General features: G+C 30.6%; 5 protein-coding genes and 1 long non-coding RNA gene across 11 annotated transcripts; 3 read left to right on the plus strand and 3 right to left on the minus strand.

Annotated features, from left to right (window-relative positions):
- Window positions 1-12,817: 12,817 nt before the first annotated feature.
- LOC133700911 (probable aquaporin NIP5-1) lies at window positions 12,818-18,538 on the minus strand. The gene is made up of 4 exons (XM_062124644.1): window positions 17,745-18,538; window positions 14,825-15,244; window positions 14,661-14,722; window positions 12,818-13,415 (listed from the first exon to the last, which is right to left on the minus strand). Exons 1-4 carry the CDS (start codon window positions 17,964-17,966, stop codon window positions 13,220-13,222), a joined length of 900 nt encoding a protein of 299 aa, XP_061980628.1. The 5' UTR covers window positions 17,967-18,538; the 3' UTR covers window positions 12,818-13,219.
- Window positions 18,539-28,921: 10,383 nt separating this feature from the next.
- LOC133670591 (protein FATTY ACID EXPORT 4, chloroplastic-like) lies at window positions 28,922-32,597 on the minus strand. Of its 2 annotated transcripts, none has more exons than XM_062091127.1 (4): window positions 32,267-32,597; window positions 32,091-32,155; window positions 29,274-29,361; window positions 28,922-29,142 (listed from the first exon to the last, which is right to left on the minus strand). In XM_062091127.1, exons 1-4 carry the CDS (start codon window positions 32,499-32,501, stop codon window positions 29,018-29,020), a joined length of 513 nt encoding a protein of 170 aa, XP_061947111.1. In that variant the 5' UTR covers window positions 32,502-32,597; the 3' UTR covers window positions 28,922-29,017. The 2 variants fall into 2 exon arrangements, with proteins under 2 accessions (XP_061947111.1, XP_061947103.1); XM_062091119.1 differs by having other exon boundaries at window positions 32,252-32,596.
- On the plus strand, window positions 29,129-32,405 carry LOC133670603 (uncharacterized). Of its 2 annotated transcripts, none has more exons than XR_009834113.1 (3): window positions 29,129-29,374; window positions 30,083-30,156; window positions 32,254-32,405. It is a non-coding gene; the product is annotated as an uncharacterized LOC133670603 (long non-coding RNA). The 2 variants fall into 2 exon arrangements; XR_009834112.1 differs by lacking the exon at window positions 32,254-32,405 and adding an exon at window positions 30,377-31,651.
- Window positions 32,598-37,209: 4,612 nt separating the features above from the next.
- LOC133670582 (probable receptor-like protein kinase At4g10390) lies at window positions 37,210-38,839 on the minus strand. Its single transcript, XM_062091106.1, has 2 exons — window positions 38,151-38,839; window positions 37,210-38,058 (listed from the first exon to the last, which is right to left on the minus strand). The coding sequence occupies exons 1-2, from the start codon at window positions 38,773-38,775 to the stop codon at window positions 37,328-37,330; spliced, it is 1,356 nt and encodes a 451-aa protein (XP_061947090.1). The 5' UTR covers window positions 38,776-38,839; the 3' UTR covers window positions 37,210-37,327.
- Window positions 38,840-49,836: 10,997 nt separating this feature from the next.
- LOC133686816 (L-ascorbate oxidase-like) lies at window positions 49,837-52,083 on the plus strand. The gene is made up of 5 exons (XM_062106997.1): window positions 49,837-50,181; window positions 50,303-50,395; window positions 50,485-50,694; window positions 50,823-51,005; window positions 51,099-52,083. The coding sequence occupies exons 1-5, from the start codon at window positions 49,891-49,893 to the stop codon at window positions 52,041-52,043; spliced, it is 1,722 nt and encodes a 573-aa protein (XP_061962981.1). The 5' UTR covers window positions 49,837-49,890; the 3' UTR covers window positions 52,044-52,083.
- Window positions 52,084-59,897: 7,814 nt separating this feature from the next.
- LOC133688457 (uncharacterized) lies at window positions 59,898-65,308 on the plus strand. 4 transcript variants are annotated; one of them, XR_009841148.1, is made up of 4 exons: window positions 59,898-61,024; window positions 61,219-61,770; window positions 61,878-62,232; window positions 64,254-65,308. XR_009841148.1 is itself a non-coding variant. In XM_062107957.1 (3 exons), exons 1-3 carry the CDS (start codon window positions 60,062-60,064, stop codon window positions 61,986-61,988), a joined length of 1,626 nt encoding a protein of 541 aa, XP_061963941.1. In that variant the 5' UTR covers window positions 59,898-60,061; the 3' UTR covers window positions 61,989-62,446. The 4 variants fall into 4 exon arrangements, 1 of the variants encoding a protein (XP_061963941.1); XR_009841155.1 differs by having other exon boundaries at window positions 64,817-65,308; XR_009841149.1 differs by lacking the exon at window positions 64,254-65,308 and adding an exon at window positions 63,123-63,432.
- Window positions 65,309-72,089: the final 6,781 nt, after the last annotated feature.

A 72,089-nucleotide genomic window follows, 5' to 3' on the forward strand; every position in this document is an offset into this window, starting at 1 on the left:
TTGGATTGTGTTGAGGCTTTTGACCATATTCGTTCATTCTTTCTTCAGGCTGAGCTGTTGTCGGAGTCTGAACCAAAAATAACAGGCTGGCTAGAAGGACATTCACCAGAGGCATTTCTAAGTGTTTGCTCGAGTAAGCTAGTGTGGCGAGCCACGCTTGCCTTTAGAGACTCTAACTCTTCTTGAAAATGGGCGTCACGGTAAGCACACTCTTTATCTTCCATGTTTTTTGCTCGGAGTCGGGTGTTGTAGGCTCTTTGGGAACCTATATTTCAACCTGATGTAAGTATGTATGTTATTTACAATAGATGGATGTATTTGTATGGATGCAAAAATGAATATACGCATTGGGTATGAATGATGAAAACCCATGCAAAATGAATGTTTAGGTAGTTCATACTCTAAGGGAAGGTTCTAAGCCTTTACATAATGGGTAGGCTTTCTACTTGGTCTCAAAAGGTCTATGAACTACCCAGTGACTATCTTACGTGAAGGTAATATACAGGTTTACAAGGAATAGTTGGGGCATAATATAACAGCCATTATCGATTAAACACTCAGTTCATAGTTGGATGTTTCACGAATCTGAACCCCGACGAAAAGTAATGAGGTAGACCGCTACTCGCCATATAACCTAGAATTGGGTTTTATTTGCAAAATTAAAATGATGCTAAAGCAGTAAAATTCAAAACCAACAAAAGGCAAACAATCAAACAAGTAAAGCTTAGTTCGACCAGACAAGGTTTTCCCCGGTAGAGTCGTCATACTGTCGCGGGGTACGCCACGACGACGGAGGCTTTTATCGTGCCTCTGATGAGGTGTTGTGTTGTAAAGGTTTTTGGATTTAATCATAAAATTATGATTAATGTTCAGGAGTAGCCACCTAGTATTATGGTCACTAGAAACCTATGGTCTGCGAGAGTCCGAGTAAGGGACCGGTTGTGTAAAGGAAAGATGCTTCACCCTAGTTTATGTACTTAAAGTAAGTTGTATTATAGTTTCATTATTTTTTTCTAAGTCAGATTTCTATTCGTTGGTCTTTTTAAAGGGTCAAGGTAAATCTCTCTTCATGAAAAAGTCTCTATCTTTTCGAGTTAAATCCTAACCATTCTGAATTCTGAATTTTAGCATCATATTTTTACTCCTTGTATCTTTAATACATGAGGGTGTACTATATCGTAAAATTTTACACCTCATAGATATTAAAGTCTACTTCTGGACCCTAAAAAAATGATTAGAAAAAGGTTTTTGATAATGTTTTTAAAATGATTTTTAAATTTTTTTGGGTTTTTTTATAAATATTATAATACATATTATTATAAATAAAAATATATAGGTTGGGCCGACCCAACTAATTGGGTTGAGCTTAAACCAAAAAAGGGTTGGGTTGGGTCGATCTCGACCCAACAAATCTTTTTTCTTTTCTTTTCTTTTTGTGGGCTGGGACCAGCCCATACATTTGGTCTAGGCCAAAACAGGCTCAACCTAGGTCCACTATTCACACATGAACAGTTGGACGTGAATTATAATTCACGTCCATTGTTCATGCAGAGGACAAAGGGTGAAGAAGAAGAAAAAGAAGGCTACCTGGTGTGATGGTGGTTTGGACGTGGAGTAGGTTCGGCCGATGGCTCAGGAGGCGTCATCTGAGGGAATGGTGGTCGAGTCGTCTGTAGAAGGAAGAAGAAAAAGGTTTATAGAGGAAAGAGAAAGGAGTTCGCGGTGGTTGTTTTGCCAATGATGAGGATTTGGGTTCGTAGGGAGGCTAAGCCGCCATCTGTTGGTGGAGGAGAAAGGTTTCTGTGGGATCTTCAAGTGCTAAAGAAGCAGCAGGGAAAGAGGAAGAAGTGAGAGAAACGTTGGCTTGAAAAAAAATAAGGGAGTAAGTTGATTTTTGGCAATTTTTGGACTCGATTTGCTTTTTGCTCGGACCATGAAATGCACCCTTATTTATAGGAGGGGGAAAATGATATTTTTTCTTTAATGGTGCCAAATCATGACCTTTGATTCGGTTAAGAAGGATCCTAACCGTTGGTTCAAAGTGTGCATCATGAGTTGTCAAATCTATAGGAAAAGGTTGCCTGAGTTGACATCTTTAGGTCGGTGTCAGGGCTAATGTGATTGCATAATTTATATTGGAAGGGATTAACATGGTCTCTCTAGTGCAATTGCACACTCTCCAATGATTGGATTGACAAGACCTCGGCAACGAGGATTAATGCAATTTCCACAGGGCAATAGCCTTAAACTCACCAAGAATGAGATTGACTTAGTCTTCCTAGTGCGACTGCACAACTTGCCTTGAAAAGGATTGACATGGTTTGCCTAGGGCAACAACCTATGATTTTTAAGGATAAGATAAACTTAATCTCCCCAACGCGATTGCATAATTTACCTTAGAAAAATAATTTAGTCTTCCTAGTGCAATTGCATAATTTACATTGGAATGGACAGACATAGACTCCATAGTATGATTGCACACTCTATAAAGATGAGATTGACAAACCTCAACAACTCTAAATGATTTTACTTCATCTCCACAATGTAATAGCACCAATCTCTATATGATCTTGGAGGCATCTTAATGATTTATTAGGAATATAAATATATACTTGTAACCTAAATCTCTTCTTGGTTCCAAATAGGAGGCAAATCCTACTAAGGTTAGGCAAAACTCAAAGCTTAATTCCTGCCAAAATTTGATAGATATTTTTTTAGGTATGGATGTTAGAACAATACAACATTTTCAATAATTTACTAAGGGCTTTTAGACTCTGTACAATTTTTTTTACTATGGGTGTAGCACCCATGCATATTGTCTAAGGAATTCCCTCAATATTTTTATAAGTATTGAACCTATATAAGATTTCAAAACTTTTCATAGGGGCCTTAGATTCCTTTTTTACTATGGGTGTTAAGTACATATAAATTACACAAATCAATATCGAAATGAAAAGTAAAAATCAAATTTATAATGAAAAATATTACATAGATATACCCTAAAAGACCGGGGTTGTTTATATAAAGGGATATGAGGAGTGGAGGCTTAGATATCTAGCCTAGGCTCCTTAGTTAAATATTCTCCATGTTGAGCAGCAGTAGCCCTAACAGGGAATACATTTGTAAAATAGCACTGAAACTAGATGAAATGCAGTATTAAAGTCCACCTGCATTTTTTTTAATTGATTGAAGAAATACAAGTTGTACATGGTAAGAAAAATCATGTCCCCAACCAACTTGAACAAAGTTGGAGACCCTCTAAAGAAATCCCTAGAACTCCCTAGGAGAGTTGCTCAAAGCCTTCAGCTACACTCAAGAACTCTGAGTTTCTTCCCTAGCAACAAGAAACTCAACCCTCAGACTGTCTTGGATGGTCTTTGTCTTAAGTATCTCCTGTTTCAGGATATCCACTAGGTTATAAATGCCTTAAAACAGTTTAGCAGTAGAGCCAAACTAAAGAATAATGCCTTGTATTTGTTCCTTTATTGATGAATATGCCACTTTAAGGCTCATCAGTTCGGTCAACACACTAGTTTTCTCCTTTTTTTATTCATTGGAAAACAACCTGGTGTGCTCTATATGCATTATTTCTAGTAACCAAGAAATAATTTTCAAGGCTTGCCCATTCACCAGGGCATTATTTCCAGTAACCAGCACTAAAATTTACAATCTATACAAATTCCTTCTACAATAATAAAAAATATATATATAAACTAATTAATTACTCCAAGGTGTCGAACACCTACCTGGTGTCTGTGCGTGTGAAGAGGTCCCTTGTTGCTGATTAGGTCCTGCAGCCTCCTCTGTACCAACAAAAATTACTTTGTCATTGTTCATTCATTCGAACCGGTAAAAATTCTAATACTCATTACATATTCTTTGATTAAATCCAACACCTTTAATTAAGTTTAATTGACTTTTAATTCAAGGAGGACAAAACCCTCTTTTTTGAAACATTTACTTATTTTTTTCACAAAAGTCCCTATACAATTTAACCTATCAACATCAATTGTCTTCAATTTGGTAAGATTCCTCAATAATATTATTTAAACTCCATTTTCTAATTTTTCTTCTCCATTTAGCCAAAAACTCCTCAATAATATCATTTAAACTCCATTCTCTAATTTTTCTTCTCTATTTAGCCAAAAACAACTTAGGGAAGGAAGTGAAGATTTTTCTTTTCTCTTTGAAAAATTCTTACTCCATTCATATAATAACTCTTATAAACCTTCATCTTCCCATATTTTCCAAACAATTGTATTAAACCTCAAATCCCCTAAATTATTCCTCTTTTGGCCAAATATTCAATTAAAATGATGAAAAATAATTTTTGTTTCTTTTACTTAAAATTAAACACTTACCCAATCATAATTCATGCTTTCTAACATGGTTCAAACATAATTTGCATCATTCCTGTTGTTACTCAATTTTGGACCCCACGTGCTGGAGATGGTGTATACCCGTTTTGAACTGAGTGTAGGAGTGTAGCTCATGTTTGCTAGAAAATTGACAAAAATGAAGGAGAAAGAAATATTTTTTTCAAACCCTGTTTGAGCTGTTTTCTGCTCTCTTTATCCTTCCCCTTTGCTGCCAAAATCGTCAGGTTTTTCTTAGATTAATCAGGAGTCTTCATAATGCTAAATTCGTTTCTTTTTTTTTTATCTGGCCTTTAAGGTTGAATAAATCCCTCAGAATTTGCACTAAAAAATGGTTCTGCTGCTATCATAATTTTTTGTTCCAAATTAGGCTCTGATTCCAACTTGGTTTCGTATGATATCTGACCATCCTAACTATATTATGTCACTCATGACATGTTGAAAAATTGACCTAAACCTTTATTGGGTCCTAGGGATCACTGATCTTAGGACAGACTCTCAATCAGATTTGGATGCTCGGCATTGTCAAATCAAGAACCTTTTTGACCAACTAGATTACTGCCAGATTCTGTTCTTTAAAACGATTTTATCTCAATTCGAATGCTTCATCAAAGTTGTAGTCCTGGACGTATAGATAAATTTGGGCTTTTGAATCGCTTGATTTCGATAGCAGAAGCTCAAGATATTCCCGTTTGAATATCTAGTGTGAATGCAGGGATTCCTGTCGCGAGAAGGATCCTTACCCGAGTTTCGCACTAAAAACTCTACTTCCATCACAAATTTTGATGATTTGTTCCTAGGTCATACTCTCAGTCATATCGGGATTCTTGATATTGTCAGTTTCTAAATTAAATTATGAGACCCTTTTTGATCAACCAGATTACTGCCAGATTCTGTTCTTTAAAACGATTTTATCCCCCTTCGACTCCTTCATCAAAGTTGTAGTCCTGGACGCATAGATGAATTTGGGCTTTTGAATCGCTTGATTTTGATATCGAAAGCTCAAGATATTCCCGTTTGAATATCTAGTGTGAAAGCAAGGATTCCTGCCGCGAGAAGGATTTTTGCTCAAGTTTGCAGGGAAACAATTGCAAGATGTTTAAAGATTGAAGACCAATTGCAGGCTAATTTGAAGCCCTTTTATGGACCAAGGACCAAATGGAAAAGGTTTAAAGTAAGGGAGTTGATTGAAGATAAAATTAGAACAAATTTTGCCGGGTGATGAAATTGAAGAACAGGGAATTAGATCAGAAAAGGAAAATAATGCCTCCCCGTCTGCAATTTTTTCTTTCTTTTTTTCTCTGCACAGCTACCCCGATTATCTTCTTTCCTTTTATCTGCAAACCACGTTTTTATTGCCTCATTTTAAAAGGAGCAGCTGGCTCTATGGAAGGAAAGAAAAGAGTCGCACCATCCTCTAACTAAGAAAGAAATCACTGCTGATGACATAATCAGAATCAAATATTCTGGTTTCCTATTTCTGCTCACCCGATATTACACCCTAGAGTTAATGTAATATTTGTTTCCTAAGTAAAGCCATGTATATGCTATATAGAAGCCTCGGCTGCTGACCTAAGAGGGAGAGAAGAGAGAATGGGAGAGGGACAACAAAAGAAAGATAAGAAAAACGCGTCTTTGTTCCATTTTTATGCAAATAAAATCTGCAGAAATGGGAAAAGAAAGTGCAGGAATCAGTAGAGAGAGTGACGGAGACGCAGAGTAAAGAAAGAGGCAATAAACAGACGCAAACACAGAACAGAAGAAGAAGGACGAACAAAGACCGAGCAACCATCACTCTTTCAACGCCACTGCAGTTTCTTCGTCTCCAGGTTTGTTTTCTCTTCACCTGTTGCATGCTTTGCTTTTCTTTGTGTATGCACTGTTAGCGTGGTCTCTTTACTTTGTGTTGTTTTTCTGTCTGTATTGTTCAAGTGAATTAATTCACTGTTAGCTGGACCAAATTCTTTTTTAAAAAAAATTAAAAAAAAAAAAGAGAAAGAGATTTATTTTCTGGAATATTTATTTTAAAGTCTGAATTTTTTTATGTTGTAAAAAATATATACCAATCTCGTATTTAGAATACTCGGTTTTCGACGCAACTGCGACAAATATACATATATATCAAAATTTGTTTTCTTGTGTGTTGCATACGGCCAATACCCTAACATGTTTTGAATGCTTTTTTTTATATACAAAAAATATTGGAAGTTTTGAAAATGTGTTTTCACATAGATTTCTTAAACACAAAAAAATTTGTTTTCTTGCATTTCTAGATTTTACAACATGTTTGTAAAACTCCAAAGGGTATTGGCCAATATTCCAAAAAATATAAAAATCTTATTTTGGGGGGAATTCATCTATTATTCACTACTAATGTTTGGATAAAGAAATCCTTAAAGGACGAATTTCCAAAATATTATTGGGAATAATTTGTTATTATTCACTATTAATATTTGGATAAAGAAACTCGGAGTGGTAAATATCCAAAATAATTTTCCATGAATAATAAATCCGCACACATCCTTGAAAGAAGCCTTGATTATAATCGAGAACATTTCAATTTTTTACTACACGGTTTACGAGCCGTGAGAGTATAAAACACTAAGACCAAAAAAAAGGCTTTTAAAGCACCCTAGATTTCTAAATTTTTGTCCCTTCTCCTTGCGATTTACGAGTCACAAACTCTTGAAATATTAAGGGGAAAATGAGCTTTTAAAGCACATGGAACCTCCTTGGATTTCTATCTTAATAAATTTAGTTTGAATCAAACCTAGAAAAACTGATAGGGTTAGAAAACACCAACACTATAGCAATTATAAAGCAAACCAAACACCAAGTAACTTACCTTAGGTAGGACGTACTAGGGGTGCTAATACATTCCCTTTACGCAACCAGTCCCTTGCTTTAGAATCTCTGAAAGACCAGTTAGGTTTTCTAATTTTCATAATACTAGGTGACGACTCCATTATTCACAATAAACAAAAGACCCCGAAATCAATCGAGGATCGCCGCGACGCCGCGCTCCCCGCGAGGGTGCGACAATTCCTATAAATTATAACATAAATCCACAATTTCACATAATCATAATTTTGCATAATCCTTCATCAAACATAAAATTAAAGGAATTAATCATTTGGAGCATATTATTTACCTCACTTTGATAAGGATTTAAGGAAAGAATGCAAGAAAAATCAAGTTTTCTTCTTCTCCCTCTTCAAACCCTAGCTTGAAATCCTTCCTTCAATGCACTCACCACCTTAAAATCAACCCCATCTTGATGTTTAATTAAGTTAATCACTCTAATTACTCACTTTAATTAGTGAAATCAATGAGAATTTAAGTAGAAAAATTACACAATTCTTCCCCTTCTCTTTGTTTAAAGCTCACGGCTAAAAGAGAAAAAATAGAATATTTATAGTCTAACTTTTACCTATTTACACATTGGCCCTCATTTCTTCTCATTTCTATTTTTGTCACTCAACTCTTCTTTTTACTTAATTCTCACATTAACATCTTATATTTTATTCTATTGTATCCAATTACAATACTTGAAATCTTTTTATTTAATCTATTCGATACTTTATTTATTTTACTCAGATTATAATTTAGCGGGTTTTCACAAGTATTCTTTGGTCATCCTATTGACTTTGTACTCAGTTGAGGTTGGTGCCAATATAGTACATGTTTTTTTCTTATCTGAGCTCAGACGAGGTCTACTGTTAACATAAAAGGGATGTACCCTTCAGTAGTGAGGACAACCCCACATCTATTACATCCTATATGCGAGGATAACTGGCCTATTATACCTCATTACCAGTCACCTCCCCCTCTATTTTCTGACATGAACAAGTTTTCCCTGCAAGGTTTCTTTCATAGCTCTTATGAGTTTGCTGGCAAAGGTAATGAACCAACATATATCGTTGCCACCATCAATACCAACGACTAGATGGTATCAGGTCCTAAAAATATTAACTATAGGTTTGATTTTGGTGAGCCTAAAAACTTATCGAAGGTGAATTAGATTATCCATCTGTTAGGGTACAGATAACCTGGACCCAACTAGTAGTATCTAAAAACTCTCCTTACAAGTCATTTGAAATGGAAGGTGTACATCAATGCATACATGCAAAATAAGGCAATAACTTTAAAATGACCCTAAGCAGACCCCAAATGAGTTGATTGATATGCTCAGTCTCAACATGTATTTGAGTTTTATTCTCTTTTGTCTGCCAATCATTAACAAACTTTATGTCCTCTACCCCTAGAGTGTTAAGGGCATAATCTTCAGGGGCGGGGGCCTGAGGCAACCTTTCTCCCCCCAAAATTCACTAATAGTAGTGGGGGAGGTAATTCTCCTGCGGGGAGAACTACTCTCCCCCCACTAGAGGTGGATGTTGAGGTTCCACCCCTTCAGTTCTGGGCCCAGTCTGATAGACCATTGTCCCCTATTTTTTACCTTGGTCTCAGGTTGAAACCTTCCTCCCTGTTTCTAAGGACAAATCTAACTTTTTTCGGTTCAATTTTTATTTAAAGTAAAGAAGAAGAAAAAAGCTTTTAGTGGAAAATACCTAGAATGACAATTTCTTCCCAAATTAAAACAAAATTGGCTTGGGTTTTTTCAACAAAACTGCTTTTCAAAAATTACAGAAAGTGGAAGTAAAAGAAAAAATGATTAGGGTTATAAAGGAAACAACTTTTCACCATCGTCGTTGGATGAATGACCTTTCATATCATCTCAGATATCTAGAAGTCTATTCAATTGTTGCGTTGAATGCACGCTGCTGTTTTGATTCCTAATAGACATTAATGAAAATAGGTCACCTAGTCATCTTTTTCAAATAAAGACTAGACACATGACCATAAAGAATCCCAATAGTTTTACAAGGATAGATCTTATAGGAAAGGTAAAAGGTCTCTTATTAATGGAACAAACAACTTAAGTAAAAAAGCTTTCACTAAAGTTAATAACCTTTCAAAATCTTTGCATATTAAATACGTAGAGATTTAGGGAGCACTGATGGATTAATATGTTTTATACATGTTAATTTTGCCTAAAATTTATGTTTTAAAAGCACCAAAAGCAGGGTGATAACCCAACATTCTTAGGCCCAGCTATGAGCTAAGCCCCGGTACTTGTTGGTCGTGAGTTGTCAGACCCAACATTCTTGGGTTCAGCTACGCGCTAAACCCAAGTACATGTGAGTATAAAAAAATATCATTCTTAACATTCTCGGGCTCAATTATAGTTGAGCTCAAGTACTTGTTGATTTGGCAGGCTACCAGACCCGATATTCTTAGGCTTAACATCTCATCGAGTCTAGATGGATGTGAAACTGATGACCTTTCTAGGCATCCTATTAGGCCACGAGACTCCGCTTGTTTTTTATTGTGACTCTTAACATAAAATGTTAAGGTTAGTATACTCATCTCTCTATATTTTCAAATGTGTAAAAGTTTTCAAAAGAACTTGCTACTTATCCTTCATTAATAATGTGTAAAAGATATTTATTCATCGTTAATGTTATCAGGTCAAGATGACACTCTAATCCCTCCTATCTATAAAAGGACAGGATTTATGAACAATAAAAACCCTATGAATCCTTCAAAGAAAAAAAATTATCAATCTCTTTTCTTGACTGCATATTTATTTTCAAAGTCTCTCTCTAAAATATCATATTGTCTTTTCTGTCAAAAAAATACTTAATTAAGTTCCAAAGAGTCCTTAAATCTAATAAAAATAGCTTTTTTTTTCTAGGTATCAGCCACCTTGACCTACTAGGTACCATATATCAATTACCAACCATCTTGGCTAGGAAAAGTAAAACAAATTGCTTAAATAAAAAAATTAACCAATTATATAATACATATACCTTGCTCCTAAACTATTTGAATTTCTAGGACATCTTCATAAGTCAATCTCAATTCCACCATTTTCATCTTTGTTTTTTGTCGTACCTCAGTGAATATTGTAGTGGACCCTGAAATATATTCTGAAAAATTAAAATCACTATTTAGTAATTAGTAATTAGGGGAAACTAGAGATCATAAAATTATTATTATTAAATATTTTTTTTTCAGAGATATCACTAAAAAAAAATATTAAGATTTTCACAATGTAAAAAAATCAATATACAATAAATTTAAACACACAAATAATAAAAATATTTATTCAGGTTCGAAATTAACATCAGGTGGAAAACACTAGAAATCACCGGAAAATACCACTAGTCCATGTAGTGCTGGAGAGAACCTGCAATTAGATGGTGGTTTCCTGCCGCGAGTCTGGAGAGAAGGCTGGTGCTTGGAGGCGGTAGTGCTGGTCTCGGGTTAAGTGAAAATGATGTCTGCGGGTTTTTGAGAGGTTCTGTGTTGATGAATGCTCCGTCTGAGTGGAGGCTGACTTGGGAGAGGTGATTTTGGTTCGGTCTGGGGTAAAATCCGGGACTGCTGCAGCTATTGGAAATTAGTAAGTGTTTTGGTTCACGGCTAGGGAGGCTCGAAGGGAGGGTGATTTTGGGTTCGTTGATCTTGGGGGATTGATTTGAAGAAATCAATTTGGGCTTGATTGGCGGAATTTGAAGCCGGAATCTTGGGATTGGGGGGCTGAAATTTGGCTTGCTGAAGATGTGTAATAGAATAAATGGGCTTAAAGAGCTATAATTTAGAAGTTTGTAATCTCTGGTTTAATTGCTTGTAATTGCTGGATTTTGGGGTTTAATTAGACTATCAATTAAAAATAATTGGATTGAAATGGGATTGATTTGGGTCTTAATTGTATTAAATCAGTTTAATTGGAATAAATTGAACTGAATTGATTGGATTAAAAAAATAGAACCGAAATGAAATTATTTGATCTTTCCAATTTCAATTTAGTCCTTAGTTTCCTAAAATCCTTTAATCTCATTTCTCTTTTAGATTGTGTACTTAATTGAATCAATTTATTACAAAATTATCCTTGGTGTTTCCACTCTTAGTCAAATTAAATCCAATTAAGCCATTCTCTTCAATTTTCTTTTCAATTCAAACCTCAATTATGACTAAAAAATTATCAAACCTCACTTTTGCCTATGATGCTCCATTATCAATCCAATTTCAAACCCATCTATTTTTTGTATTTCTTTATTTTTTTTGTATTTTTACATTTTGCATTTTTTTATGATTTTCAAGATGTTTCACACATAAAAATTAAATAAAAATAAAGAAAAATAACAAAATGATCAAGATAGCTAAAATTATTGAAAAGACATAATTTTTTAAAAAATATATGAAAAAAAGGGGTAAAAAAACACTCTTGAACATAGAAATAGTTGCAAAATTCCACATTATTAATTTGGCCTCCCCCACCCGAAATCTATTCCATAACCATCAAACCCATAAAAAAGTCTTAATTGACGTAGAGCTTCTGTCGATTCTTTGTTTTATTTTTTTTTTTCATAAATTAGAGACTATATTATAAAACATGAGTGCATTACAAACAAAAATAAAATTAGCAAAACTAGAGTGCATTCAGCCCCCAAAAAGGCCAAATAACACTAAATTAGTATAGAGCAGCAGTAGATTTTTTAAACAAGGCCTCTTAATTATTTTTAAATTAATAAGGATAGAATTTTATTTTTTATTTTTCAAGCACCATGAAATCACTAAATCATATATATTTTCTTTTATATATATATATATAGTAATTAAGACCAGCTATACTGAACCTCACCAATGTAGATTAGAACACTCAATTGGCATGTAGTGGGGTGGGACTTTCCTTGCATGCATGCAAATTGCACACGAGTAAAGTACTTCGTTCTTTTGCTTCCAGCTTGGCGAGCAGAGGGCTGGTATACATAATAAATTACACTACGCCATATTTGCTCATGTGTCTATACATAAGAGAGCACTCTAAATCATTTTATGCCACATTTAAATGATACAAGTTTATAAATTAATTGTAAAACATTTTATATTAATTAACCAGTTATTCTATAAAATGTTTTAAAAAAAATTTGGAAAACCATTTACCCAAAATAAATATCCCCCTAGCTAATTTCTTTTAATGGTGAATGTCAAAAAATCATCTCAACGCAATAGTCTAAATCGTTAGATGAGATCTCATAATATGATTTATATTATTTTTTAATACATGTGAAAATCCTTTGAACTTGAAATTTGCATAGACTCATATTATACCTTGTGTTTAATTTTTATCACGCAAATAGAAATGGTGAGATTAAAACTCTAATTGTGCTATGATACCATGTTAAAAACCATCTCAATTTAATAGTTTAAACGGTTAAGTAAAACTTTAGAATATAATTTATATTATTCTAATACCTAATAATCTATATATATCACACCTTTTAACATTTTGCTCCACACCATTTGTCCATTTTCTTAAGATGATCCATTCGCACGTCCTTATTAACCAGACATGGGCAGAAATGAAGGCACAGTGAGCAATAAGCAAAGATGAATACTTACAATCTTCGCAAGTTCATTTTATATATGTTTTGGGTATTACACATAACAATTCTAACGAGAAATGACAAAGACAGATTATTGTGAGATATCTTTCTCGCCCAGGAAATCAGATCTCACAAAATAAGTTCTACATCAAGCACAATACTGCATCTATATACTGCATCTATATATATATAAAAATGATGACCGGAGAGATGATACTCACCGCTCCAAGTGCACCACATAATTCAACCACACTGTAGGGCGTGGACTTTGAGTCACGTCACCTTCTTATTTTCACAAACTGTCGAAGATATTAACAGTGCAATGTATCATGCTGTCCCACACCATCAATAGTAGCAGAACCCCACATACAATATCTTGCATGATCTCTCCTAGCGTCGGAAGCTCCTGACTTGACGGGGTGGATCAGCCTCTTCCTCCCGGAGCTTCACAGCCGTGTAGGTGCCAGCACCAGCTAGGGCTCCTAGTGTAGGTGCCACCAGATAAATCCACATTTCTTTGTAGGTTCCTGCTGCTACTGCTGGTCCCAAAGTCCTCACTGGATTCATTGAACCACCACTTGATGGCCTGCCCACGTCAAAAAGAATATAATTACTGATGATCTCTATCTTCCTTCACCAAAGCATTATTATAGTAAAATCACTAATTTTTTATTAAAAAATTGTTTAGTTCTGATGTATCACTCAATAAAAAAATGCGAAAGTAGCACGTAAACTTAAAACTTAGCATAATTCGATGAGTTGATATAAAAATTTAGTTTAGCTAATTTGAAGATTGATCTTATCAAAACCTGGCCGAGTCAACTTCATATATATATTTTTTTAAATAACATTGATTTATTTAAAAACTAACAGTAAGCTTAATCAAAAAAACTCGCAATTCAATCCAGATATTAGATCGGTCTAGACCAGGCTGTATCTAATAACTATACTATGTGAAAACTTCTCTTTGATCTATTATTGTGAGAGATGGACTCGTGGGTAAATGATGGAAAACGATACAACAGGACAGGAAAAGTATGTCTGCTAGCCAAACATGTTTTAATATCTACCAGATGATATATATCATCTGGTTAGCTTATTATGTTTTGTTTTGTTCTTCGGGTATTTTTGTTTTCATGTTTTAAAAATATTTTTATTTTTATTAATATTTTTAAATTATTTTAATGTGTTGATATCAAAATTAATTTTTAAAAATAAAAAAATATTATTTATATATATTTTCAAGTAAATTTTTTAAAAAAAAACACAAACACGTAGCTACTACAGCAATCCCATACACCCCGTAATCTTCATCTAGCAAGCTATACCTGCACCTCACAATTTCTTCTCTAGATTTATTGAACTCCCTAGCGAATGTGGTGTCATGTTGGCCAATCTGCTTTATTGAAGGGTGGTGCTACCAGATAGGACAGTTTAGGCTCTTTCCTACTATATTATTGAAGGGTGGCCCCTGTATTATTAGCAAGATGACAATCTGCCACTGCAAATAATTTTGAAAATGCTAGATAGGTCTTTGGGTAGAATTTTGGGTGCATTTTTCAACTTGCATTTATTCTCTTAAACTCCAATCTATTTCAATTAATTAGATATTTTCAAAAATAGGTATAAAAGGTTTTTAAAAAACACATGATCAAGGGATATAATTTAAAAAGAAACTAGAGAAAAAATCAAAGCATAAATAGCCTAAAAGAAATTTCAAGCTATGCTAAGGACATTTTTGTTTTACACTCTTCCAGAAATCATCTAAAAACTACAAAAACAAATCAATGAATGACTAAAGAAAGAAGAGATCGACTAGAGTTTTACCCACCCTGCAACAAGAATGTTCAGCATAACCGTAGCTCCAACTGCTATTCCTGCCAACTCTCCCACCTGTCCATTAAAGAGATAACATGTAAGCTGACATAGATATCTGTGGGCGAGTATGCTCATGCAGAATGCCGATAAGCTGCAACTTATGGGTAAAAAGCTTACAGCACGAGTGTCCGTGGCGACGGCAGTGACAACAAACAGGAGATTGAAAGTGATGAGGAACTCGAGTGCAAAAGCTTGGCCAGTGCTCACAGATGGAACAGTAACGCCACCAGACATGAAGGGATGGAAGACTCCTTTAAGAGCAAAAGAAGCACAGATGGAGGCTGACACTTGTGCTGCAATGTAGGCAGGAACTTGCACCCAAGGGAAGTGGCGTAGAGCTGCAAAGGCAATGGTGAGTGATGGGTTCAAATGAGCTCCAGAAATGTGCCCAGTTGATAGGATTATGATCATCACTGCTAGTCCTGCACAAGCTGCATTTCCAATCAATGTTTCTGCATTATTATACTTTTGGTTCACTATTGGTCCTGCTGTTGCTGCAAATATCAGGATGAAGGTTCCCACAAATTCTGCTCCGAGCTGCATTGAACCAAAATCAATGATGAACTTAAAAATCTCTAATTTTCTAAAACTCAACAACACATATTTAAACAATGCCTGCAATCAATTTTTAATCTTCAAATAATCTACAAGTACTGTTGGAATCAATGATGTTTTGTTAATCATACTTTATGATGAAAGGCAACCAGTTCAATACACTGTGAACTATTTTATTCTTTCATTTCAATCCTAATTAATTTCTTGAATAATGTCTCAACTATTTGCTGGTATATTAATTAAACGCTTGATACCCACTTGGAATCAATCATCAATTGTTGATATTATTTGTAAAATTCATTTGGAATGAATATAACAGGATTGATTATCATGAATCATTTAAAATAATTTGAGAAAACAAAAGGGTGCTTAATAATTTAGCTACAATGAATTGGCTCTATATAAAACCAAATGATTTAAGTGTGTGTTAAGAATTTTGCATGATGTTTTTTAAAAGTATTTTTTATTTAAGAATATATTAAAATAATTTATTTATTATTTTAATTTTTAATATTGACATATTAAAATCATCAAAAATCATTAAAAAATATTAATTTAATATTTTTTCAAGTAAAATATATTTTTAAAACATTATAAAAAAACAAAAAATATCATCCTCTCGAATACTATAGAAAGGTCATTAATTTCAATCCTACTTTTCTAATGTTTGATTAGCTAATTTTTAATATTAGCATATCAAAATCATCAAAAATCATTGAAAAATATTAATTTAATATTTTTTCAAAGTAAAATATATTTTTAAAACATTATAAAAAAACAAAAACTATCATACTCTCGAATACTATAGAAAGGTCATTAATTCCAATCCTACTTTTCTAATGTTTGATTAGCTAATTTTTAATATTAGCATATCAAAATCATCAAAAATCATTGAAAAATATTAATTTAATATTTTTTCAAGTAAAATATATTTTTAAAACATTATAAAAAAACAAAAACTATCATACTTTAGAATACTATAGAAAGGTCATTAATTCCAATCCTACTTTTCTAATGTTTGATTAGTTAATTTTTAATATTAGCATATCAAAATCATAAAAAATCATTAAAACCAAATGATTAAGTGTGTTAAGAATTACAATGCATGATGTTCTTTAAAAGTATTTTTTATTTAAGAATATATTAAAATAATTTATTTATTATTTTAATTTTTAATATTAGCAAATCAAAATCATCAAAAATTACTAAAAATTATTAATTTAATATTTTTTTTAAATATATAAAAATAAAATAAAATAAAAACTATCATACTCACGAATACCATAGAAAGGTCATTAATCCCAATCTTACTTTTCTAATGTTTGATTAGCTTGTTCTCAAGAGACAGATAGACATCTTATCTTGTAGCACATGATGATGTTACTCCAAACCATACTCTATTCAGCAGGTAAGATGATTTCAAAATTATAATTTATTTTGTTATATTCTATGGTCCTCAACTATATTTTCAACTTCCAGGACTATATATTAATTCCATTCATTTTTTTTAATTTTTTTTTGCCTTTTGGAAAGTTGTCAAAACAAAAATTACTCATATTTATCCTTTTTCACCCATGTCACCTGTTTTATTTCCAGCCACAAACTTAAGGTACTACAGAAAAATTATCAGAATAAATCTAGAACACAAATCCCCCGACCTCATCTTAGTTTAATTTTCTGATATTATTTAGTTTGAAAACCATATTTAACTTACCAAAACGATCATGCAACCTGATCACCCAGTGGTCATGAAGACAAATCAAGAAATTTTATGGGCCTGATTTCACCATAATTTTTCAAAGGGTGGTGTAAGATGGTACCACACCGGAAAAATGCATGTCATAACAATTTCCCATGCAATTAAATTAAATTAAATTTGAAGTTTTGAGCTTCGCTATGATTAATAATTCTTTAAGGGTGTGCTTGAGTTGAAAAAAAAATCAATTTTTTTAGAATATTTTTAGATAATTTTAATAAGAATCTGGAAAACGTAAATATATTCTTATAAAAATACTTGCATCGTGATATTAATTCATATACACCTAAAATTTATTCAACAAGGTTTGACTTGTGAATGGTAATAATAATTAAAAAAACAAAAACCCTACTTGACAGGCCATCACATGCATCCAGACTTACGGCCACCAACTCGGCTTTTCACCGACGGCCCACAAACTTAGACTTTAGAATTTGGGTGGTTACTAGCCTGTCGGAGGCTGATAATTGGGTGCGTGCTTACGCTTTTTCATCACTCTCTTGTGGCATCAAATCAATGAGGCCCTTTGGTAAAAACAAAATGCAAAATCTATGGATAAAAATACAATCTCTCACCGCCCGGAATATTAAACATTATGATAATTTAGTGTGTTTTTGACATCAAGATAGTAAAACCATAAAAAGAACATCGATACAAAAAAATAATTTAAAAAGCTTGAACTGCCGGAATATCACTCAATTTTAAGTGACAGGGAGAAGAGATTACCTTACGAGTAAGAGAAACATCAGGAGCAGGAAAATCAAGGAAGCAAGTGTGGGGTTGACCCCAAGTTGGAGCAGTGACAGGCAAGCACTTGCATTTCGGCATTATTTTTCTATCTGAATAGGAGAGCGAGTCCACTCTTAGCCCTGTAAAAAGTGGCCCTCCTGGTGTCCCCGGCGTATTCGGTGCCGACACCGCCGGCGTTCCAGCTTCTGACTCTGGCATTCTCCTCTTTCAAACTTTTTTTCCTCTTGGTTTTTGATTATAAGTTGCTAGGACGATCAACAACTCTATAGATCTCCTAGTATGGAAACATAATAAATCTCTACAACTATTTTTTTTTTTTTTTGGGTTTTTTTGGGTAATGATGGAAATAAAGAAGGAAACACAGTTACATGCTTTACTGGTTTTTATAAAATTTCTTCTAAGGAATAGGAGAAGGGAGGCAAGCTCTATGCATAGACAAAACTTGAAAATCTTCTCTCTCTCTCTCTCTTTTTTTTTCTTTTTTGGTGGGTTTTTCTGGGAATGCAAAAGCCTACATGCTTTGAATGTTTTTATAAGGGTCTGGCTAAGTAAGAACGATGATTAATACAGACCTATCCAGCTTCAAAACTACAGCAAAGCAAGCTCTATAGCACAGACCATACAGAGAAGGTGAAGAAGAAGAGGTAGAGAAGAAGAAACAAGAGGGAAGAAGAGATTGGGATTCAACGAGGAATCAAGGCAAGGAGGTTGATAAGAGAGTGAGTGAATGTCTGTGCCAAATATTAATGCTATGTCGACTTTTTATACACAATTCGAGGCTCCCACGAAGTGTAAGAACAAAACAGTACATATTTTATCAAGAAGAAGTCAAATGCACGGCTCATAATCCTTTAACTGTTCTTCTCACTGCAACACTTGATGGCGAACACCACATACGTTAAAAGTTACTGTTTGTTTTTCTGGTTTAAAATTATTTTATATACTGATATAAAAATAATTTTTAAAAAATATAAAATATATTATTGTAATATATTTTTAAATAAAAAACATTTTCAGAAAAAAAAAACTATATTCCAACTGAAACATATGCTCGAAGTACCTCTCAGATGATGCTCTGTCATGGCATCTTTTTGCTCAGAATAATTCAAAAGAAAACGAACCATCCTTGCTTCTCCTCAATAATAAACCACAAAATTACAAAAACCCCATTATTTTAATGAACTTTCGTACGTGAAGGCATCTGGTCATAAATATAATCATTAATTTCTCGATCGACAGATACAAATATGAAAGCATGTAAAGCAAGAGAGAGGGGCTCGTTCTGAGTTCAAGAGAAGAAATCAATCTTCAAGGTTAAGGTGTATTTTAACCAATTTTGTATACCGGGAATAAATTGTTTGCTATTAATCAGGTTATTCTAGTAGGTTTTTTTCTTTTTTCTTTTTTAAATAATTCAAATTAAAAATGAATAAAATTTAACTAGCAGAAAGGAAGATAAAAGGAAATCATTTTAATTTAAATTATTCAAAAAAACTTTATAATATAATTTGTAGTATATTTTTTTTACGAGTGAAAGATTTTGAGATTAAAATTTGTAAAGATTTATTAATATTTTGTGATTAATTTTGTTTAATTTAATCACAAAAAATATAAATAAAATTCATGATTTTGATAATGTTAATAAAAACATTTTAATTTAAAAAATTAAATTTACTCCATTGAATACAGTTTTAGAGTATGATTTATATTATATGCAATTATAGTTTATTTTTAGTTGCGCATTACACTTTAGTCTATTTTATATATAATTATGCATAATGGATCATTTGACCCACAAAGAACCACTCCGGAATGTACCTCAACTTTATTAAGGTTTAATTAGTTGTTCTTTTGTTCTACTAATCTATTATAACCCTGCACTTTACACTTTATTTTCTTATTTTAATGTTTCTTTTTAAAAAAAAACTCTTTGGAATCTGTTTGCTGTTTTTTTTTTCCTTAGCACCCTTATTTTTATATTTCAATCTATTTTTAAAAATATTTTTTATTAATTGATGTTTTAATATAATAATAATACAAATAAATTTACAAAATTATTTTTATATATTTTTAATTAAAAAATAATTTTTAAAAAACACTTTCCCAATTTTTTTCTGCCTTTTTTAAAAAAAAATTCATGTCATAATGGCTCTATACTACTAATCTTTTAGAGATTCAAGTCCAGGAACCTGCAGCCTCAGGAAAAAGAAAAAAGAAGTAATTTACTTATTTGAATTGGTGGTTGGAGTCTTTTAATTATTTACTAGTTAGTGCACTCATGTTTATGAATATGATTTCACGGTAATCTTTAATGGCAATAAAAAAAAGAAAATGACAAGTAATATAAATGTATTTATCATCTTCTCTTTTGTATCTACAAAATTTATTTATTGAAATTAATAACAAATAATAGAAATTGAAATAGATATAAAACTGAGTGAATAAAATAAAAAAAATATTATGTAAGGTCAGACATATTAGAAGTATTATTTCAAAATAATTATTTTTTTATAAAATAAATCTTATTTGTATAAAATAAAAACAAATCTTTAAAAAATAAATAAAAAACAAAACATTTAAAAGAAAAAAAAACTACTATAAAAAAAGCTTGTAAAACTCATGGCCTAAGTCACGAGACCGGGATAAATTGATAGAAAAGAGATTGAAGATCATAACTACAAAACCAATTTTTTTATAAACAAAATAATGTAGAATGATAAAACTGTAAAGGAAAATGATGAAAATAAGGATCCCTAGTTGTATTAACTCTTGAAACTCGTGACCCGTAACATCAGATCGGAAGCATAACAAATGAAAAAACCATGAATCTCAATCCTGAAAAAATCAAACGTTGAATGATGAAATCAAGAAAAAAATCAATCACACATTAAATTGTAATTAAAATAATGAGGCTAAAAATAAAAATAAAAATAAAAAATAAATTATAGGGCATAAAAAATAAATTGAAGGGTTAAATTGAAAAAAAAACTTTCACAAAAAAAAAGAAAAATCAAAAGAATGAGAGCTAAATTGAAAAAAATTAAAACAACTTTCCTGTGTTTGTTTATCATTACAAAAGTTGGTCAACGAAAAACACTTTCCAGTCAACGGAAAACATTTTCCAATCAAAGAAAAATTTGGCTTGGTTTCCAGGAAAGTGTTTTCCTGGAAAATTTGAGTGGAAAACACTTTCCGGAAGTTGTGAAAAATTTAAAAATGTCATATTATTTGCTGATTATATCAAATTTGGTCTTCAAACTTTTGATTGTTATATATATTTTGTTTTGAATATTTATTTGTCAATTTCATCTCTTAAAATTTAATTTTTATATTAATTTTGGTCCTCATTTTTATAATTGTTATTTGCTTTTTCATTATCAATTTTTTTATTGAAATTTTTTATGTATCAAATTTGGTCTTCATTCTTTTGATTGTTACTTATTTTATTTGAAATAATTTATGAAATGTTAATTATTATTATTTTAATTTCTTCATCTTTTATTTTTTTATTTTTTAGATTTGATCTCTATTATTTTGATTATTATTTATTTTATTTGAGATAATTTATGAAATTATTTTTTTTTCAATTTCATTCTCATTCAACTTTTTAATTTGTAAAATTTGTTCCTCGTTATTTTAATACACTTTAGAAAAATAAAACATTAATAAGTTATTTTCCAACTCATTTTCCATGACATAACCAAACACTGGAAAATATTTTCCAACTTATTTTTCATTACACTACCAAACATCATAAAATAATTCACTTTTCTGGAATTCACTTTTCAAAAGAAAATAACTTTCCAGCAAACAAACGAGACCTAAAAGAAAAGAAGGCAGGCATGCATTTTCTTTAGAAGAGAGAGAAAAGAAGGAAGAAAAAAAAGAAACGACCATCGGCGACAAACCACCCATCATCCACCATCACGCGCCACACTGGAAGAAATAAGACGTGGTGGTGCTTTTAAGGACAGAACAAAAAGCCAGATTTTGACCACATATCGATATCAGATGCATAACCCCAAAGGGCGCAAACGCCATCTACGCGCCATCAATTTTTCAGAATTAAAAATTAAAAAAATCAACATAAGAATACCGAAATGCCCCTCATAATCTTGGAAATGACAAATAAATCCTTGTGAAATGACAAAAACACCCTTATATGCATACCTTATCTTTTATAAGGACAAAGACGTATTTTTATTGTAGCCTAAAAAGGCAAAAACAAAAAATATGATTGGTCAACAATTTTAGGTTTTTTAACCTAGAGGACAAAGAAATTTGTTAATTTCAAGTGTAAAAGCTTAATGTCATTATATAAAAAATCTAGAAAAGACTTGGATATCCTAAAATAATCTTATAATGAGTAATGAATCAATAAAAAAAATGAAATTACTCCCGACAGCTAAACTAAGACTCTAATTTTCTCCACTCAGGAGCAAAATAGTAACAATCCATAATGATTTGTCAGCACAACTACAGTGAAATTGCCAGAGTTTATGGTAATAGCTTGAAACGTTCTTGTCTAGATTGCACATGACCATTGAACTTTTGCAACTAGCCAAAATGGTTCTACTTGGGATCAGTATTTCAGAGAAAAGGAAGCTGCAGGACAATGTTAACCACATATATCTTAGCCATGTTTTGTGAATTATTGTATAAATAAAGCCAATGCTGTGAAGTCTCCATGAAAAAGCACAAGCTGCTGCTTTGGCATATCCTCCCTGTGTTTTTCTTCTTCTTTTTTATGTGATATATACAGCTTGCGTTATAATGATTTTGTGACATTTTCAGGTTTAAAAAAGATTTAATTCTTATTTTTAATATATGAAAGTTGATTAAAAATATTATAACCTGAAAACTGTAAGCCAGGTGGTGATTGATTATTATGTGGTGGTGATTCTTTGGGTTAATTATATAGAAAAAGAAACCAATAATTAATTCTAATATATTTTATTTCCACCACCAGCTTCAATTATTTAAAATTATCTTTTAGGTTTCTTCAAAGTCCAAGGGTCTAAGTTCAAATAATTCACTCCTTCATCAAGTTGACCATACTAACAAATTTCAATTATATTATAATTTTATTTTATTTTCTCTTGGAATTTAAGTTGGCGGATGCTGGCTTGAAGATATAACTCTTTTATTAATGGTTGATTATTTGTGCAGAAACACTAAAATACTAAAAATTAATAATTAAAACATTGTTTGTTTTCGTGTTTCAAAAACATTTTTGAAAAAAATTAAAATTTTTTATTTTTTTCTTTACTTTAAATTAATATTTTTTTTAATGTTTTCATATCATTTTGATGCGCTAATATAAAAAATAATTTTAAAAAAAAATATCATTTTGATATATTTCCAAATAAAAAACACTTTGAAAAGTAACCGCAACCACTTCTAAACAGGTAATCTGTTGAAATTGTCAAGTGCACGCAAAGGCACCCTTACTAGTTGGAGTCTTAGTTTAACCTAGGCGTGGTGATGAGTAACTCCATATCTTACGTGGATTATCTATCATCTCATGGCATGAATGAAAAATTTGACAATATTATATAAATTATATTTTAATAAAAAAATGTCAACAATTTAAGTTACCGAATAATCACGAGTTTAATTTTTTTAATAATCGAACAATAACGAGTTTAAGTTTTAAATAACATCACTTTTATTTTAATCATTTTAAGTATTGATATTAAACCTAGATGTTTAATAATCGAACAATAACGAGTTTAAATTTTAAATCACATCACTTTTATTCTAATCATTTTAAGTATTAATATTAAACCTAGATTTAGTGACAAGTGATTCCATGTTAAATGTTGATCATCCAACATCCCATGTCATGAATAAAGTTAAGGATTGCATTGGTTTATGTTAGAGAATATTATATAAATTATATTTTAAAGTTTTATAAATTAAAATTTTCAATTTAAATATTTATATTAACATATGTACGATTACGTAATAATTTGCTCTTAACTAAAGGAGTTCAATAATTGAAAAGGAAAATTCTAAAATATACTCTTATAACAATTTTTAAGCAGAAAATGTTGTAAAATAAGATACAATGGACATAAACAAACTATAACTTGAGACGTGTACAAATACTGTCCTTAAGAATATTTTCTCAACACAAGATTATCATTCAGGATCTAACAAGTTCTTCCTCTAAAGATGAGGGTTAGAGAAACAATGACCAAAATAGAAAAAAAATATCAGCAAGCTTTGCAAACAAAAACAAAATACCATCGTTTTTTCAAACCTACTTTGCTTGTAAGAGTGCATGGTATATATAGACTACTAATATGTAACAGTTAGGTAGAAAATAAATTAAAAATTAAAGAGTTGTTACAATAGTTAAAAAAATTAAAGAGTTATTGTTTAAAAAAGAGTTGTTAAGACTTTGTGCTATTAGAAAATTAATTTCAACAAAAGTATTTTTGGCCTTTCACCGTTTCCAGACCCATGTTTGCATTGGGTTAGGTTGATTGTCAAACCTAAGTATTTTGAGCTGGCAAGTTTTCCAAACCCATATTACCTTGGGTTTGACATAATAACCAAACCCAAGTATTTTGAATCTAGCATGTTTGTCAAACCTATATTTTTTTTGGTCTGGCATGATTGTGAAATCGAAGTTATATAAACACTAAATAAAAAAAGAACCTTTTGAAATAGTCTTTATTATTTACAACAATCCCCCACATATTTCAAAAGAGTTTTGGAATATATATATATATATATATATATATATATATATAGAGAGAGAGAGAGAGAGAGAGAGAGAGAGAGAGACACACACACACACACACTTGCTGGATTTATATCTAAAGAGTGTAATGCATCTAAACTGGTGTCTTTTGGACTATGAACCAAATCATATAAAAAATGAAATTTAACTTACAAAATTATTAGTGAAATTTTTAATTTCTATGAACCAAAAATTCTTCTTGTAAGTTAGGTATCTCACCAATCATGCCCTACTCCACACTAATATATATAATTCCATCAAGTGTTCATTGAAATTTGAACGATATTCATAAGGTTGTAGTTCATCCTCTCTTTAATTGCAGACTAGCATTATTTTCATATCATATAAAAGGACTTATTTTATAATGCTACATAATCACAAATGACTTTGTTATTACCTATATGAACCTAATTAATGGGATCTCCAATCATATAAGTTGGGTTACCATCATTTTGATTTCTCACTTAAGCATTAGTCACATTCCCCTTAATGTTTCTAATATTATCTTTCTACCAAATGGTTTAGTTAAAGAATTAGCCATATTCATTTTTGACTTCACATAATCAATTGAAATAATTTCATTTTATAACAGCTGCTTTACTACATCATATCTTAATCAAATATGTCAATTTTTACCATTGAAAGATTTATTCTTAGCAATGACTATTGTCGCTTGGCAATCATAATGCATGGATATAGAAGGTGTTGGTTTTATTCCCAATGGAATGTCAGTTAAAAATTCCTCAACCAATTAGCTTCATTTCCTACTGATTCCAAAGCTACAAATTCTGACTCCATGGTTGATCAAGCGATCAAACTTTACTTGGATGATTTTCAAGACACTACACCACCACCAAAAATAAAGATATTGCCACTAGTGGATTTAATCTCATCTGAATCTAAAATTCAGTTAGTATCGTTGTATCCTTCTAATACATCTATGATACCTCTAAAATATTTCATTAGTCGAACTATTGTCACTTAATGCTCATAATTAGAATTTTGTGTATATCTACTTAATATCTACAAATAACGTATGTTATATCAAGTCGAGTGAAGTTCATCAAATGCATCAGACTTCCAATAATTCGAGCATACTCAAGTTAAGTAGCAGCTTCATCTTTATATTTTTTTAATTGAGTGTTAGCATCATAAGGAGTACTTATAGGTGTCACATCAAAATGACCAAATTTTTTGAGAAGTTTCTCTACATAATGTTCTTATGTTAACATAATACTTTTGTCCCTTCTTATAATTTTAATACCCAATATCACACTAGCTTCACTCATATCTTTCATATCAAATTTAGAGGCTAAGAAACGTTTAGTGCTATGCACAACATTCATGCTAGTACCAAAAACAAGCATATTATCTACATATAAACTAATGATCATATATTCATTGTCAATAGACTTAGTATACACACATTTATCCACATTAACTGAAGAAAAACCATCACTTAAAACAACTTGATCAAATTTCTCATATCATTGTTAAGGAGCTTGCTTAAAGTCATATAAAGACTTTGGTATGTTCGTCAGACTCATATTATCTTGGGTCTAGCATGATAGTCAAACTCAAGTATTTTGAATATGACATGTTCACCAAACCTATATTTTCTTTGGTTTAACATGATTGTCAAACCGAAGTATTTTGTGTCTATCGAGGTCATCAGACCCATATCAAGATTCACTATATAAACACTAAATAAAATTTTTTTTGAAATAATCTTTATTACTTACAACACAAAAAGCATTGAAATCTTAAGAATTCTATGTGTAACTACAGATGATATGAAAAGCTATACATTTAAGTAAAGATGTTAAACAAATCCATCGAGAAACCAGAATTCAAGTTCATCATCAAACAAAAGTAATCCTATACAAGTTTTTACTTCATTTATAATAGGCTGGTTGATGCACATTTAAAGCAAAGGTAAAGACAATCCAGGCATTTTGCATTTTATCTTTATTTTAAAACTTGTGCATTGCATCGTCAATCTTTGGCAATGTTGCAAGAAAAAATAATTGCTTTAGCCATTGATAGCCATAGACAGAAAGAGAACACATCAAGTCGAGCACCACAAGTTAATAAAAAGCACTAATTTCTTTCAAGAATGATTAGATGGGCTAGGCCCTTTTTCTTTGTTAGTGTTCGAGTGAATTATTGCCACTTAATATGTAATTAGCAAACTCTCAATTGTGTTAAGATTCCTCCACCACTCACAAAAGGGTTCTTTTAAGTAATCTTATTACTTTCATTAACATGATTTAGAATACTTGGTTACGGAATCTACAACCACCTTCTTTAGAGTTTATTTATTTTTGCGGCCAACCGCGCGGTCGACACGCGGTTAGCAACATTCACAAACACACACTTAGTTCTCTTGATTAATGCGCTTAGCTAACTTAGCCACAACAAACAAGTATATCTTTGTACAAATCACTTGTATTGATTAGGAAATTCTGCCCCGTGCTCCTTTTATCCTCTGTGTTTTCTTGGTTGGGTATGGAAAACAAGATACCTCCATCAACAAGTAACTAGATTCTTCCATTAGCAGAAATCTTTCCTTGAAAAAAAAAAGTTGCACAGAAGAAATGGATGTTTCAATACATAGCACTTGTGGACAAAATGTAGTGGAGGGCCTTTCTGGGGGAGGCCTTGAATGATGAAAGTTGAAACTAGATAAAGCCATCAGGATCTCTCTCATCATCTATAGTTCCTTTCCCTTCTGTTCTCCATTGTGATTTGCTCTTTCAATCGTAGTCGACACTCGAAAGAACACGAACCTCTTTTTCTTCATACCAATGCTAATGTTTTGTTTGAACGGTTCCCCATTGTACAAGGAAGAAAACAAACCCCAACTTCCTCTCCTAGACAAAAGGGAAGAATCCTTGCATTTTCTTCTTTATGAAAAGCACTTTTTGCATAACCCCACATTCTCTACATTTATCAAGTGCTTCAAGTTAATAAGAAGAAAAGTATACACCTTTAATCTTATTTTTTGGCATAATTCTGTCCTAGCCCCCACCGACTATCAAATTTGAGATCAGAAACTCTTGGGTGCAAAAGTTGTTGAGGATTGCGCACCATAATGATTGCATGTGGGAAACACCGAAGTGGTTTGACCATCAAGTATACTTAAATTCCTTCCAAGCTTTAATGGGGTTTTGTGTGGAGGAAACTAAGATGTGTTTGTTGAGTAGAAGATACACCACATCATTCTTTCTGTTCCTTTTCTTTTCAAGTGTCCATGGACACTGCCACCCTACCAACTTTATACCAGTGCCAACCCTAATCATGAACCAAGCAACACCAACAGTATCTCACTAGAAGCTTCGGTCCAGTACTTCAAATGAATGGATGAGTTTCACAAAGACAAGATACCAGTGTCTCACAGACATGGATTTCCTTCCACTTTCTGTGTCCTTGTTTTGCTAGCGTGGGATGCATCTTATTTGACTTGGGAATAGTAACGAGACAAAAATGCAGGCACTGATCACTAACACAAATCCCTTTTGGCCAGATCCTGTCAAATCCGCACTTACATTGTCAAGCACACATATCCTGGCATTCACCGCAAATAAAGCTATGATAGCTCATTACTATTACAACCGACAAGAAAAAATACAAGATAGCTCATGGCTATCACCTAAAAGCAAAAGACTGAGCTCTCTTTCATATGGATTTTGGTATTTAACTGGGAACAGCATGTTTTATTCCAATCCATAACCATTAGAGAGAGGATCGGCATTAAACTTAAACAGGAGTGCAAATGCAGTGAAACTACACAAACCCTGATTTAGAGATTTAAATTATTTTGAGGCTCACATTAAGTTGGCTTTACATATTGCTTGAATATTCATTTTATTTTGATAAAAAAAAGTTTGAATTTTTTCCATGGGGAATCACAATATTGCTTGCTGTTTATATGCAGTAGGATCTGGTCAAGTCCATCACAAAAAAAGTATTAAACGTAAGAATTACTCATCACCATATACATGCAGATGATCTGCTAAAAAGTTAAGTTGCTAAATTATATTCAAGTAACTTGCTTAATTAAGGAATAACCTGATAAGAACATCAGATTCTAGATCAACTCAGAACACAAATTTAGATTAAAGACACCTCTTATAAACTTTTACTGTGCCGATCCATTTTTGTTCTTCAACAACTTGCACTCTATTTTTGTGCCTTTAGTCGGCTTAGTATTTCTGGCAATTGTAATGACTTCTTTATCTCTTCATTTAAAAATAAACAAGATTATTTTGATCCGATGGGGGCAAATTGCATCCTTTCTTTTTTTAAAAGACTTTGACTTAGATCATAACACAAATATATATTCAGTACAACACGGTATGACTTATGGCTTTTTTCAAATATAAAAGAAAGTAAGTCGAAATTAGGTTGGATCTTACATAGATCATCAAAACTTTATTGAGGCATATTTAGGGAAGGTACACAAGCTCATACACTAGAATGACAAAGGAGAAATTGACTAAACAAGGTCAGTAATCAGACTATCCTGTAAATAGGCTGCAATAAACACAGCCAGTGCACAGATAGATAGACCTAGCAGAAGACCAGAAGGAATCAGTTTTTGGGTAGCTGCCAATCGTATTCCTGAATAGTAGAAGAAAAAAGGAAGGAAAAGGAGGCAATAGAAACCGTCAAATTCTCAAATTATGACGTGCATACTAAATAGGAGCCAACAACAAGATATCTAGGACATAGTGAACAAATAAAAGACATACCAAACACAGAAGAGAATAGGAAGGCTGATACAAACCCGAGGGAATCACCAATAGCTTTTGTCTCTGGAGCTTGCATCAGAAAGTAAGCCTACATGGAAAAGGTAAGCCTGGTTATCAATTTAATTGCACAAACTTCTTCTTTTTTATCAGGAACCAGATATCTCAGGGGGGGAAATAAACTTCAGATTATTAGTTTCACTGTTTATGCCTATTTAGCATTCAAAATATGACCACCTCCAACTTGTGTTTACACAAGTTCATGTGTGACTGCATACACATGCACACATGCCCCACGTTTCTGAAGAACAATCTAGTATTGCTGATTCACTATAAATGGTTTGAACCACCTTCAGCCTAGTCATAATGTATTATGAATAGTCCAGTACTAATAATTCTTAATAGAGTTTCGAGGTACTGGAAATATTGATTTCGGAAAGTTCGTTTCAGGTCTAAATTTGTAGATTTTTGTTTTGTTTTTCCTTTTCCTTGGAATGGCAAATAAATCCATTAGCCAAAAAAGAGCAGATGGCTAACACTTACACAGGATAAAGCATTAAGCATAAAAGGTAACAGCAATAATAAGCTAAATACAACTGACACTAAAACCTTAAAATAGTAAACTAGAGATTTAAGAAGATAAAGGAAACTAGCATGCCAAGTTCACAATCCCTTTACGCAACAGCAACGTCATCTTTGAGCAAAGCTGTGACAGCAACATCATAAGCACTCAAAGAGAGCCCATGTAAGTTTGCTCTGCCATATTATTTGATAACGGTAGCCATTCTAATTCTGCACCTAATCTTCTGCAGAACCAAAAGCAGAAATAAAATCCATCTCTGCAAAGCTATAACAGCAACAACATATGCACTCAAATAGACACAAGGTATGTTTGCACTACAACCTCATTTGATAACAGTGACCATAGAATGCATCGAATATTCTGCGGAATCAAATCTGAATATGGCACTTATAGAGAATAGCTACTGTGCTTGAAGTGCTCCCAACTCTAGCAGTCAAATGATTCATTCTAATACTGAAGATTATAAATCATTGAATGAGCGACAGTTGCCCTAACGAACCTCCCAGTTTCTCTCCATGTTTAGCATACATAATCCCATCAAGAGTGTCGCAACAACACCAAAAAGGTACTCAATGCTGCAAGATTTCTTGCCCAGTTAAATTCAACGGACCAATCACTGACCCCGTCAACTCCAGACACACTACTGATTTGGAGAAAGTTTCCAACTTCTTTTGATTAGCATGCAATCCCATACAAGTTTAGACCAATCTAAAACTTTTCCATTCATCTTCATTAACATCCCTCAAGAACAATTGCAGAAAACTTCCCATCTCAAGTTGATTAATATTTGATGATTCCATATACAGTCCATTATGTTTCAACCAAGTTCTCAGATTTGGCAGGAAGAGAGTTTGAATTCATAGTTACCTAGAACTTGGTACATTGTGGGTTGTAGTATGATTACAGGGGACAGCACACACCACTTAGCATCGTAGGTTTAACATGAAGGGAAGGCTTAGTTGGTTCAGTATCTGAAATGGTGGTATCTTTAGAGTGCTCATTGGGGTCGCTTATTGTTTTTTATCCGTGAAATCAATAAGATGCCCCTGGAAAGGCAAGTAAAACTATAAAAGAAGCATCCATTCTTCTTTCCTTCATCCAACACCTTTGGGCATGTATAACACCTATATTATAAATTGGGTGGTCAATTTTGGCAGTGCAGTCCATAATTCAGAACAGAGACTAAGATTTGCAGTTCCGAGTCATCAAGGGTATAACGAACATACCTTGTCTCCACATAGGATCGAGAATGGGGTCAGAAGGATTAAAAACTGTTAATTCATATAGAGCTATCGAGCTGGCCCAACCCAGCAACCAAAGCTGTATGCATTCTATGGACAGCCAGCAAACGACCGGTATCATTCAATACGGCGGTATGAACACGATACCAAGGCAAACCCATGGAATACCCTCTTATCAACGAAAGATAGACACTATGTAACTTTATTGCACTGGAAAAAACTATGTTATGGACCTTCCTTTTTCAGTGGATTATCTCGGAAATGTGGTCAGAAATCCATAATAGAGTCCGACTACAACGACCGAATTGATTATCTTCATGCATAAAGATACTAGATTACCTTGTATAAAAGATTTCAAAATCATCACAAACCTCCTTTTTTCTTTTCGATTGCGATTTCTGGATTATTATATGATGATTTTGAATCTTTCCATATATATAGCAATAGAATATAGAAATAGAAACAATAGACTAGAAACGACATCTCTTATGTCAATGACACCAAAGAAAGGGGATATTAAATGAATGGAATTGGGATATGGATGGAATATAATGAAATAGAGCCACTTTGAGGTTTCCTATGAAATGAGGCATGGAACGAAGGGGGCTAGCGACCTCACCAACTATTCCAATCATTAATATAAATGAGTGCTAATAAACCCTTTTGCTATAAACATGAAGAAGAAGCCTATGCGGGTGCCATTGAGTCCAGAGTTAACAATGTGCTTTGCCCATCATCACTAACATGAGAAATACCCCAGCTTTATCTCTGAGCTTTCAAATGAACAAACTATCATAAGGAATCTTAAAACCAACAAACACTCTTTTGAAGTTCAGAATACGAACTATCAAGCAGTCAAGTAGATGACAAGCCTGCCAATAAGCCATTGGTATAGTAGCCAAGGAGTGCTCAAGGCTGACTCCTGATGCATCAAAAAGTTCTCACCAAACTTTAACTAAATAAAGCAACGATGATTAAAATTTAAGCAAAACTTACCGTTCCCATGAGAGCAGCCCCTGTCAACCCTCCAAAGAGCGACCCTTTGCTTCCTGATTTACTGACTTCATTCACAAAAATGCAAACTTTATAAGACAAACAAAGGTAAGGAAATAAAGGCCCAAAAAAGAAAAAAGATGAGATTTTCATTTTTTTTTTACAGGCAAAGAGACCACCGCCAAGAAGAATGACACCATACGCAGCAGAGGTTACGGGAGCAATATCTGCCAACTGACATTTGCAGCCAAGACTTCTTCCTCTGGAAAAAGAAGTAGCAATGGAATTGGATCTTCTCCTATTCCTCAAACAAGAAAAGGAAGAGAAACCCAACAAAGCAGTTGAGTTTATGTGTTTGCTGTAACTATTCAATGTGGGGAATTTCGTAGGAATCAGTAAAAAGGAGCAAGACATTATCACTTTGTTGTAAGCTGCAACTCTCTCACTGTCTGTCTTTATGCTTACTACGACTCTCTAACCTGGTTAATGGAACTGGCTAAAGAACTGTGAATTTATTTTATTTTATTTTATTTTATTTTATTCAATTTGGGCTTGGGCTTAGTCCGGTTATAAATTGTAATGCTGATTTTGAGTTCAGCTTGATTTAGTTTCTCTGGATATAATTTCCCTTTTAAAAGCATGTAAAAACGGGCCAAAGGCCCACTCTCTTTTGATCGGTAAATAGCCCAATTTTCAAATATGTTTAGAATGCTAAAATAGCCCAGTGAATGGTGGAACCGGATAATAGCCCAATGCAGTGTTATTAAACTTCCGATAAGTCAAAACCTAGGCTTTGATCCAAGCTATGTCTGAAATTAAAGCAGGTAGAGGTTGATTTGGTATGTTCTTGTTGACTCAATTGACCCTGTCATTACCCTATTAAAATTTAATTTAATTTTTTTTACATGTTATTTTTAAAAAAATATTTATAAATTAATTCAGGTTACTTAAAATCAAACCTTAATCTCAGTGAAGATGATGAAGGTTTAATAATTTTGCTTACAGCTATTAATAGAAATGAATCGTTTAATATACTATTTTAATTTAAAAAAATAAACTATTTAATAAATCTTTAAAAATGATTTTGCATAGGCACAATTATATGCAAGAGGATTAGAATCGAAGTTCAGAAGTGGGCATGGCTCTATTTCTCTAACCTATAGATTTTTTATATGATTATTTTGTTTCAACAAGTGCTATGTCAAATAAATTAGAAGTAAGAGATTAGAAAATTCAAAGATCTTCTCGGTACAAATGATCTGACAATTAATTAATGAGTTTAATTAATTCAATGATTAATTTTTTAAGTATTTTTTATTTAAAAATATATTTTTAATTTTTAAAAATTATTTTTGATCTGAAAATATTTTTTAAAAAATTATATTTTAATATTTTCAAATCTTAAAAATAAACAGAAATTTCATGTCGGGAGTGTTGCACAATCTTAAGTTGGGATAGGTGCAGAGCAGCATCATGGGCTATCCGTCACTCTTCGAATGTGTTTGGTGCTGAAGTTGTTGTTATGATTATGATTTTAAAAAAATTATTTTATAAAAGATATTTTTAATCGAGTTTGATTTAAAAAAATATATGTTTGGTTAAAACTATGGTTGAAATTAAAGTTGAATAAAAAATAGTTTAATGTGTTTGGTTAAAAAAATATTTTTCAAATTGAGATTATAAAATAATTAAAAAATATTTTTAATTTAAATATTGTAGATTTAACTATTATTATTACATCATTAAATAAATAATATTGATATCAAATTTTTTTTATTATTCCATTAAACTATATGCAATGTCATCACATATGAAAATATATCCAACAATGACTATATTTTTCATGGTTTCTTAAACACATAAAAACAAAAACTGAATTTTTTATTACGTCATCAAGTGATATCCTTCTAATTTTTTAAATAAAACACAATTAAAATAAAAATAAAAACTGAATTTTTTTAACTGGGTCGGACCCGACAAAAACATGATTGGAATTACGATCAAATTTCACAAAGCTACATCATCATGCAATATCCTTCTAATTTATGTAGTGTTATTAAATAATATTAAATATTAGTTTTTCGAGTAAAACTTAATTTTTTTAAAAAAAAATTACAATTTCATTACGTATAAAATTCATTCTATAAGAACTATAGTTTTCATGATTTTTTAAACATGCAATAAAATCAGGTAAAATATTATCGGGAATAAAATTGAGATTACAGTATAAGTAAATTTAATTCACCTTAAACTAATTTTTTAAAAAACCAAAAAAAATTATTAGTCACGTTCACATGAACAATTCAAGTGAAATGAATTAACTACACTGGTCTTTCAAAAAAAATTATTCATATGAATAGTGCTACAATGGAGCATGGCTCCACTGTTATGGCTCCACTGTTTTAATTGGAAAATCACCATGCATGCTCCACTGTTACTAAACAGTGGAGCCATGCTGTTTTAATTGGAAAATCACCACAAAAAACAGCAAAATTCTCCAAACTTGTGGCACGACAGCAAAAATTAGTGGGTCCTATCAAGAAAAATTATTTTTTTTTTCTGTTACCAAACACTGGTATATGTGGCTGCGGGTAAACCTTACCCCCAGCCACATTACCAGATAACATCTTAATGACAAGAGGGTTATTTTCGATTCTACACTCATTCATGTTAAAATTTTGTAATTTAATAACCTAATAGAAAATAATACATAAATTATTTGTATAAAGGTTAGAATTGAGATAATAAAAAGAATATAAAGACAACTAGAAAAAATAATTAAAATCTAAAATTAATTAGAAAAATAATTAAAACATAAAATAATATTTTATAAGTCTAATTTGAAAGTTTTTCAGGTTCTACTTATTATTGGCAATCAACCCCTTTATACTTGGATAAAAATTTTATGATCGAATTTAAAAGTGATGCAATAATGAAATAAAAAATTAAGATTTTTTTTTGTATAAGATTACTTTTAACATGTTCAATTTTATTTTTTTGTTTTCGCTAGCTTTTACTTGTTTATCTCATCTATAAATACATTAGCAACACGTTACCCATAAAGATCATATACTCATTCAAAATAAAAACAAAAACAAAAGACATCATATTTTTATATATTTGAAAAGACTACTTTCACCAACAAAGCTAATAGAATTGTGGCAATGGCGGTAATTTAAGTATTTTTCATAAAAATAAAAATATATTAAAATAAAATTATTTTTATTTTAAAAAATTATTTTTAATATCAGTATATCAAAACGATTTAAGAGCATATAATTTTTTTATTTTAAATAAAAAAAATCCTTCAAAATTTAAAAACATGATTGCATTCCCAAATACTCTCGAAATGAATCTTCTCTGGGTCATTTGAACCAGCTTCTTAAAAACATCAATAATCTTCTTGCCAAATATGTGAATCTGGCATAGACTTGAAGTGCTTAAGAAAAAATAGGAAACAATACTGCAGATTGTCCTCCCTGTATTATTTTTCAATATTTGATAATATCATATAAAATAAGTTGAAAAATATTTTTCAATGTTTGATTGTATCATGGAAAATGAGTTGAAAAATAAATTATTAATTTTTTCAAGTTTATTAAAATAACAAGGAACAAATCTTATAAATTAAAAGGTTGAATAAGAATAAAATTGAAAACAAAATCTAATTTTATAAATTATTTCAAGTAAAATAAATAACAATAAAAATAATAGAGATCAAATATAACAGATAAAAAATTAAAAAGATGATGAAATTAAAAAAAATACAATTTCATAAATTATTTCAAATAAAATAAATAACAATCAAAGGAATAAGGACCAAATTTGATAGATAAAAAATTTCAATTAAGAAAATGATAAGAGAAAAATAAATAATAAAAAAGAAATGAGGACCAAAGTTGATATAAAAATAAAATTAAATCAAATTCTAATGGGCTAAATTGAAAAAAAAATATAACAATCAAAAGTTTGAGGACCAAATTTGATACAATCAACAAATAACATGATATTTCTAATTTTTTCACAACTTCTAAAAAGTGTTTTATGTCTAAAATAAAAAGAAAATATTTTTTCTAGAAACCAAACTAAATTTTTTTCAACTAAATTTTTTTTTATTAATTAATATTTCTTATAACAAACAAATATAAAAAATTTCCTCTAAAACAAACGGGTATAAATCATAAGTAAGAGATTAAAAAAATCCCATAGGGTATAGCTTAACTGATTAGACTCTAGGTATGCTTCATAGAAGTTATCCGTTCGAGTCTCACAAATCTCAGAGCGACTGGAGGTTTACATAGTCGTTAACTTCAGGGTTCGTAGCATTAGTTGAAATATACGTAAGCTAACCTGAATACTCAAACTAATTAAAAAAATTAAAAAAATCAAATATCTTCATGGTACAAACGATCTGACAAATAATCAATGAGTCTAAACAATTCCTCGAGGCCTTGGCTCATTATTGTCAACCAACCCCTCTGAAATTAGGTAAGAATTTTATCATCAAATTTGAATGTGATCTTCTCACAGTCAAATTGAAGATTACAAGCTTTTGTTTATAACACTCTTACTCTTAACATGTTCAAATTTTTCTTTGCCAGATTTGACTTGTTTATCTGATCTATAAATACATTAGCGACACGTTACACGTAAAGATTGGTTACTCATTCAAAACAAAAACAAAAGCATCATATTTTTATATATTTGAAAAGACTACTTCCACCAACAAAGCTAATTAAATATAGAATCTTCCCTTTGGTCATCTGGACGAGCTTCTCAAAAACATCAATAATCTTCTTGCCAAATCTGTGGAATCTGGCATGGACTTGAAGTGCTTAAGAAAAGACAGGAAATTACAATAATGCAGATTGCCGGCCGGCCGGCCAGACAAAGATATAATAAAGGGAAGGGGAAAATTATCATTCAGATGCGTGTGCTACTAATTTTTAAACGATTCTGTTCACAGTAGAGAGCAATGGGGGGTCGAATTTAGCACTTTCCTTTCTCTTTTTGTTTTGTTTTTTGCCTTCCATTGTCACTTGAACCAGTAGTCCTTGCAGATAGATGATGTGAAAAATCCTCCTCAAAGACTGACTTGTATGCATGTTACAGATAGATGATGTGAAAAATATTGAAAAAAAAATATATAAAAAAGGTTGTATGTGTATGTCATTTACACCGATTGATACAATCAAATCATCCCTGTAATTCCTAGCAAACAGTTTCTACACCTAATATCATCAATTTGACAAATCTTTTTTCTGTGTGGAGATGAGGGAAATGGAGGCTATATTCTCCTTGATAGTATGCAAGATTTGTGTTGCAGATGGCCTAAGACTTGGAGACTGTCCAAGGCAAAGAGCTGCGAGGGAAAGCATAACCTTGACTTCCTTGACTTCAAAGTCTTCTCCCAATCTTGGATCCACCATTTCTGCCACCTTCATCGCTCTGCATTCATTATCACTGGCAATTATGTCCTTCAAAATGGGTCCCATTATTGATGACAGTAGCTGGCCTTGCTCTCTTTCCTCGCAAAACGCCTCCATTCCTGTCACAAGTTCCAAAATTATGACTCCATAGCTGTACACATCGTTCTTTTTTGATGCTATTCCTGTTCTTAGGTAGTGTGGATCTGTGTAACCCGGAGAGCCCACCATCACTTGCTTCCTATTATTGGAAGTCATTATTGTGGAAGAAAATCCCATCTTTGCAAACCCAAAATCACATAGCTTGCAATTCATTTGCTCGTCGAGTAAAATGTTTGAAGGCTTGATGTCACCGTGTACGATTTGGAGAGGACATTTTTCATGTAGATATTCAAGAGCTTGAGCAAGTTGGTAGGCTATTTCCATTCTATTTCTCCATGAAATCTCTGAACTACTTGATGATTTCTTAATTTCTCTATCCCCACCATGGAGTTTATCTTGCAAGGTTCCATTGGAAACATACTCAAATACCAAAGCACCTTCATCTGGAAATACAACAGAGAGATTTTAGCACACAAGAACTTGGAAAACAACCGAGCAACCAAAAGTTTTATTTCAAGTAAAACCAGACACAAACCTTGAACATCACAGTATCCTAGGAGCTTGACAATGTTGTCATGTTGGAGTTGAAGTAGTATGTCTAGTTCTTGCTTGAAGACTCTATTGAGATAGTCACTTGGGCAGTGAATCTTGATCGCTCCAAGATTGGAATCAGGCAAGTGGCCCAAGTACACCGTGCTAAACCCTCCTGATCCAACAATCTGAGAGAAATTCATTGACAGTTTCTCTATCTCACTCCAGTTGTATTTCCTTACACAACCATGAGTACCATGATCAGAATCCTTTTCCTTTTTAGGATCAAGATCATTAGTCCCATTTGAAGCAGCATCAACCTTCTTGGCAATTCTTTTGTGTCTGAATCTGAGTCCGAGAAAGCAGCCCATGATGATGACAAGCAAGAGAAGAAGCAGTAGAGAAGCAGTGAGAGGTATGGCGAATCTATGGTCAAAGAGAGAGTGGTGGTGTTTTAAAGGAATAGCTGTCGGTGGATGGATAGTAGTACTGGGGGCGGCGGAAACGGTGGGTTGCTGAAGGGAAGCCACGGAGAAGGTGAGAAGAGACAATAAGAAAATACTTGAAGGGATGGGCCAACAGCACCAAAACCTGCAGACAAATAGATCTTTGGTTGGAGCAGGTCTCATACTGCCAGAACTCACAGAAACATCATCTCTTGTGCACTAGTCTTAGATTTGTGTATGGCAAGTGAGGGCTTATATGGAGTCAGAATCTGACAGCCTTCTTTAAAAAAAATATACTTGGAAATTAAATAATTATTCAAGACCATGATTAACTTATTAGCATTGGTTGTTTCCTTGTCAAGCTAAATTTTGTCCTATTTTTTAAAAGTGAAACAAGGGCTTCATCTCTATTAGCAAATATTGGTCAAAAGACATGCTACATGACTTAATGATTGTTTGAAAAACAAAAGGTAATTCTTGTAATATACAAGTTATAGAGAAAAGATTTGTGATCTTTAATATCACATTAAAAGTTAATAAATTATACCCACTTTAATTTATATTTAACTATTAATTACTTTTATTTTTATTTAATTTCGAGCATGTTTGGTATCGTGTAATTAATGTTTTGATATATAAAAAATAAAAACAATTGACAAAGGGAGGATAAACTTCCATTGCTTTTATGTTTCACATGAATTTATTTTAAAATTATTATAAAAACAAATTTACTTTTATATATTTATACATATCTTTCAAACCAAAAATGCTTTTATTTTTTTTATTTTTGTCTTTTTTATTCCTAGTCATTATCTAAACACAATCTTTGTCTTCGTTCGACTACATGGGTATTTCTTATATTAAAAAAATGGATTAAAAAAAGAAAAGCAGCTCTCAAACCTTTCAATTACCTTATAGGTTTCAATTTGATCTCCCATCTACCAAAAGTTCAATTTCACTGCTAATTACAGTTGCAAGAACTTGTACCTAATTAATCTGTTCACATCAGATGCATAAGAAAGTAAAAGTAAAGTTAAAAACACTCAAATCTCCAAATCAGTATTAACAGCGAGGGGAAAAAAAACAATGTCAAATAACGCCACTCTATATATGAAATGATAACCAATGAATTGGTTTAGCAGTTAAAATATTTTTATATCTTTATAAAAATAAAAATATAAGTTTGAATTTTAAAAAATTTATTTATTAGAAAGGACAATCATAAATCCCGAACGATACAAACATCATCATTTAAAAAGATATGAAAATACTTGAATATAAAAAAAATATAAATCGATAGGTTTTGTTTTGTTTGAAAGGGAATATCATGAACATTACTCCTATGTGCATTTTGATTCCAGGAAGGCTGACATTACATCAATTATTTTTATTATTATTATATATAATAAATTTATTATTGAAATAATTTTTTGAATGAATTTTTGTAATTTTAAATAATAATATGGTAAAATAAGACATATTTATCATCTTTGTTTATTCTATCCTGAAACAATAATTAAAAGCTGCCTAATTTTCTTTTGTAAACTCCATTTACTGCGTGGATATTATGCTATGTAAAATTATATATGGAAATAATTAAAAAAGAAAAAGAAAAGAGAATTGTAGATACAAAGGAAGGCAAAAGAGAGACATGGAGAAGAATTATACTATAAAAAATGCAAAAAAAAAGAAGATTAATTTAAAAACACGAGTAATATTTCTGTAACAAAATACACAACACTCGTGGGAGGATTTGAACGCAAGAAACCAAGACAGCAATATTTTAATCGTGAAAGGCATGAGAAAGGAAGATGGCTGCGTGCTAACAGCAACACGCAATTACTCATTATTAAAGTAGAAAGAACACAAAAAAGATTGATTCTTTAAATCCAATTATCTGAAAATAAAAAATAAAATAAAATAAAATTGGCAAGTCAAATTTAGGTTGCCGGTTCTTTTCATTGCCATGCTTTGAATTCAAGAAGGCAATCAATCATTCACTCGGAATTAAATATGATACCAGGCCGGCATTTTATCATCCACAAATTTGGACCTTAACCTTGAGTAAAGTGAAGTGTTTCCAGTAGCTTTGTTGTATTTTTAGGTTTTTTTTAAGCATTTTTAATTTGAAAAAATATTAAATTAATATTTTTTATATTTTTTATGGTTTTAACGTATTTAAATTTTATTTTAATATATATTTTTTAAAAAAAATTATTTAAAAAAGCATAACAACCACCATCTTAAAGCAATCGTTCACTGGAAATTAAATATAATAATATGCCAGCATTTTGTAGTCCACAAGAATATTTCGACCTTGACCTGTATTAATTCAGTTTAAAATTGTATTAGCGGTAGCAGTTTAAAATAATTTTTATTTAAAAATATATTAAAATAATTTTTTTATTTTTTTAAATTATTATTGATACCATCCCATCAAAATTATATAAATATATATATAAAATTATTTTAAAAAAAATTCAGTAACACAGTTTTGACGGCATTCCAGAACACATTAGATTTATTCTTTCCCTAGGAGGTTCTAATACACTGTAGGTGATAAGATGGTACGTTAAATGTCATTGTTGGGATTAATGGTTGATTAGTTGTCAATTTGCAAGTCACTGTTTTATTGATGTTATTAGCATGCAATTACGCATGGCTTTTAATTAATGCTTGTTAAGCTAAATGAGCTTGAATTTTCAATATGGGAACAGTGATCGATCAATTTCATTGTTTTAATGAGAGTCCTCCTCAAGTTTTTCTCTGAAATAATTATTTATATATATATATATATATATGTTTTTTTGTTTTTTTTTTCTTATGAAAATCCTTGAAGGAAGAGTCGGTAGAAAAATTAAATTAAATTAAATTTTATAACATGGTGAATGATTGCAAGTAATATTGGTGATAATTGGTGCACATGGTACTTTTTTATCACTCTTAATTAGCATAGATTAGCGGGTGATGATATCATTGAAATTTACATCAATTTTATGAAACATAATTATTTCCCCCACCGATTAATAATTAACTCGGATAATTTTTTTTAGGTGAACTAGAAACTTTCTTTTGCTTTTCAAATGCATTTGGCATGAAGTAGATTTAGATAATGAGAAAAAAAACACGTGAGAATTATCGTTTTTGAGGATGCAAAATTCAGTTTTGATATAGTAAAAAAATATTAAAGGATTAATGATTATGGGTAATGTTAACCTTACCCAAATTCTCTTATTGAATTCATTTTTTTAGAATTTTAAATTAAATAAGAATATTAGTACTACACGATCTAGATTGGACCCGAAACTTGAATCAATCTAGGTTGAAAAAAAAATGAAGAAATAAATTAACAAATATTGATCCGTGGTTTGTTAAATTTTGTTTTTTAAAATAAATTTTAATTAAAAAATATTATTTAAGTTTTTTTAAAAAATAAAATTATATTAATTAATCGAGTTAATCTTTTCAATTCATGATTTGAGTCTTGTAGTCTATTGATATATTCAAATTAGGTTTAAAAATTACACCTTAATGTGAAAATGATTTCTAACTCCATTACTCTTTTATGAAACACATTATTATTATTATTATTATTATTATTATTATTATTTTATGTTTCTTTGTAGTCAAATCATTCCTCTTTCAAGTAAAAGGATCGTTTAATTTTAAAATTTGTTTGAGAATATGATTACAATTATTTTTTAAAAAAAATTAAAATATTTAAAAAATATTATTTACATCGCGTTTCTAAACAAATTTTTATCACCACACTTCCATGTCTCTTTGTTTTTATCAATTAGAGTTTCTACCGAATATTCTTGTTGCTATTCCATCTAATCAACAAAGTTTATAAAGTAATAGGCATGTGTTTAAAGGGATTAAAGGAAAAAAGAATTATGGAGATGGAAGTCGGATCATTTTAGAATAAATCTAGTGGTCATTATCATATCAACCCACTAAACTTGACAATTAAACAACTTAAACTTTTTATTAATGGGGTATTAATTGATGATGTAACATTGATATCAATCATCATCCTCAGCGAATAAAATTAAATAAGATTTTTGAATCCATATCGTGGTCATTATCATGCATATCAACTCACTAACCTTGACAATTAAACAAAATAAAATTTATAATTGAGTATTATTAATTGATGATGTAACATTGATATCAATCATCATTACCAACAAATAAAATAAAATAAAATACAACAAAGATGTAAAATCATATAAATATATGATAAATCTTTTGATGCGAAAGCAATGTGAATAAATGTCAAGGCGTTTATAATTCGACGGGTGTTTTTGTTTTTATTCTCTAAAAAGGTTCTGGGTTTCGCATCTTTTCTTTGAAAAAAATAAATAATGGCATAGCTGTAATAATACATAACTTCTTAATTATTTATTTCTATCTCTATCAAGAATTCATGTGATGAATTATTTCTCTACAAGAATTCCTGTGGTGGGAAAAACAATTATTTATTTATTTATTAATTTTTTAATGTAAACACACGTGTTCAACATTTGCTACTGAATATATATATATAATTTTAACTTTAGTATTGGAGGTAGTATTTATATGAACAAATAAATAACTATAATATTATATGATTTTTATTATTAGACAAAAGAGGAATAATACATGAAAGTAGCAAAGAAAAATCCCAATTCTTATAACGCAATATGTCAATTTATTCATGTAACTCGCCGCACATATTTTCTTTTCAACAATATTAAAAATTTAAAATTTAAATAAGAAAAAAATGTTTGTTAATTAAGTAGGAGTTGTTGGTAAATCAATGGTGTTTGTGATTGTGGTGCATGATATTTTTTTAAATAACTTTTCACTTAAAAATATATTAGAATTATTCTTTTAAAAAAATTATTTTATTTTTAACATCAACATATTAAAACAATAAAAAAACTAAATAAATATTAATTTAGAATTTTTTAAGATAATTTTTAAAAAAAAAACACTTAAAAGCATAAGAAGAGAAACTATGTCAACCTTCCAAAAGCCTGAATAATTTCAAAGGGGGAAAAGAAAAAGGAAAAGAACAAAAAAAAAGGAAAAGGAAAAAAAAGAAAAGCAAAAGAGCTAGGGAATTTCCAATACTTTAACCTGTTCTTTTGGCTCTTTCCTGCTGGTTTGACTTTTGTGTTGAGCATCAAGAGGCAGAGAGATTTATTTCTCTAAATTGCAGCCATGCCATCCGTGTCATGAATCTCTTACCAAATCCTAGGCAACTATTAATCAATATATATATATATATATATATATATATATATATATTAATTTGTGTGAATACATCATAACCCGCATATTCCATTTTTATTCTAATCTAGTTTCAATCAATCACAATAAACAATCACTAAATTCAATTTATAGTTATTAAATGATAGAGATTGGATGAGATAATCTAAGTTAATAATTTAAAATAGTTTCATTTAATTTATTTATTTTTACAATTAATAGGTTTTTAGCTAAATCTTTCGAGTTATGGTTGAATTCGATTTTTTTACTAAATAAATTTTTTTTTATTATTAAATTCAACACGGGTTATGTCTCAGATTAATTGATAACCTTATTATATAAAATGACTTCCTAATGGCTGTGAGGGCGATTGACCATCTACACCAAATCGCTAGGCTTTCATTGTCTTCCCGTATGCCAAAACAAGAGAAGAGACTATGTTTTGGGTTTTTTTTTTAATATATATATTTTTTTCTATGGAAAATAAGAATCAATTAGAACAGGAAACGTGCTCCATGCATGCATATTCCCGAGAATTCAACCTGCCGAGATTGAAGAAACACAAAGAAACAAGATGAAGGACAAGCACTCACGGCCAATATAAATTAAGCACCTTAAATCAACATGAATTCAATGGTTTCTCAATAAAGATATTCAAAACATAAGAGTTGTTACTATACGAGTATTCTATGGAGACTTTTTTTTGTAAATTGTTGTGTTATATACTAATTCGAGTGTTTTTTGAGATGTTTTAACCGGAGTTTTTTTTAAAATTGATTTTTTTTTAGTGTTTTTGAATCGTTTTTATATACCATACCGGTATCAGAAGTATTTTAAAAAATCAAATATTCTTTTTATTCTTTAATGGAGGTTTGAAAGGATATAATATTATGCCAAATGACTCTTGTGTAGCTAATGTAAGATTGATTGAAGTTGTTAAGTTGATGTGGATATTCTTCAAATATGTGGTGGGCTTCAATATAAATTGGCCCAAACATTTCATTTTTTTGCCACCTCTTTGGGTTATGAGGAATGCCAATTGGACCAATTGAGGGCCCATAAACTCCCATTAAAAAACATTCATGTTGATTTTTTTAGTGGCTTTTATAATAATAATAAAAAAAATATTTGTCGAACCATAGGCACCTAAGACCAAATCCCTATCCAAACCCAACACCAGTCATGGCCCGAATCTTGAGTACCCTGGATCTAGTCCTGGATGGCCACCGAGCACCCTGACCCATGTCCAAGCTCGTACCTAAACATATCCATGCCTCAACTCTTGAACCTGAGGTGACTCCAAAAATACATGAAGCAAAATGTGTATGCAATAAATGAGAAGGTAAAGTGTGTACCCGTAGGGACAGACACCCAATTGCTTAGTCAACCATTATTGTTTTGAGTTTTCAAATATGATAAAAAAAATGATGAAATATGATAAAAAATATCAAAATTAAATAATTATATTTTCAAAAAAAACCAAACATTATTAAAAAAATAAAAGCATATTGCACCGCATAATTAATACCAAATTAATATGCACATAGTCTTTGATTCATACTTCTTGGAGTGACTAAAATGTAAATAGAAAAACAATAACATCAAATGCCCACATGAGAAGAGAGGACAAGTGTGCAACTATTAAATGAGCGACAAAGACACCACACAATTTGTTTTTGCTTTTGAAACATTTTAAAAATGTATTTGACTTAAAAAAAATAAGTTAATATTTTTTTATATTTTTTTGATAATTTTAATATGTTGATATAAAAACTAAAAATAAAATAAAATTATTTTAATATAATTTTAAATAAAAAAACACTTTTAAAAAGTATATTGCACCGCAATACTAAACACACATAACAAACAGTCAGCTGCTTTCATATTGTTGTCAAGAACTTTTCGGTAATGTTATTAAATTCAGTCAAGCTCAAGTTTTAAAGTAAATTAAATGGGAGAAGACCTAGTGTGATTCAACTGGCTTGACAGGTGCGTCTATGACCGGGTCGACTTAACCAAACCAAGTGCTTTGCTTTTTTATTTTTTAAAAATAAAAATTTCAAAATGATGTTGATTTAACATTTTTTATAAAGATATATATTGAAATGATGATGTTTAAGATTGATCTAGATCAAACCGAGTTAACCCGCCTAACTCATGATCTGTCTTGGTCAGGTTTAATAACTTTGTTTTTTTGAAATATTTTTTTTATTTAATTAAATTATTATAGAAAAAAAAACATTTTCAAGAAAGAAAATAAATAAAATTATTGAAAAAAAAACGTATTTTTTTATCAAAATTAACGTCCTGAATCATTTAATTTTTTTTACAACAAAAAATATTATTTTTATTAGCAGCATAATTCATTGAATAAAAAGCCAAAACAATCAGTAAAAAAAAACTTGGAAAAACTACAATGATTACAAATAAAAAGGAAAAAGTGTATATTTTTAATAAAAAAAACTAATTTTCTTATTCATGCATTTTTTCCAGTTGCTTAGTTGTTTTAAGTTTTCAAAGACTAATGATCCAGTACTATGATTAATTCGATATATATATATGAATTATTATCGACTGAATAAATGGCTTTAAATTTATTTCCGTCTTCCATGTATTTCACGTGGACTAGCACACGTGGTTGTAGTTTTCAATGAGGTATTATTTACTTTCTATATATATATATATATATATATATTAATTGATATTTTTTATATTATTAAATTTTAAATCAGGCTAGAAAAAAAATCAAGTTGAATTACTTTATCAATCAATTTTATTATTATTTTTTTAATTTTATTCTAATAAAATTTTTACTAGTCAATAAAATTACTTTTAAATCGACTAAATCAATCAGATCATTAAAAAACACTCTCATATTGTAATCAGTTTGAAAAACACTTTAGTGTTTGCTTTTAATAATGTTTATAGAAAAAAAACTAATTTTCTTATTCATGCATTTTTTCCACTGTTGATAAAAGCGTGTTTTTTTAACGAGGATCATTTTTTTTAAGCAAACACTCATTATAATTGAGAAAGTAAGATTCAATTAAAAATTTTAAAAAAATCATGAATTAATCATGTCTTCATAACTATGTTAAAAAATAAGTATAATAAATTTCAATCCTGATAAATATAACTCAATTATTAAGATTTTAGATTTGTTTTTTAAAAATTATCAATTTAACATCCATATTAATTAAAAAAAATAACAACAATAAATTTCAAAAGAATAATATAAAACATTTACGATTAAGAAATTAAGAAATATTTTATTCTTCTTCAATATTAATACACAGATTATTTTAAAATTTTTGCATATCAGGCTACTACATAATTAATGAAAACGCAATGGATAACATCATCACAAAAAGTACTAATCTTCTTCAAACAATGACATTTCGTTTTGTTATCAATAGCACTTTTTTGAATAAAACGTAGCGAAAATTAAAATTAAAATTTGTTAAAAATTTCGACCATCATTTAAAATAAGTAGACAAAAAATATAATTCTTAATCTAAACCTCATTCTTATTAATGCAGCTCTTTATTTCTTTAATTATAGAATATTTTTCAATTGTAATCATTCCTTTTTAATAATATTATGATCTCAAAAGTAAATTTAAAAAAAAAATTAAAATAATATCTCAATATTTTCATGTTACTCAAGGAAAAAAGACTAATAAATGTTATAAAACTATATAAACAATCTATTAAAAATCTTAAAAGGAAAAACTTATTTTAATTGATTTGTTTTTTTGCATATTAGGTGCATAATAATTGAAATTTTTTTTTTGAAATTCCCCGAAAACCTATAATTTTATTTAAAAATAATTATAAATTAAAAAATAATTTAAATGTCACGTTGAACATTTTTTTTATAGTGCATTCAATAAAAATTAAAAAAAAAACTGAAAACACACATAGAAAAGGGCTAGTATGCCCAAGCAAAAGAGACGGGCCTGCGTACTTGGCTCAATAGAAGAAGGCTTGCGTGCCTACCCTTCTTCTTCTTCTTCTTCTTTTTTTTTTTATTTATTTTTTAATATATATATATATATATATATATATATATATATATATACACTTTTTTTAAAGAAAAATAAACTTGATGTTTAACTATTTGTCGTGGCAGAGCGTCATTTGCCTGCTTAGATTCTTATTACCAAAGAGGTGACTAAAAGATTGAGTTAGCTTTCTTGGATAGAAAAATTATTTTCAACCGAAATAATTTAGCAATGTATAAAATTAAAAAGAATTATCTTAGTGACCGAAATTAAGAATTCTTCAAAGATAAAAAAGTAAAACATGATACATTTTTAAAATGATACATACTTTGTTTTCAAAGCAAAAATAGCATGCATGCGTAGTAATATGGTGCAATGTACTTTCATAAAAGTATTTTTTTTATTAAAAAATTATTTAAATAATATTTTTTATATATTTTTATATTTTTTATATTATCATATCAAAACTATAAAAAAAACATATAAAAAATATTAATTTAATATTTTTTTCAAGCAAAAAAGTAAAACATGATACATTTTTAAAATGATACATACTTTGTTTTCAAAGCAAAAATAGCATGCATGCGTAGTAATATGGTGCAATGTACTTTTATAAAAGTATTTTTTTTATTAAAAAATTATTTAAATAATATTTTTTATATATTTTTATATTTTTTATATTATCATATCAAAACTATAAAAAAAACATATAAAAAATATTAATTTAATATTTTTTTCAAGCAAAAAATAATTTGAAAAACACTTTAAAAAGCTGATTACACCATATTAAGAGCTTATTTGTTTTTACATTTTAAAAACGGGTTTGAAAAAAAATTATTTTGTTTCTTTGCTTTAAATTAATTTTTTATATATTTTCATATCGTTTTCATGTAGTGGTGTCAAAAATAAATTTAAAAAAACAAAAAAAATTTATTTTAATATATTTTCAAGTAAAAAGTACTTTAAAAAATAACCGCTATCTTCATATCAACTAATAATTAAGCATTAAAAGGAAAACAATATCAAATATGCACAAAGTCTTCGATTTATACTTCTTGGAGTGACTGAAATGTGTAAACTAGAAAACAACAACATAAAAAAAAACAGGTATGGCTACGTAGAAAAAATCAATTTCCACGCAAAACGTGGATGCAATAAATGAGAAGGTAAAGTGTGTAACTATTAAATGAGGGACAGCGACCAATTGCTTAGTTGTTTTAAGTTTTCAAAGACTAATTATCCAGCACTATGATTAATTCGATATATATATATATATATGAAATATTATCGACTGAATAAATGGCTTTAAATTTATTTCAGTCTTCCATGTATTTCACGTAGACTAGCACACGTGGTTGTAGTTTTCAATGAGGTCTTATTTACTTTCTATATATATATATATATTAATTGATATTTTTTATATTATTAAATTTTAAATCAGGTTAGAAAAAAAATCAAGTTGAATTACTTTATCAATCAATTTTATTATTATTTTTTTAATTTTATTCTAATAAAAATTTTACTAGTCAATAAAATTACTTTTAAATCGACTAAATCAATCAGATCATTAAAAAACATTCTCATATTGTAATCCGTTCCATGTAAGAAGTTGACTAATAAAATTCTATTTTTTATTAATTTCTTTTTTTTTAAGTATTTCCTTGAATTTTCTTTATTAGTTGGTTATGTTTTCAACAAGGTTTTAAGGTTGATCCGTATAACCAGATTTAATAATAATATTAAATAGTTTTTTTATGGATTAAATGTTTAAGAAAAAAATGATATAAACCACATCGTTGTGCAGTTATGTAAACTATTTATAATTCTAAAAAGTCCTCAATCTACACCTACCTAACAAGCCCTCTTTTTTTTTTTGGTGTGTGTTGTGTTGGCCTGGAAATTCTTGCTATATATATATATATATATATATATATATATATATATATATATTTGTTTTATTGTTCTACACCAGCATTGAAGTAAGAAAGTGATCTTGCTCTCAAGTTGATGAAGCTATCAAAAGCAAGAAAGACCAAGGCATGGCTAGGCTCTCACACAGCATAGCGATTCTTACTAAGTTGCAGGTTTCATGCATCTTCATTTTATTAACAACTGTAATTCCAAATGTGGAGGCTAGAACCCACAATCTCACATGGAAGGTGACCTACGACTACAAGTATCTTGACTGCTTCAAGAAGCTAGCTATTGCCATTAATGGACAGACTCCTGGGCCTCGTATAAATGCAACAAGAGGCGATACCATTATCGTTACTGTTCTTAACAATTTGTTGATGGAAAATGTTGCCATCCACTGGCACGGAATCCGGCAGGTAGCTTGCTAGCTAGCTAGCTAGAGCCTCAACTTTTTTTTGCAATATTGTTTTAGTTTCTTAATTTATTTCCAAGTCACAATAAATACACTACAAAATCTAAATACTGGCATGCGTGCAGCTTGGTAATGGATGGAATGATGGAACGGATTCAGTCAATCAATGTGCAGCAATGCCAGGGGGGTACTTCACATACCAATTTGTTGTTGACCAGGTAATATTAATTTCTGATTATTTGAATTACAACATGATATTTTATGTATATAAACATAATTAATTCCTTTATTTATCATGTAATTTTAGGCAGGCACCTACATGTACCATTCGCATTATGGAATGCAAAAATCATCTGGGCTCTATGGATTGATTACTGTAAATCCTCTCCTTGGAGAAGAAACGCCCTACCACTACGAAGATCGGGAAATTGTCCTTAGTGATTGGTACCATGACTCTGCTTATGAACATGCCGTTAAATTGTCTTCAAAACCATATGTCTGGATTGGAGAGCCTCAGGTTAGAAAATGAAACCTGACAATCAGTCATTGGTTTTTTTTTTTTTTTTGAGAAAAAAAACAACTGGAATGATCCGGTCTGACCTCTTAACTAACTCATTCGGTTTAATTTGTTGTGTTTCTTGTCAGTCCCTTCTGATTAATGGAAGAGGGAGGTACCAGTGTGAGCTTCTCGGTGTCTCGAACCGTGATCAATGTAATGGCAGTAGTCCAGAATGTACTCCAGATGTGGTGAAAGTAAAGCCTGAGCAAACCTATCGATTTAGGATTGCTTCTTTGACTTCCCTCTCGGCTCTTAGTTTCCAAATAGAGGTAATTATTCTTCAATAAAGAAAAAAAAAGTGGAGTCTGTATGATCTTAGCGTGTACAAGACCTAATATTCTGTAAGAAATTCTGCTATGCAGGGTCATAAAATGACTGTTGTTGAGACTGATGGGGTGCATGTGGTTCCATTTGTTACTGATAACTTGTACATTTACTCTGGTGAGACATACTCCGTCTTGGTCACTACCGATCAAAATCATACGAGGAATTATGGGATTAGCATAAATGTGATTGCTCGAAAGCCTGAAACTCCGAATGGATTTGCCATTTTAAACTATGAACCTAACCCCCTCGATGCTCAGCCTCTACCGCAGCCACCACCTGGCCCTCTTTGGAACGATACAGATTCGCAAAGAAACCAAAGTCTTGCCATAAAAGGTCTCCAAGGTTATGTTCCGGCTCCGCCGAGGACAGCAGATAAAGTACTTCACCTTTTGAACACGCAGAACACCGTCAATGGCTACAAAGTTTGGGCAGTAAATAATGTCTCACATGCTCTCCCAGATACACCTTACCTTGTTGCACTCAAGTTAAATATACCAGATGTCTTTGATCCAACTCCAGCCCCAGAAGACTACGACCATAGCTATGATATCTATGAGATTCCTGAAAACACAAATGCTACAACTAGCACATCCATTTACAGGTTGCCATTCAATAAAACAGTGGATATTATACTGCAGAATGCAAAAAGTATGGGAGGTGATAGTGAGACACATCCTTGGCATCTCCATGGACATAATTTTTGGGTCTTAGGATTTGGGAAGGATAAGTTCAATCCATCAACGGCTTCCTTGAACCTGGAAAACCCAATCATGAAGAACACAGTGCCACTTTTTCCTTATGGATGGACTGCCTTGAGGTTCCGAACTGATAATCCAGGAATATGGCTTTTCCATTGCCATATTGAGGCTCATTTCTACCTAGGCATGTTAGTGTTGTTTGAGTCAGGATCAGATATGGTTACAAAGCCACCACAGCAAAATATGGGCTGTGGAAAAACCAAAAACTACATCAACCCTTAAGGCATTTGCTTGAGGGTGACAAATCCTCTACCTGCATATGTATCAGTAGTTTTTGTGCTTTCCCAGCTATGGGGTTTTAATTTCCATGCCAATAAATAAATAAACGAGCAGTGTAAGCTTGTTTTCGAGTGTACACTAACAAAATTATCCATGCATTTCTGTGGACAATGCGAGAAATCTCCTTGGAATTAAAAAAATAAATTAAATATGAGGTCTAATTAAATTCAGTCAAGTAAAACATTTAGGGATGCTTACCTAAAACACTTTCCAAGAAAATATATTGTCAAGAAAATTCATAAAATATTTTTATATCTATCAACTCAAAATTCATATTTTTGTAATACTAAATAAATAACAAAATTTATAAAAATCACCATTAGAAAAATGAAAAACATCGATGTTTCGGTATTTGAGTTGCCAACAAAATCTCCAATAAAAATCTGTCATTAACAAGTTGCTCCTCAGAAATTGCAGGTAAATCTTGTTTTATGTTTTTTAATATTTACTCAAGTCCATAGAATTCTCTCTTTACTTTTACTCCGTCATGTATAACATCCTCTCCGCTAAAATGAATGAATAAAATCAGTTGTATTCCAAATGCTTAAGATTTTCCCTTCACAAGTACCCATGTTCAAACCAATTGTTATTGGCACAACATCCATGTAGCTTGCTCTGTTGCAGACCTGTGGTTGAGTTGTTGAGCAACAAGTAAAGTTCTAAATCTATCACAAACTACATTGATCTATTTCTTTTACATTTCTTTTTATTCAGTTTGGGCTTTAAGTATGAGAATCCAAGGAAGAAAACCGTAGACTCAAATGAGATAGAAACAAAATGATTGATTAAAGTAACTTGTAAAAAAAGGGTGTTGTCCTACCATTCTCACGGGAGGCGATGTCGCAGCGACACTTTCCAAGTTCATTTTGGATAAATTTTAGTTGGTTGCATAATATTATGATTATTAAAAATTCTAGTTGATTTTTAAAAATTCTAAGCAAAAAATTGATTTTGTAAAAAAACGGTATTAATACTCCTAGTATGTCTTACATGAGATAAATTGCATTAATTTTCTCTATTTGCTATAGTCTGATGATGTTTCTATTTCTATTTCTTTATTTACTTCATGATTTTTATATTTATTTTATATTAAGTTATTCTGATCTCATGACCTGAAAATAATGCTTAATGGGTTAACCCGAGTTAACTCGAGTAGTTTTTTTTAATTGAATTGTTTTTTAATTTTATCATTTAATGTTAGATCGGTTAGAAATTGAGTTTTATAATTGACATGATCAAAGAGTTGATATCTTCTCCTAAATGTAGGAGTGTCAAAGTAATAAATAACTCAGCAAGACTGGGATCGAACCACATGGAGGTTAACTGTATAAATAATAATAATAATAATGAGTTAAAGAGAATTTAGAGATGTAAGATTAATGTGAATATTAAATAATGATACAAACAATTGTCAAGGTTAGAGGATCCACTAATGATATTTCAAATAAGTATAATTTAAACTCCTTTTTATTACTCAACTAGAAACCACACACAAAGGAGGTTCCATCGGATGATTTGTCATTAATAGTTCATTATAAATTATTAACATGATCATATTAATTATCTTATTCAAGAAACACCAAACTTTTAAATATTGTTAGGAATTCATGATGCTAACTTATGTTAACAACAAATCAAGTTTCTTTCATAGCACATGTGTAGGTTATACCATACGGTTGGCTATGAAAGTGTCAAGCATTTGTTGTACCAAGTGTTATACAACATAAATCTAGATTAACTATTTAACAAGTAAGTATTAAAAATTAATAAAATAAAAATGATAAGACATGTTAATAGCAAGTTGTTAAGGATATAATCATTGAAATCCATATTAAGTTTATATTATATTTATCTTAACACCATTAGCGAAACCTTTTCACCTTGACATAATAAAATTAGTTAAACTTAATGAAGAAGAGAAACATAAATAAACAAGAGAAGAACATGATTATATAAGTATAATAAAGAAAATGAAAGACATAAATAAGAGATTAAAGAAACTATAACATGAAATAAAACTAGAACATTAAAACTACAAAGAAAAAAAGCAAGTAAGGAAATGATCTTGATCTGAAAACCAAGATGCCTAAATGCATGGCAAATGCTTCATTTATAGGCCAAAATTCAGAACTATTGATTTGATAACTAATTGTTGAGTTGGTGGCCACCTCTTGACTTTGTAACAATCCTTATCTTCTTGTATGCAGAAAACATCATTGTTAACATCAAAATTTGAGTCTTCATGAAAGTTATGGGAAATTGTCTCAGCTTTCCAATAAAACAAGAATCGGTGCATTTGAACTTCTAGAACTCGAGATATGGGTTGAACACTGAATAGTGTCTGAGTTGGAGGACAGATTCCGACTTCTATGTTGTTGCTACAATTTGAATTTGAAAACGGTTCTTTTGAATCTTGGACTCTTCATGAAAGTTTTTGGCTTATGTCTTAACTTTCCATACATATAAACCAGACCTAAATCTAAGTTCTACAGCTCCAGTTATGATCCAATAACCGAATGATGTTCCAATTTGAATTCAACCAGCATCTCTTTTCTAAGCTTAGCCCTCTCTTTGTCTTCTCAATTTCAGTAGTTAAACTCATCAATCAATCCTTTGATTTATGTGATAGGCCTGCATTTAAAATGAACATTTACCATAAATTAAAGGTATCTTATATTATCAAACTTGTTATTATAAAACATGCTCTAGTTAAGGAGTTATTAATACTTCAAGTGCACAATGATGATATAAAACCTTGATAAAAATGCACTTTTAAGTACTAATCAATAATCTATTTTGATTTTATTTTTCTATGGTGATGTCCTAGTCTTATGATCAGGGTTGTGGGTTTTGGTATTTTAACCCTAGTTAAATTAAGGTGTTTTTTTCTTTTCTAAAAGGTTATCTCGTTCTCATGTCCTTCGACATTGGATTTGCTTTTTATTGGATTGTCTTCATCTCATGAAACAAGTTGCAAGTTTGATAGGTTAATCTAGTTGAGTCAGTTTTATTTTCTTTTTTTTCTAATTGTTTTTTTTTTTCAATTTCATCATTTAATATTGTGTTTGATTGAGAATTAGACTTAATGATTTATTTCAGTTTAATTTTTTAAAAGTTATCCTAACCTCATGACCCGTGAATTTTACTTAACGTGTTAATCCATATTGACTTGACTCATTTTTTGCGTTTTTTTTAATTAAAATTTTTACAAATTTCATCGTTCAATATTGGGTGCAACAAGATCAATTGAGAATAAAGCTTTATAATTTATTTTGATTTTTTTTATGGGGTTATCTCAGTCTCATAACTAAAGTCGCAGAGTTGACAAGTTAATTCGAGTTAAATTATATTTTTTTTGTATTTTTTCTATGAGATTATCTCAATCTCATGACCTGGTTTTGAGTTTGACATATTGATTTAAGTTGTTTTTTTTTATTAATTTTTTTTAGTTTCATCTTTCAACATTGGACTGATTGAGAATTGAACTTAGTAATTTGTTTTAGTTTTCTTTCTATAGGGTTATCTTGATCTTATGACCCGAGTCGCAAGTTTGACAGGTTAACTCAGGTCGTATTTTTTAGATCTTTTTTAATTGATTTTTTTAATTTTATTCTTCAACATTTGGTTGATTGAAAAATAGGTTTTATAATTTGTTTTGATTTACTTTCTATAGGATTATCATAGTCTCATAACCCAGGTCACCTATTTGACATATTAACCTGAGTTGATCCAAGTCAATCTAATATGTTGCTATCTTTATATTAAAAAAAACATCATCTTGATTTTTTTTTTTAGTTAAACTATGTTTTGACTTGTCTTTTAGGTTGCTTTTAGATCGAAAAGTCAACTAGATTATATCAAGACAATCCTTACACGATTTTTTTTCCACTAAAAACAATATTAGCAATATCTAAATATTCTTTTTACATATAAGAGAATTTCAACATGATCAAATATTCTCTTATCAACGTGTCCATTAACGAATATATAATGTGTTTCATGTGCATTTGCATGATAAAGATTGGTCCATTGAATAAAATTAAATCTATGGCTTTACATTTACCTTTATGGTTTGTGGCATGTGAACACGAGTCCAAAAGAATAAACTTTTCTTGTGTCTCTTACTAATTAGTCAATCTTTTCCACCACCATCTTCTTTTTATATGCTCCCTATAATTGCTTTAATTAATTAAGAATATATCCTTGTCATTAAGGAGATAATATATTATTATGCCATGCCTTGTGCCTTCACATTGGATAATCACAACGTGTCTCCAACACGTACGTTGCAAAAAAAAAGTTGTTCTAAATCATTAGATATTGTGCGATATTTTTTGGAATTCACTTACATGAAATGAGATTCATAGATTATTATTATAATAATAAATTTTGCTCTCCATTTAAGAAAAGTAGATATAAAAAAACATTTTTAATTATAATTTTATTTAAAAAATATATATTTAGCTAAAAATATTTTGAAAATAATCTTTGCTTGCAAAAAAAAAAAACATATCTTCATAGATAAAAATTAATTATTTTAGCTTCTACAAAACCAAGGTTTAAAATACAATTATATATCAAGCCAATAAAAAAATAAAAACTATTCAATTAATTAAATAGTTTTTTATGTGATCGGACAAAAAACAAAAGCTATTAAAATACTAAATAGTCTTTAAATTTAGCTCCGTTATACAAGTGGATTCAGAATTTAATGATTCTTGAGCCAATCTAGATGTTAAAAAAAATTAACATAGAGTTAACTCAGTTTAATCTTATTAATTAATGAATGATTATATGACCTCATTAATAAAAACATTATTTTTTTATTTATTCTGATTAATCCGGTTTAATCGTTTGAATATGACATAGATTTTATGTCAAATTAATATCCTAAATAAGTTTATAACTATTATGTTTCAATATTAAAAACTTAGATTAAACGGTTTTTGTTTCTTAGATGTTGGATTGGACTGGAAGTAATTATACACAGACAGAGATTTCTCCGAAATTTTCAATTCAAACAAAACAGAAAATAAAAGAAAAGACAAACACTGTTCGAATTTTAAGTGTTCACGGCAGGGAGCTTGAGTGGGAGATTCTCGTACTTGACTTCTAGTTCTCGTGAACTTCTTGCCAACGTAGGCATTTCTGGTCTTCGGTCGGTACAGTACAACGTTTGTTCAAAATATATAATTTAAGCTTTTTCAACAATGACAGTTCCTTGATGCTAAAAACAATTTGCTTAAGATCATCAGATTAATATTTTTTTAATATTTTCATATCATTTTGATGTGCTAATGTTAAAAATAATTTTTAAAAAATAAAAAAAATATTATTTTAATGATTTTTTAGTGAGAAATATTTTGAAAAGCAACCACATTCCTAAACAGTTTAGACATTGTTAAATCAATATTTGCTTTTTTGTTAATTTCTTACAAGTAAACTGGTTTTATTCTATCTAGATTTTGATTTGATTGAGATTAAAGCCTTAAACAAAATTAAAGTCATTAATGATGTGTTTGTTAATATGGTTGAATTTAATTTTTAAAATGGTTATTGCTTGAAAAAAATATTAAATTAGTGTTTTATTTATTTATTTGTTTTTATTATTTTAATATGTTAATGTTAAAAATTAAAAATAAATCTAAAAAATATTATTTTAATATCTTCTTATTTAAAAAATATTATACACGTCATTAACAATGTATAATATAAACAGTTATATTTATTTGAGATGTACTAGTAGCGAAGCTCAAGGGCTTTTTTTTTTTTATCCTCCGATAAAACATCCTACAAGGGTTATCTCCATTCTTTTAGGCTCACCAGAGGCCATTGGGCATTTGAGACATAGTTTAGTAATTTTTTTATTTTTTTTTGGTTCATATGTAAGAGAGGAAATTAGAAAATAAATATTTTTGTTATAAAAAACAAGAAAAAGAAAATCAAAATCTTTTAAAATGGTGTTAATGATTATTTATACTAGTAATTAGTGTTTCAAAATTATATTCTAGGAAAATAGTTTGAAAAGAAAAATTGTCAACAAAAATTGGAGGTCTCTCTTGTCAAAGACTAACAAAAATGAAAGCTAGAATAATTGGGTTTTAGGAAAGGGCTTGTGGGCTGTGGCACATTCTTTGGCATTCGGAAAATTAAGAGCAAGTATATTTGAGATTGTGATAGGGATAATAGTTTAAAATGTTTTTCGTTTAGAAATGTATTAAAATAATTTTTTTTTATTTTTAAAAAATTATTTTTAATATCAACATATTAAAATGATCTAAAAACATAAATAAATATTTCATTTTAAATAAAAAAATTAAAATATTTAGAAACACTGTGAAAACTACATTCCCAGACACAACTCCAATCATATATATATATATATATAAGCTAGAGGTTTGACACTGTTCTCTTGATCTCAGTGATAAGTTTCATCTTTAATAGGATAACCCTTTTTTTTTGGATCTAAAGGGGGAAGATGACCAACGAACTAGACTACAAATTTTATTTTCAGTGGCATTTCATTTTAGCTTCCCTGCATGAGATAGTTAAGTAACAGCAAAATTAGTAAATACAAACAATTTTTTTTTAATTTATGGATTGTATTGAATTTTATCAATAAAATAGTTTCCCGTTGTGTAACAAAAATATTTTCACAAAATATATTGAGAGAATTATAGTAAAAAAAGAAGGAATGAAAAAAATAAATCCAAGAAATATGATGATGTGCTATTTTTAGACAGACTTACTGATAAATTTAAATATGTTGATTAAATTCATTGATAAATCTATTTGAAATATTTAATTTATAATCTGATGAGCGACCTTCCTCTCTCGATCCCTCATTTCTTCTTTTTTCTTTATTTTTTTATGTGCAACAAACATCACAACCCCATTTAATTTTATCACAAATCAACCTCTCACTACAATTCAGCCACTCAACATCTAATTTGTCAGTATCTCTACTCTGATTCAAATTTTATTGAGGATTCTTGACTTAAAGTAAGCTAAATTATCCTTTTTTTTATTTGAACTTAATTTTAAAATATTATTTTTTATTGCATATTTTTGTAATATATGTATCTTGTTTCGATGTTTACTTGTTTTTATAGTTTTTTTTCATAGAAATTTGTATTATAAATGTATGATTTGTACATGTTAGAGTTTGTTTGAGAATTTATAAATTTGTGTTTGTTTATAAATTAATAAAATTTAATTTGAATTTTATTACTTAGATGTTTTGTTATGAAATAAATAATAATTTATTTAACAAGTTTATTTTATAAAACATGTGGAAAAAGTATTATTTATTGCGATAATATTTCCCCCATAAAAATAAAAAAAAATAAAAAAGTTAGATGTTGTTAGTTATGAAAGACAAGCCCACCACTCTTGGCCTATTTTGTTAAGCATATGCTTAGGGTTTTTTTTTTTAGTTTTTTATAAAAACTTTGTTTTATTGATTTTTATTTTAAACTAGTTCGAAATAAAAACAAGATGAAATCCGACTTAATTTGTTAAATTCAGATGTGATCTAATCAGGTAAACTTCATGATTTTTTTTTAAATTCCAATAGAATAGACTATAGCTATTAAATTATTTAATTGATTGAGTTGCTAACTTTTTTAATTCAGAAATTGATCTAAATCAAGTTTTATTTTAAATTAATTTAAAAATTAATTTGTTAAATCTGACCACCCCAGCTAATAATTTAAATTTAAAATCCCTTAATAATTAATATATTCTATCTCAAGCTTCTTAAATGAAAATTTAAATTTAAAGTCAAAAATCAAAGCATCATCGTACTACCACAGACACTTTTTTAAATACCCAAAAACCTCTCCTTGATCTCTCCGAACAAACCAAATTATAATAAACATCTCTCTACCCGCAGATTCTCCTTTTCCGTTCTCTTATGAGACGGAGATGATTTGTTTTCAGCCAAGCAGCACAAAATCAGTATGGATTTTTCTTCCGCCTCCGCCTCCGCCTCCCCTCTCTGCCGCTCGCCGCCCCGCACTCGCAGTCGTAGATGGCGTCAGAGTCGGACTTGTACCGCTGTTGTTGTGGTGGCTGCACTTGTGATTACTACTACAGCCTGGCTGTCTCTTGTTTTCTCCGGCACTACTGCTCGGTGGTGTTGGCATAGGCTTAAGAACTGGGAAGGAAGTCTGCATACGCTCCCGTGGAAACCACAAAGTCAGAATCCAAATGGGGTTGAGGAAGAAGATAAGGTTTTGTCTCTAGAAGGAATTGCTCCGTCTCTTCCATTAGGAAGAAACAGGAGCCTATCGGAGGAGGAGAGACGAAGAGATGGAGCAGGGCTAGCGTTAAATCATATAGTTTTCGGCATTGCAGGGTCTTCTCAGCTGTGGAAGAGAAGGAAAGAGCTTATAAGGCTATGGTGGAGAAAGGATTCTTCAATGCGGGGTCATGTTTGGGTGGAAGAGCAAGTGGATGATAAAGAATGGGATGAGTCATTGCCAAGGATTATGATTTCGGAGGATACTTCTCGGTTTCGGTACACGAATCCGACCGGACATCCTTCTGGGCTTCGGATTGCGCGCATTGTGTTGGAAACTTTTCGACTAGGTTTGTCTGATGTTCGATGGTTTGTTTTGGGAGATGATGATACTATTTTTAGTGTAGATAATTTGGTTGATGTATTGAGTAAGTATGATTGTAATGAGATGGTTTATATCGGCGGTCCCTCAGAGAGTCACTCTGCTAATACTTATTTTAGTCATAATATGGCTTATGGAGGTGGCGGGATTGCTATAAGTTATCCTCTTGCCAAGGCGCTTTATAGTGTTCTTGATGATTGTCTTGAGAGATATCATAGGTTATATGGAAGTGATGATAGACTCCTCGCTTGTATTTCCGAGCTTGGCGTTCCTTTATCAAGAGAACATGGGTTTCACCAGGTTTGTTTATCTACTACTGCTGCCCTCCTGCTCTTAATCATTTTCTAATTGTCACCTTTTAGAAAACTTGTATTTTATTAGTAATTATGTGTTATGGCTTGTGCTGCTAAGAAGTTAGTGGTTTTATGTTAAAGTCTGGAGAATTAGACCCCTTGAATTCTAGGATTTAAGTTGTGGTTGGTTTGTTATGGCAGTGGGATATCAGGGGTAGCGCTCATGGTCTTTTATCTGCGCACCCGATTTCACCCTTTGTGTCAATTCATCATGTAGAGGCCGTGGAGCCTATTTACCCTGGGATGAGCTCTTTGGACAGTTTGAAATTGTTCACTAAGGCCATGAAGGTTGATCCTATGAGCTTCTTGCAGCGATCAATCTGTTATGACCATGCACGCCGCCTAACCTTTTCTGTCTCGCTTGGTTATGCTATTCAAGTGTTCCCAAGCATCGTGCTACCCCGGGTCCTTGAGCGCTCAGAAATGACTTTCTCTGCTTGGAACAAGATTCATAATCTGAATGAGTTTGATTTGGATACTAGGGATCCCTCCAAATCTGTTTGTAAGAGTCCAGTCCTCTTCTTCTTAGAAGATGTGGAAAGACAAGGCAACACTACTCTGGGTACATATGTGCGGGCGGGGAGATTGAAAGATGATTTGAAAAGAAAAGTTCTCTGCTTTCCTCGTTCGGCTCCTCTTCCTTATGTGGGGCGTATTCGGGCTTTGGGGTATCCTCTAAAGAACTGGCATTTGGTGAGTTCCCTTTGTATTTTTTTTTTATTCTCAGCATCGTCTACTCTGATTTTCAAACTTTTCCTTACAAGTTAAATGTTGACATTTTAAATATATATCATGGACAGTCACCACGTCGCCTGTGTTGCAAACTGAATCAAACAAGTGATGAACTCCTTACAATATCAGTTAAACAGTGTGGGAAGGGATCTTTTGGTTCTTTTGCTGATTCCGTGTGAATATGAATGGTAGCAGTTCGTCTACTCGATATCATTGCTGGGGGGATTATTTTATGCTTGAAGAAGGCCCTTTCCCAGCCTGTGCTTTATATTGTACAGCATCATTGTTTGGCTCCTTCTTGCAACAGTGGTTTACCGAATGGCATCTGGCATTTTGAAAACCATGCTAACAAATGAGTTTAAGATGAGATCACAGACCTTCACTTCATGGACTACATTCTGTGCCTTCCTTTTTCTTCGGAAGGTAAATAATTTGAAGTCTATATCTAACTTGTAGACATTGCTAATGATGTGAGAGACAATTTTTGTTAGTTTACAAATGAAAACTCCAAGATTTATTTGTCCTATTTTTAATTGTCTGTGTTTTGCTGTGAACTCTAGTAATTTTATTTTTTTCTTGTACCTTCAACTCTCTGTTGAACACTATTGTTCGAGCAATTAGATCTTTGATTGTGCCACCCACTCATTGCAGTAGATGTTCAGTTAAATATCATCCCAATTATTTGGTGTTGCTTTGATATGTCCTTTTTACTTTATAAGGAAAGCCCTTGATAGGATTTTCGTGCATCTGTTTGGCATTCTGTTCTAATTAGAACCTAGTTGACTATCTTACCACATTGTTCTGCTTTTCTGCTGATATGTTGGATCCAACACCATGGGTTTTACCTTAACCCCATGCAACTCTTTGAGCACATCCCTTGCAATCTTGTATTCAATTTGTGTACTTTCAGTGCTCATTAGTGCATATTTTTTCTGTATTATTCAGCTTGTATCACACTTATTATGGTCTAATGGTATGGATAATACGCAATATTTGGAACTAGTAAATTTGAAGGGTTTGCTGATCGAACCCCCCCCCCCCCCCCCCCAACCCCATTACTCTTTCCTTAATCTCGTGCAACTTATGAGCACATCATCATATGGATTCATATGAGTGCATCATACACAACTCAACTTGCATCGTGTCTCCAATTTGTGTACCTTACAAGGACACGTTAGAAGAAAGAAAAATGTGTCAAAAGTTATGTGGTAGTGTTAGATAAGTCTTTGGGGGAGCCATGTCAGCAATTCAATGCTGTTTAATTGAGATGTGTTTATATTTTCTCACATTTAAATGCCTCCCGCCTTGTGCAGTTTTTCTCTTCTACGGTGGACCTACAATGACTTGGAGTTCATTGCCTCCGGTCAGCTGTTGTTATGCTAAAAAGAGCTAAATCATCCAATTAATTCATTATGTTTGTTGCCTTATTGGTCCAATTACGATCTTACAGAGTTCATTATTCTAAAGCTCTCACGCTCTCCAATTGTGTCATGTTTTCTCTTCGGAAACCTTGGTAGGTTAGGGATGCAGGGTTTTTGTGAGTGAGATGAAAGAACATGTTGGTAATCTTGTCAACAACTTTTTGTAATTTGTAATGATTGAATCTCATTCTTTTAGTCTGAATCTTTGTTTTTTATTCTATGAGTTGCTAGTTAAAAAATGCTTTAAGGCATACGTTTTGACTTTTGCATTAAGGAGTCTCTCTTACCTATCTTTGTCATAAACGAATGAGATATTTGGGCATCTCTTAGTTTGTGAGAAATTGTTTGAGCAAGACCCTAAGAAGCATGGAAATGACAAAGTTCAAGGAAATGACAAAGTTCAATGGGTCTACGCAAAAAAGAATTGTCAAAGTCATGTTTCAGCTCTTTCTTCATGAAACGTATCCTGTTTCTAACCTTTTCTGGAGTGATATCAAAGGCTCAGACTAGCATCTTAATGGAGCCTTTTTTTTTCTCTTCTCATTGATTGTGTTGATGTGGTTGTCCTCTTGCGTTATAGATTTCCTAGGTGGTTTAACTTTGAATAATCTCTCAGCATAGGACTGTCCGTATACACAGCTGGTTCTTGATTTGATCCCCATACCATTTCCAATCATTCTTCTTGAGTGAAATAGACAACTAACGCAAGATTCTCCGTGTAGCCGTGTTACTAGAGGCCCTGTCGGTTTTATTCATTCTTTTCTGGAGTAGATCTTCCATCTTTTCTTCCATATGGATCTTTACTTGAGAGTTCTCATGATTTTGGTTCATTGGGTAAATTGCATGTTATTTTTTTCCTCGTGCAGTCCATCCCATGTCAATACACCTGTCTCAAACTACAAATGCAAGTATAAACCATAGCATGAAGGAAAAACTGTCTAACACCAGCGATGCTTTTTAATAGCTTTACATTTCAGTGCTTTAATCTTTATCCATCAACTAATATGGTTTAGTTACTTTCAGATTGCATAACTAGCAAATCAGGTGGGATTTGTGGCGAGAACCTCTCTCAGAAACTGGGAGGTTAGCTGCATTTGAAGTTGCAAGTTGAGTGTGAACTAGTGCATGCACTGTACATCCATTTCATTAGTGACTAAAGCCAGGGGTTTAAAGTGGCTTTTGAAGGGCCAGAAACAGTTTGATGGCACAGCGAAGCATTAAGTGCCAGAAGTGCAACTTGTTCATTCTGATGGGTGCAAGTCCTTTTAGTTCTAGTGGGAGCTGTCGCCTTGATAAAGTGGACAATTAACGATGCTTTAGGAGTCGTTAATAGATCACTTCAAGTGATGGTGACCCTTTTTTGACTTGATGGGATTTTGCTTGGGAACCTAAATTTTATCCTTATTGTTTTCTTTTCCATCCTAGAATTTCTTCCACTCGTTCACATCTTCATAAGCATGTTCTTATTTTGCTGTCTAATCAACCATGGAATTTACTTCCAAGGGAGTCCAAACTCCAATGGTTAAGACTTGAGATTTCTACCTGGAGATCTCACTAATGTTTTGAGGACAATCTTTTTGCTACAGTCATTGCTGCCGTGGACATGCAAGACCATTAATGTATTAGCCCAGCAAGGCTCGTTGGGTTTTCTTTCTTGGAAAAGAACACTCGCATCAGCTGACTGCTGGCTACTAAAGAGTGTTACACATTCTTGTCAGAAGAGAACATGTTGGCTAAAAACCTGGAACACAAGCTGCTGAGATACCGAAAAGAAGAGGAGGCGGGCGTGGGCAGTGTCATGCGGCGCGGCCGTGTAGGACAAATTTGGATTTCAAGCAGCGGGAGGACTAGGCGGGCTTTTTTTTTTTTTTTTTTTAATTTTCTAGTGTGAGGGATGAACCCTATCCTCAAAACATTGAATTAGGGTCATCTTTGAGTTGCCGTAGGTTTTTTCTTTCCTTGGAAAAGGAAAAGGACCTTCGTGTTCTGTCGATTGTGCTCTGTCGGGCTTGCATTTTTCACTCCAAATGCACGGAATATTTATGTGGTAATTAAGTTCCGATACATTTCAGATTTTATTTGTATTATCTGGTTTAATATGTCATTTTAAATATTAATTTGACTAGCTTCATCTCAATGAAATTAAAAGAAGCATCGGGGAATATATTCTTAATCAATCAATCTCAAGACGACATCACATTTGCCCGTTTCAGGATCCTCATGTCTGCCTTGAATTCGTGGCCTTGCATGAACCAAGTATATCTAGGAGGACTTTATACACCACACACAACATGACATTTCTATTTGCTATTATTATGACTGCCTTTCAAGCAATAACTTTCAATCCTCTAATCACGTATTAATCGTAAAACCATTCGTACTTTCATTGTCAATTGGGATTATAACATCTTTTCCTTGACAATTACCTCTAATCCTAATTGTATTAAGAGCATAACTCTCGGCTAGAGCCTTAAATGATAGCCCAAATTCTTCAGTCTTGTTGTTCTTCCTTTTCATCATTCTCCATTGCAAGTGTAATGAATTCAAGGCAGACATGAGGATCCGTTGAATAGTTTTAAGAACCCGTTTCAAAGATATAAGCATAAAAAGAAATTTCCTGATCATCATGATAAATATAATGTTATAATTTAAAGTTTTGATGATTCTATTTTTTTTTATGAATTGAAATCAACCATCAAAATTCAACGAGGATGATAAAGATAATGTTAAAGGAGAAGATTTAAATATAACCTTTTATTTTGCTTGAAGTCTCCCTTTTTTTGGCATGATTGTCTTGACTCTTTATTGTTTCCCATAAATTGAAGTGATTTTATCAATTAACAGTTAAAAAATATCTTTTGGTTAATTTTTATACACTATTTTTGTTTTCAATCGTGTTTTAGGTATGCCATTGTTTTAATGAAAAAAAAATTCTTTCAGTATTTTCTTAAAATTAAAAAACTAGACGAAGATAGTGTTTGAAATTGTGGCAACGGTTGATTTTCAAAATGCTTTTTGCTTGAAAATATATTAAAATAATTTTTTTAATTTATTTTTGACATCAACACATCAAAATGATATAAAATCATAAAAAATATAATTTGAAGCAAATTAATTTTTTAAAAAAATTCAAAAATATTTTTTGAATGCAAAAACAAACACACTCTTACTATATCCAAGTTCATTGTTAATGACACAAGCTATGAAAAAAAATTACTTTATAATCATGATAGGAATGGATTAGAGGTGAGCATTGGTTTTGTTTTAGATATGAAAAAATCCAAATTAAATCGATATGTTTTTCAACAAAATTTTGAAACCAAGATAAATCGAATCAGTTTAATTAAGTCCAATTTAATTAATATAAGGTGTTTTGGTTTGTTATCATCCAGTTACATGTTTAGTTTGGTTTTTTTTTTATTTATTTTAAAAATCAAAACTAAAACAACTATGATTGTTTTTTTAAAAAATTGAAAAAAACATTCAATTCAGTTAATTTCCACTCAAATTCTTACATATATTTTAAATAGTTTGACAAGTGGGTGTATTGGCAAGAAATTTGAGACAAGGGAGGGTTTTACAGGTAATATGAAGTGGATGAAAAAAAGAAGGGGAAGCCATGTGCGCACCCATTTGGCCAGAGACTTAACGGAGAGGTAGGGGACGGCGTTGGTGGGCTGCTGCGAAGGCTTCACAGACCCAGGAGAAACGCCACGCACGTTCTAACACCTCACAAAATGGGCCCCTTTCAACAGCTGTTCCAATCTGTTCCTGTCTTTTCCTTCTTTCCTTTTTTTTTTTCCCACCCCTCCACTCTTATTTCATCAAATTTTTATTTCTCATTTTCTTGATCCGTTGAAGATTTCTTAGGTGAAATGGAGATTAATTATGATAGATTTTGGGGAATTCTTAGAGTAATTAATGATCCCTTTATTAACCTTATTTAATACTGCATTAATCACTTTTATTTTATATTTTTGTTTTTTTATATATGTCCATTAAATTTTATTTGTAAGATGAGAAATATTAATTATACATGGAATAGTTGGAAGGATCCGAGTTTAACTCAACTTGAGTTCATTCAATTCATTAAAATGATCATTGAGTCTTGATAATTAACCAAACAAGTTAAATTTAATTATATTAATGAATTAATGCGAATAATTGAAGATTAGATTCGAAATATATATTCCCGAATGTAGGACCTATTGTTTAATAATAATAATAAAAACTCTAAGTATGCAAAAACATAGATGTATCTATGAAACTAAGCTAGCAAACGCAAAATAAATAAATTATGTAGCTTATAATTAAGAATTATATAATATAGTTTTCCAATTAAGTGGAGTCCACAAATCTTGAAATCATGGAGGCAGCAAGCTCGCTCCTCCTCACCATGTAATGCTCACCATGTTATATATTCTCTTTTAAAGCCTAATTTAAGCTGCCCTAATGTCATGTGGGTATGATTAGAGGCTTGATGAAACAGCTTCGAAAAGTATATATATAGTAGTAAAAAAGATGGGGAAAAAGAAAGAAAGAAAATTAAAAAAATAAAAAATAAAAAATAAAAATGGACAAGAGCAATGTGCTGTCAAGAATTGCGTGTGTGTGAGTGTCATGTTCTTGAAATTGTAGTTAAAAATGTGGTGATGATGAGTGCTACAGAAGAGCGATTGCCCACAGCCATTAACCTGCAGACCCAATCACATGGAACTTATTAGGATGGGTCCGATGGGACCAGACTCAAACTTTCCTTTCCTTTCTTTAACTTTCCTCTCATGATTTCAATACCAAAATTAAATAATTCAATTTTACTTCTTTCTTAATTACTCACTCACTTCTCTCTCTTTTAGGTGAATTTTTTAAATTATTTGAGCAAGGTTGATGTTAATGGTAGTTCGATTATATATATATGACAATATCTTGGTGTAAAGAGGGATCTTGAGTGATTTGTTACATACGTGTTTATTTTTCTATTATTATCGACTTAATATATAATAAACTATTGTTAACGGGGTACATAGAATATGTTTTTTTATATAAAAGAATTCAATGTGTAAATAGAAAATTTTATGTAAATATTTAATCAATAATCATTTATTATGTAAATAAACAAAGAAAATCGTTAACAATAACTAAAAAAGAAACTGAAAAAATTAAGAGATGGATGTTGATCAAAATATTTGATCCTTTAAAATAAAACATGTAATTGTTTGTGTCTACTAAATTTATTTCTTTAAGTTAATAAAAATATAAACACATATGAAACTAATTGAATGAAATAAAAAGAAAAAAAATATTATGCAAGGTCAAACATATTTAAAATATTATTTAAAAATAATTTTTTTTTATAAAATAATGCTCATCTGTATAAAAAAATCTTTAAAAATTAAATACAAACAAAACAATTTTTTTTAAAAAAAAATCTATTCAAAGAAAACCTGCAAAACTTGTGTTTAAGTCATGAGACCAATATAAACTGATAAAAAAAAATGGAAGATAACCACAAAACCATCCTTTCTTTAAAAAATAATGTAGAATGATAAATATGTAAAAGAAAATGAGAAAAAAAGTATATATATGTATGCATGTATATAGATTAAAATTTATAATTTATAATAAACAAACAAAATAAAGACTATTTAATTCATGCTCAATAACTCATTCACCGCATCATTTAATGGAATAACTTATCATAAATATGTTAACGTTTTCGTCAATCCTTAACTAAGGCTTTATTTTCATTAACCAGGAAATAATCTTCTCATCTCGTCTATTAGTCAGTGCATTATTTCCCTTCGCTAGGTATTAATCTTTAACTCGTCCATTCAATAGGATATTGTTTCCATTAACCAATAAATAATTTTTTATATCGCCTATTCAACAAGACATTATTTCTATTAATCAATAAATAATTTTTCAAAACTTTTTCACTGTTTAAAATCGGCATATATATATGTCACTTGTATATATATTTTTTGTTTTATCCTTTAAAATCTAGTTCTTTTTTAAATTAAGTTTCATCATTTTTTTCATTTTTATTCTTTTTGCATGATCCAGCTTGCGTGTTTTGGTAGCCTTACCCGAGTTTGCAGGTGTTTTATTTTTTTAACCTTTTTTTTGTTGACTGATTGTTTACTCGACTCCATCCTTCTACATTAAGATTGTTAGGGATTTCCCATCGTTATTTTTTTAATTTGCTTTCTATAAAATTAACATGACCTTATGACACAGGTTGCAAGTTTTCCTTTCAAGCTTGGGTTGACTCGAGAAGCTTTATTTTGTTTTTTTTGTTTTTTTTTATTTTTATTATTTAACATTGGGTTATCTTGGACTTCAACTTTGTAGTTTTTTTTTTCCCTTGTAACAAACTTTCATTTTCTTTTGGTTATCGTTATCACCTTTTCTCTTTTAAAATTTTATCCATTTAGTGTTGTTGTTTTTTCTATCATATAATTGAATGAAGTCATCTTATTGGAATTAGGAGGGTCTATGACTCAAGTCATAAATTTATTTTCCTTCTTTAAAACACATTTGCAGCATCTAAGCATTTTTTTATGTTAAAAAAATAGTCTAATCCACAGCAAAACATGAACCACTTATCTAGTTTACTACTAAATAAAAATTAAATAGATTGGAAATGTGTAATGGATCCAAACACCAAATTAAATATGCATAGGCATGGGCCTAATTGATGTAGGTAGTTTTTAGGAAAAGTTATTTTTCATAGTTATTATTATTTTCTATTTAGTTTAGAAAAATATTTTACTTTATGATGTTTTTATATTTTTTTCTTATTTAGTTTAGGAAATCAAATATTAAGATTGGTAATTTTATTTTATTTTTCCTTTTTAGTTTATGAATATTTAAAATAATTCAATAATTATTAAGTGAGACTTTTTTTCTCTGCAAGGTAGACCTAGGAGAAAAAAAGTCTCACTTAATAATTATTGAATTATTTTAAATATTAATAAACTAAAAAGGAAAAATAAAATAAAATTACCAATCTTAATATTTGATTTCCTAATTTTTAGGAAAAGTTATTTTTCATAGTTATTGTTATTTTCTATTTAGTTTAGAAAAATATTTTACTTTATAATGTTTTTATATTTTTTTTTATTTAGTTTAGGAAATCAAATATTAAGATTGGTAATTTTATTTTATTTTTCCTTTTTAGTTTATGAATATTTAAAATAATTCAATAATTATTAAGTGAGACTTTTTTTCTCTGCAAGGTAGACCTAGGACTAGTATAATTAGGGTTGTTAAATTTTTATGAATTAGGATTATGTGTGATAACTTTATTCAATTTCAATTATGTCTTTCTAGCTTGTTGCCTTCTTATTTGTGTTTTTATCTGTATTAGTTGACATTAAAATCTAATGAACCTAGTGGTTATTTGCTTGTTGTGTGTTGAAATAATCATGGTTGAAAGAGATAACAAAACGACATGTTTAAGTATAAGAAGATGAGGAGGTTCCTCATTGGGATTGGGAAAGAAACGTTTAAGAATTGATGATAAAAGAAATGTAGATAAGAATTATAGAATTGAAAATATATGCTTAAGAACTAATGATAGAATATATGCTAAGATAAATTACAAAGTTAACATGTCAATTGACAAAGATGAGGAGCAAGAGATTGTGAGAAGAGTGATCACAAGTCTATTGATAGTTTTGAAAACTCGTTTCAAAGGCATAAGCACAAGAAGAAACTTCTTGATCATGATAGATACAATGTTATAACTGAAAGTTTTGATGATTCTAATTCTTTTATGGATTGGAATCAACCATCAAAATTCAACGAGGATGATAAAGATGATGCTGAATGAAAAGATTTAAAGATTATGCTGAATGAGAAGATTTAGATGTAAAATCTTTGGTTTATGATGTCCATGAGAAGACAAACAAAATAGATAATGTTCCACATGTGACTTTTGATGAAGCACATTGTGAAAAATGTGCCTCACATTTGCTTGAGGAGAATTTTGGAATTAACGAGGTCAAAGTTGATGTTCTTGTACTATAAATAAAAGTTATGATTCAGATTTTCAAATTTTTTTCTAATTCTAAGATTGATTTTTATTGGCTAGAGAGACTTAACATGTTGACAGATATGATGTTTTTATTAGAAAGGTTTATTATGTAAAGGGAAGGAAAAAATTTTATTGGACATTCACAAGATCGAGGTAAGAGCAATTTGAACTTGAGGATAAGTTCTTTCTAACATAGAGAGACTGATGCATAAGGATTTTTAGAAAAAAATAGTTTTTTTAGTTATTATTATTTCCTATTTAGTTTAGAAAAATATCTTACTTTATAATTTTTTTATAGTTTTTCTATTTATTTTAGAAAATAAAATATTGTGATTGATAACTTTATTTTTTTTTCTTTTTAGTTTAGGATTATTTTCCTCTTCAATATTGTATGCCTATGACTAGTATAAATTAATGAGGCTGTTTAATTAACTTGTATACGCATTTACTTTCAAATAACTTCTGGTTTGCATTATATTAAATAATATTAGTAATTGTTTTATTAACATATTATATTATATTAAAGAAAATAACATTTTTTATTACATGGGAAATAATTACGATGGTGAATATAACGACAGTGTGTGTTTTTTTTTACCAATGCGTATGTGTAAAAAATAATCTTGTATGATTATTTATACTTTCAAATTAATAATTACGGACTATATATATATATATAAGACATGCAATACATTCAAACATCAAATCATATAGGCTTAGAAACACAACCATTCATGATGTTGTATTAAAAAAACAAAAATAATTTTTTCATTAACATAAAAAATAATTACAATGGTGAATATAAGAGCAATATTGTGTGA

This window comes from Populus nigra, chromosome 1, assembly GCF_951802175.1.
Source record: "Populus nigra chromosome 1, ddPopNigr1.1, whole genome shotgun sequence".
Classification (NCBI taxonomy): Eukaryota; Viridiplantae; Streptophyta; class Magnoliopsida; order Malpighiales; family Salicaceae; genus Populus; species Populus nigra.

Bases quoted from the DNA above. Each gene is read 5' to 3' on its own strand.
- LOC133700911 (XM_062124644.1), bottom strand. From the start codon at position 17,966: ATGCCAGAGTCAGAAGCTGGAACGCCGGCGGTGTCGGCACCGAATACG. The intron at 15,245-17,744 runs GTAATCTCTTCT...GGTTCAATGCAG, and splicing joins ATGTTTCTCTTACTCGTAAG to CTCGGAGCAGAATTTGTGGG. The intron at 13,416-14,660 runs GTGGGTAAAACT...TGACGTGGGCAG, and splicing joins CTGAACATTCTTGTTGCAGG to GCCATCAAGTGGTGGTTCAA.
- LOC133670591 (XM_062091119.1), bottom strand. From the start codon at position 32,501: ATGTCTTGCTCCTTTTTACTGATTCCTACGAAATTCCCCACATTGAAT. The intron at 29,362-32,090 runs GTAAGTTTTGCT...TTTTCCATGTAG, and splicing joins GGGCTGCTCTCATGGGAACG to GCTTACTTTCTGATGCAAGC. The intron at 29,143-29,273 runs GTATGTCTTTTA...TCTACTATTCAG, and splicing joins CCTATTCTCTTCTGTGTTTG to GAATACGATTGGCAGCTACC.
- LOC133670582 (XM_062091106.1), bottom strand. From the start codon at position 38,775: ATGAGACCTGCTCCAACCAAAGATCTATTTGTCTGCAGGTTTTGGTGC. The intron at 38,059-38,150 runs GTTTGTGTCTGG...TTGTATTTCCAG, and splicing joins AGGATACTGTGATGTTCAAG to ATGAAGGTGCTTTGGTATTT.
- LOC133686816 (XM_062106997.1), top strand. From the start codon at position 49,891: ATGGCTAGGCTCTCACACAGCATAGCGATTCTTACTAAGTTGCAGGTT. The intron at 50,396-50,484 runs GTAATATTAATT...ATGTAATTTTAG, and splicing joins ACCAATTTGTTGTTGACCAG to GCAGGCACCTACATGTACCA. The intron at 50,695-50,822 runs GTTAGAAAATGA...GTTTCTTGTCAG, and splicing joins TCTGGATTGGAGAGCCTCAG to TCCCTTCTGATTAATGGAAG.
- LOC133688457 (XM_062107957.1), top strand. From the start codon at position 60,062: ATGGATTTTTCTTCCGCCTCCGCCTCCGCCTCCCCTCTCTGCCGCTCG. The intron at 61,025-61,218 runs GTTTGTTTATCT...TTGTTATGGCAG, and splicing joins GAGAACATGGGTTTCACCAG to TGGGATATCAGGGGTAGCGC. The intron at 61,771-61,877 runs GTGAGTTCCCTT...TATCATGGACAG, and splicing joins CTCTAAAGAACTGGCATTTG to TCACCACGTCGCCTGTGTTG.